The sequence below is a fragment of the Zingiber officinale genome, chromosome 4A, assembly GCF_018446385.1.
Source record: "Zingiber officinale cultivar Zhangliang chromosome 4A, Zo_v1.1, whole genome shotgun sequence".
Lineage (NCBI taxonomy): Eukaryota > Viridiplantae > Streptophyta > Magnoliopsida > Zingiberales > Zingiberaceae > Zingiber > Zingiber officinale.
This window is the reverse complement of record NC_055992.1, coordinates 162,034,914-162,106,151: the sequence shown is the minus strand read 5'-3', so window position 1 is coordinate 162,106,151 and position 71,238 is coordinate 162,034,914. Positions and strand designations below refer to the sequence as shown.

Here is a 71,238-nt window from a genome sequence, read left to right as displayed (position 1 = left end):
TGATCGATTCAGACTCCCTGGATCGATCGGCTGATCGATCCAGCGAGCTTCTGCTCGCGGGAATTGCCGTTTGAATCGATCCACGGATCGATTCAGGAACTCCAATCGATCCATGGATCGATCGGAGCTCTGATAGTTGCTGAAATTCCATTTCAGTCAACTTCAGAAACCCCTAGAAAATTCTACAAAAATCCAAAAATTATGAAATTTCGTGTAGACATTATTTAGGGCATACTTAATCATGGAAAAATAGCTTTCTATGAAAATACATCATATTTTCAAAGATTGACACAAACTTGAAAACTTGCAAAAACTTTAGTGTTTTTCTTCAAGTTTGTGTCTAACTATTCAATGGTGATTACTATCAAAAGATAGTCTTCACCAAGGTTTTCCAAAAACATTTTAAAAACATTTTCAAAACCAATATCCCATCACATTCCTTGGGCTTAATGCACATGACTTGTACATTAGCTTTCCCAATAATGGGAAAACACATAACTATGTGTTTTGATGAATTTAAAAACTCAAAGGAATGCACTAAATCAACATCTTCAGCTTTGTTCATCATCCTAACATCTCACTTGTATATAATATGCACTAAAACACATACAAGTCACCTTAGAGGTCTTTGTGAGATGTAAAATTTGGTTTTTGCCCTAATCTAGGGATCATGCATATCTATCTAGGCATTTTAGAGATGTTAGACATCCACCTAGGATGTCACTTGTCAATAAGTATCGTTAGATGCCATTTGTCCTTAATTACAAGGAATTAAACTTAATGCATGATTATGTTATGGCATACATCAAAAGAAAATAATTTTCAAAAGAAAATATCCTATTACTACATGATGTATGAATGTCATGACATGGTATTTTTGGATTTTTCATAATAAGACATGAATGCAAAAACTAGACATGATGTCATGGCATATGATGGGCAAACAATCATGGCAAGATTTAGCATAAATAAAATATACCTAGATTAGCTATCTAAGTATCCTTAAAATCTTAGCTAAACTTACACCTTAAACCTAGATTGCCCTAAAATGCTACAAGAGAATGCCAAAGCCTAAATTTGGCATTTCTAATTTCCTTGATTTAATGTATGCCAATTGAAAATAAACATGTCCTCAAATGTTGGCATATTCCATTTTTCCTCAAGAGTAGCATTTTTAAATTAAGGCTTAGTTTGCCTTTAATTTCCTAAGAACATACCAAAATCCCAACTTGGTAGTTCTTGTGTTTTCTCAAATTTGTGCCACTTTAAAATAAAATCAATACTTCTCCAATTTGGCACATTTTACTCTTTCAAGGAGTAAATAATAATTCCATTTCATTTTCAAAGGTTAACAAAAACCCTGAAAATTCTCCTTGAGTGTCAATTTCCTCAAAGTTGGGTTAACTACCCTTCTAATTGGAGTTGACACTCTCTAACCCATCTATGGGGTAGAGAAGATGCTCCTAGGAACCCAACACCTATTGGTGCTCCTTGGATGCTCTAGGTACTCACTAGGGATAACTTCCCTAGATACCTTCCTAGTGACCTTGTTGGGCTTCTTAGAAGCCTTGGTCACATTTTCTAGGTCAACTCTAGGGATAACCTCTCTTGTGACCTTGTTTGTGACTTTCTTAGACTTCTTAGAAGTCTTAGTCACATTTATTGTAAAAATACTCTTAGGGATGACTTCCCTAGTATTTTTGGCTTGACCACTAGACCTAGGGTTTGTTCAATAACTATATGGAACTCTATGGTAAGAGGGCACATCCTTCTTAGCCTTTGGTTTGTATCCCAAACCTCTATGGTCATTGGATGGCTTTTGTACCCCTAAACCTAGGTTATGCTCATTTTGCCCTAATAGGATATTTTCCATCCTTTTTAGGGTCTTTTCCATTTTATCAAGCCTTGATCTCAAGACTTGATTTTCTATCACTAAGTCCTTAGTTTTTGGTTTTTCATTTGATCCATGAGCATTTTTGTTTCTAGGCTTGTATCTTACATCCTTAGAGTTATCGCCTAGGTTTTTACCTACATTCCTAGCCTTAGGGATAGTAGTTTTGGCATGTAGGGCCACATGCTTTTCCTTAAAGCCCTCATGCTTCCTATTCTTATGGTAAATCGTATTACAATGATAAAAATTTGACCTAGCATGCTTTTTACCATTTTGCAAGGGAATAGGCTCAATGAATGTTACCTTCTTCTTTACCTTGGAGGCTCCCCCTTGACTAGTGCCTCCTTGAGCCTTGACCATCTTCTTCCCCTTGGGGCATTGACTTCGGTAATGCCCTTTTTGTTGACACAAGAATCACACAATGTGCTCCTTGCTCTTCTTTGTCCCGGGAGTGGTCTCCTTGAGCTTCTCCTTGCCCTTTTGTGCCATTTGGCCCTTCTTCTTGGCCAAGTTGGGACACTTGCTCTTATAGTGCCCATGTTCCCTACACTCAAAACATATTATATGATTTTTATTATTAATTGAAATATTTATACCTTTGCTTGTAGGGGTGGCATCTTTTTCTTTGGATCCGGAGGTAGAAGCTTCCTCTTGATCGGACCTTGATTCTCCTCCATTTGATTTTTCTTGACTTGTGGAGGTAGAATCTACTTCCTCCTCTTCGTCTCTTGACCCGGATGTAGAAGCTTCTCCTTCCTCTTGATCCGGCGTCACCAAGGATTGCTCCCCCTCAATCCTAGAGGTGGAGGCTTCACCATCTTGAATATGAAACAAGGAGTATGCTCCCTCCTTGTTCCCTTCGTTGCATTCCCTTGAGGATGAAGCTTCTTGGATTTCCTCTTCTTCGGAGGTTGAGCATCTATCAACCTCGGAATCCTCCTTTTGGTCTTGCTCCAAAGAGTCACCCTCTTTGGATTCTTCATGATCTTGTACAGTGGAGGGGATCTCTTCATGAAGCTTGGCCAATTTGCTCCAAAGCTCCTTGGCATCTTCGAATTCTCCAACTCGAGCCAAGATGTGGCTAGGCAATAAGTTGACCAGAAGCTTGGTCACTTTGTCATTTGCCTCGCCCCTTTGAATTTGCTCTGAGCTCCATCTGCTTTTCTTTAGAAGCTTGCCCTTGGAGTTCGTTGGAGCTTTGAAGCCTTCCATTAGAGCAAACCATTGCTCTATCTCCATCATAAGAAAGTTTTCGATTCTTGATCTCCAAGAATCGAAGCTTGCCGATGTGTATGGTGGAGCCACCCTTGTGTCAAATCCAAGTCCATCTTGGAATTGCATCTTGAAGTTGAGCTTGATAGAATCTTGAACTTGAATAATTTGCTCCAACTTCTTCACCCTCTAGCTTTTCTTGATATGTTTGCCCCTTCCGGCGGTGATTCCGGTGAAGAGCAACCTCGCTCTGATACCACTTGTTAGGACCAAAAGTAGCTAGAGGGGGGGTGAATAGCTCGTCGCGTTCGCTCGGTGCTCGGCGTTGCTTGTTCCTTCAAAGATGTGCAGCGGAAAATACAGAAACAAACACACAACGCTAACACGGTTGGTTTTACTTGGTATCCACCTCACAAGAGGTGACTAATCCAAGGATCCACACCAACACACACACCCTCCACTAAATAAAACTCTCCTTTGTGGTAACTACCAAGGGCGGAGAAGCCCTACAATACTCAATACAAGAAGAGAGGGAAAGGATACAAGAAATACAAGCTTACAAGCTTACAATGAGTACAAAACCCTAACCCTAGCTTCTCTTCTTAGCTTTGATCCGCCTCTTGACTTGGAGAGCTTCCAAGATCCTTCAAGAACTGGCGATCTGAGCTTTGTGAGCGCTGTGGAGGAGTTGGCGAGAGCTCTGGAGTGAATCGGAGAAGTCCTTACCGCAGCCATCGAACGCCTGCAGCTATAAACGACGCCAACGGTCAGATCCCGATCGATTCGAATGTTCCCAATCGATCGGGGAGGCTTTGGATCGATCCACGGATCGATCCAGTGAACGCACACAGTAGCGCGCTGAATCGATCCATGGATCGATCCGGCGCTTATCGCGCGAAGCAGATCGATCCGCGATCGATTGGGACCTCTGAATCGATCCACGGATCGATCCGAAGCTCTGTCATTGGGGCAGTGCGGATCGATCGCGATCGATCGAGCTGAATCGATCAGCGATCGATCAGGCACAGATCGATCCCGATCGATCCGAGCTGAATCGATCCATCGATCGATCCGACGCGATTTTGTCCAAAACCAAGTCCTAAACATCCCGAACCAACATCCGGTCAACCTTGACTGTTGGTATGTCATGCCTAGCATCTAGTCACTCCCTTGACTGCTAGGACTCCCTTACCAAGTGTCCGGTCAATCCCTTTGACCCACTTGGACTTTTCTCTGTGCCAGTATCCGGTCAATCCTTTGACCTACTTGGACTTTTCTTTCATGCCAAGTATCCAATCAATCCTTTGGCCTACTTGGACTTCCCACCAGATGTCCGATCATCCTTAATCCATCTGGATTTTTCCTTGCCCGGCTTCACCCGAACTTTCACCTAGCTTCACTCACTAGGGTTTTCCATCGCCTAGCTTCACTCACTAGGACTTTCACCGGCTTCACTCACCAGGATTTCCATCCGCCTAGCTTCACTCACCAGGACTTTCACGACTCACCAGAGTTTTCCATCCTAGCTTCACTCACTAGGACTTTCACTGGCTTCACTCACCAGTTTCCATCCGCCTAGCTTCACTCACTAGGACTTCCATTCTGCTTCACCAGGACTTCCTTCTGCCTGGCTTCACTCACCAGGACTTTTCTTCTGCCTGGCTTCACTCACCAGGACTTTCATTTTGCCTAACATCCCAGTTAGGACTTCCCAGTCAAGTATCCAGTCAACCTTGACCTACTTGACTCTTCTTCAATCAATATCTTATTGTCAAACATCTAAACCCAAACCAAGACTCAGCTTGGTTACCCAGGTCAACCTTGACCTGAGGGATATTGCACCAACACTGGGGACTTAGAAGAACCCTCACCGGCTGCTTTCTTCCTAAATAGATAAAGATTTGGACACGGTCAGGGCAAATGGGAGTCCACGGGAGCCACACAGAGAGAACCGAGACAACACACATAGAGAAACTGTGAAAAGAAGCTAAAATGCTAAGAATGAACAAATCTCGGGAAGAAGGAGAGTTACCTGGGCGCCATTTGAGGTTTTCAGAGAGGATGAAGAGAAGAGTCGGGACTGAGGAGGGGTTTGGCTAGGGTTTCGGTGTGAAATGAGAGAGTGAGGGATGGGGAGAAGTTAAAAGAGGGTCAGAAGATCAGAAGATCGGACGGCTGTCCGATCAGGAGAAATCCTGACCGATCAGGGAACGTCCTGATCGGTCAGGGCATTCCCGGATCGGTCGTTGAGACCGATCAGGGAGCCTCGCGTGCCATATCCTCCTGATCGGTCGTGGAGACCGATCAGGGAGCCTCCTGATCGGTCCCTGGACCGATCAGAGGTCGATCAGTAACTGAGCAGACGCCCCTGATCGGTCGTAGAGACCGATCAGATATCATCCTGATCGGTCCCTGGACCGATCAGTGTCTGATTGTCAGCGATTTCAGCCTCTGAAATTCTTATCAAAAGCTCTGAAATTTTGGTTTAACAGCTTCCAAGTTCAGAACCTAGGATCCGGAGAGCCCATAGAACAGATTCAATGATACCAATGAATATTTTCTAATGATGAGCTCTAATGGTTTGGAATTATTAGGGCTCGAACCTTTTTCAGACACATCATAACAGATGTGCTGAATAAGATTACTTTGTTTGCTTGTTTGTTGAAACTATGATTTATAGTGAAACAAGTACCCAGGCTATCGGTTCAAAATATCTCCTTGTTATGAGTAGTTCCAAGTTTGTCAAAATATATATATTATATATATATATATATATATATTTATATATATATATATATATATATATATATATATATATATATATATATATATATATTTTTACCAACTTGTCCTAAATTCAAATAGGAAGGTATCAAGCAGTGGTATCAATCAACACAACACGGTTAGAGAATTTCTAGACATAGGTCCAACCAAGATTCCTTGGTTGGAATATATGAGTAAGATCTGGGAACCAATTACACATGAATTGTGTAAAGGTCTTCCCCATACTCAATCTATATCTCTTCAACCTAATTATTCAAAGGATGCATGATACATTTTGAATAATTTGGTTGATCCTAGCATCTCACCCCATTTCTAGCAAACAAAAATATTTTGTTAAACCTTATAATTTGTGTGAGATGTTCCCAAGTTGCCCAAAATCATTCCCAATTTCTCTTGTCATTTTAATTTGTCCTTATTGATCATTATGAAGTCTTAAGGACCTAAGGAGCCAAACACATTCCCAACTCCCTCCTTAAATGACTAAATTCATTCTCCGGAAGGGGTTTGGTGAAAATATCAGCTATATTTGACTTTGACTCAACATATGTGAGTGCAATGTCTCCCCTAGCTACGTGATCTCTTATGAAGTGATGACGCACTTCAATGTGTTTGGTCCTCGAATGATGGACTGGATTTTTAGTTAGGTTGATCGTGCTAATGTTGTCACATAGCACTTGTACACCCTTATAAGAAAGTCCATAATCCTCTAGGGTGTGCATCATCCACAACAACTGTGATACACTCTCTCCCATGGCAATATATTCGGCCTCGGTCGTGGAGAGAGCAACACAATGTTGCTTCCGACTCGACCAACTAACTAAAGATGAACCTAAAAATTGGCAGCCCCCACTAGTACTTTTCCGATCCAATTTGCACCCAGCATAATCGGAGTCGGTATAACCTAAAAATTGGTCCTCGAAGACCTACTCTAATTGTGCCTTTAAGGTATCTCAGAATTCTCTTAACGGCAATTAAATGAGATTCCTTGGCACAGACTTGATATCTAGCGCACATGCCCACAGCAAAAAGTATGTCTGGTCGACTAGCTGTGAGATATAGAAGACTACCAATCATGCTTCTATATTGCGTTAGATCAATTGGTTTTCCACTCTCATCATTGTCAAGGCGAGTGTTTGTAGCCATTGGAGTGGACACTTCCTTAGAGTCACTCATATTGAATTTTCTAAGCATCTCTTGAGTGTATTTTGTTTGATGGACATAAATTCCATCTCCAGTTTGTTTGATTTCAAGTCCGAGGAAGAATGTTAACTCTCCTACTAGACTCATCTCAAACTCACTTTCCATGTGAGAAATGAATTCATTCAAATAACCCTTGTTATTTGAGCCACAAATTATGTCATCGACATACACTTGGGCTACAAAAATGTTTTCACCATCTCTACGCAGAAATAGTGTTGGGTCTATTTGGCCTCTTACAAAGCCCTTTTCTAATAGGTAAGTTGACAACCTTTCGTACCATGCTCGAGGTGCTTGTTTAAGCCCATAAAGAGCTTTCTTGAGCTTGTATACGTGGTTTGGAGCTTCGGTATTCATAAACCCCGGTGGTTGCTCAACATAGACCTCTTCTTTGATGAGACCGTTTAAGAAAACCGATTTAACGTCCATTTGATAGAGCTTGAAACCTCTATGTGCAGCAAAAGCTAGCATCAAACGAATGGACTCTAATCGGGCCACGAGAGCATAGGTCTCATCATAATCGAGACCTTCGACTTGACTATAGCCCTTGGCTACAAGTCTTGCCTTGTTTCTTACAACTTCTCCCTTTTGATTTAACTTATTTTTGAAGACCCATTTAGTTTCAATAATGGTGGTCTTCTTAGGTCTAGGAACTAAGTCCCACACTTGGCTCCTTCCAAATTGACCTAACTCATCTTGCATAGCTAAGATCCAATCAGGATCGTGTAATGCCTCATCAACTATTTTTGGTTCAATATCTGAAATCAATGCGACTTCATTAGACTCATTTCTAAAGAATGACCTAGTCCTAACCCCTTGTTGGATGTCTCCCACAATTTGGTCTTGGGGATGACTAGTGGCTAACCTAAACTGCCTTGGTGTTGGCGGTGCCTCATGAGTGGTCTCACTCGGCACAGGCAAGGACTCAATATCAGGCAAAGGATCAGATTGAGTTCTTTGTTGTCTTTGCTCATCAACATCAGAGTCAACTTCGACTCGTTCTTCATTTTGATCATTCAAACTTAGATTTCTAAGTTCAAATTGAATTTCTCCTACATCCCTTGGTTGATCATTTAAGTTAGGGATTTCTTCAAAAGCTACATCAGAGGACTCTTCAATCAATTTAGTCCTATTGTTGTAGACTCGATAGGCTTTGCTGGTAAGAGAGTACCCGACCAGTATCCCTTGATCAGCCTTAGCCGTGAACTTCCCAAGATGATCCTTGGTGTTCAAGATAAACACCTTACAACCAAACACCCTAAGATGTTTAATTGTAGGTGGTTTCCCAAACCAAAGTTCATGGGGAGTCTTTCCTAAAAACCTATGTATCAGGATTCGGTTTTGCACATAGCAAGCTGTATTCACAGCTTCAGCCCACAAGTAACTCGGTAGTGAGTACTCATTGAGCATGCTTCGTGCAGCCTCTTGTAGAACTCGGTTCTTTCTCTCCACAACCCCATTTTGCTGTGGGGTCCTTGGAGTAGAGAACTCATGCCTATATCCCTTTTCTTGACAAAACTCTAAAAACCTATGATTTTGAAATTCCCCACCATGATCACTTCTAATGGTTTTAATTGTTGTCGATTTTTCATTTTCAGTTCTTCTACAAAAGGAAATAAAAATATCTATAGTTTGGTCCTTATGTTTCAAGAAGAAAGTCCATGTGTATCTAGTAAAATCATCAACGATTACCAAGCAATATCTACTTCCATTCAATGATATTACACTACTGCAATCAAATAGGTCCATGTGCAATAAATCTAAAGCAGTAGATGTACTTACAGTGCTTTTACCTTTATGAACACCTTTTGTTTGCTTACCCTTTTGACATGCATCATATAGTTTGGTCTTGTGGTACTTGATGTTGGGTAAGTCTCGTACTAATCCTTGGTTGGCCAACTTCCGGATGTTCTTCATGTTTACATGTGCCAACCTTCTATGCCATAGTCAAGACTCTTCTTCTTGCGACATGAAACACTTAATCAAAGCATTAGTAGCACTTTTAAACGATACTTGATAAATATTATCAACCCTTGTGCCTACTAGTACCGTGTCAAGTGTGTCAATGTGTTTAACCAAACATTGACTTGAATGAAATTCAATTGTATAACCCGTATCACACAATTGACTGACACTTAGGAGATTAAAAGTCATCCCCTTGACTAGAAGGACATTCTTGATATGGAAACATTCGGATATATGAATGTCTCCAACTCCTACAACCTTAAGGCTACCATTATTACCAAAAGACACATTACCTCTACTTTTGTTTTGAATGGTTGTAAACAGTGATTTGTCCCCGGTCATGTGCTTGGAGCATCCACTATCAACAAACCAAGTTGATAAATGCTCCCCCTCGACCAATGCCTACAAGACACGGAAGATAGAGGTTTTAGGTACCCAAATCTTGGGACCTAATGCTTCTACAACGAAAGACCTAGGAACCCATGCCTTGGTCATACCTCTCCTAGTTCCATGAGCCCTAGAAACATGTGATCTACTAGTTTGAGTTCTAGACATTAGAGAAATGAAACTCGACTCCTTGGGTTGATACCCTAGACCGGCCTTGTTGTAGACTGCCCTTTGGGCATTTAGAATCATGTCTAGAGTCTTAGAGCTAGTTGAGAACTTCTCAAGCATTTTCTTGAGTTTCTCAACCTCACCCTTTAAAGCCTTGTTCTCATCCTCAAGGACTTCTAGATGTAGGTCATCGACCTCATCTTCCCTAAGGGTCCTTAAGGTTTTTACTTCTTCTTTTAACAATTTATTTTCTGTTTTTGACTTTTTAAGCAATGTAGATAAGTGAGTGATAGTCTTATAACACTTTTCTATATGAGAAGAGGTTACCTCTTCATCATCCGATGATGATGAAGCCGCGGTTGAAGCGTCACTCGAATCTCCCTCACTTCCGGAAACCTCCCTTGCCATGAGTGCTAATTGTCGTGTGCTCTTTTCCATCTTCTCTTCTTCCTCCGATGAGCTTGATGAGGACTCATCCCAAGTGGCCTTGAGAGCCTTCTTCTTCTTGACTCTTTCCTCCTTCTTTTTTGCTCGTTCCTCCTTCCTCTTTAATTTCGGACACTCGCTCCGAATGTGTCCTTTCTTGCTACACTCATAACATATAACATTAGATTTATCAAAATTTTGAGCATTAGTTTTACCTTTTCCTTTGTATCTTCGGCTTCTTCTCATAATCCTTCTTACGAAGTTCGCCATCTCACTTGATGATGATCCACTTTCATCATCGGATTCGGAGGAAGAGGTGGATGAAGAAATCTCCTTTTCCTTCTTCTTTTCCTTCTTCCTTCTTCCCTCCTTGCTCTTTGGTCCTGCAAATAAAGCAATACCCTTCTCTTTTTGACCTTTGTTAGCAAGCTCATGAAGTTCCATCTCACAGAAAAATTCATCTAGTTTAACAATGGAAAGATCCTTGGATACCTTGTAGGCATCTACCACAGATGACCACAAGGCATTCCTAGGAAAAGATTTAAGAGCGTACCTTACTAGATCGCGATTCTCCACTCGTTCGTCCACAGAGTGTAGACCGTTGATGATCTCCTTGAATCTCCCATGAAGTTCACTTACCGTTTCATTGTCCTTCATGGTTAGATTTTGGAGTTGATTCAAGAATAGATCCCTCTTGGCAATCCGAGAATCTCGAGTTCCCTCTTGGAGCTCGATGAGTTTGTTCCATAGGTCTCTTGCACTCGAGAACGGACCTACCTTGACGAGTTGGTCCTTGGAGATTCCACATTGCAAGGTGACCATGGCCTTGGCATCGGCTTGTGCTTTGCGGAGTTGTTCGGTAGACCACCTTGACGAATCGAGTTCCTTACCTTCTTCATCCTTTGGTGGTGTGAAACCTTCCTTGACTGAGAACCACATGGCAATGTCGGTCTTGAGGTAATACTCCATGCGGCCCTTCCAATATTGAAAATCTGCTCCTTCGAAGTAGGGTGGTCGATTTGTGCTAAAGCCTTCCTTCATAGCCATCCTCGTTTGCTCTTTTGGGTGTTAATCCGAATCAAAGAGCCCCTTGCTCTGATACCACTTGTAGGATCGAAAAGAATTTAGATATCTCCACAATGACATGATATTGTCCACTTTGGCCCTAAGCCCTCATGGTTTTGCTCTTGGGCTCTACCCAAAAGGCCTCATGCCAATGGAGATATCTTTCTCTTATAAACCCATGATCTTTTCCATGTGTTTTCAATATGGGACTATGTTTGCAACCTTGCAACCCCAACAATGTGGACATCCTTTGGCACAATAGTTGTAATGATAAATGATGCGGTGATGATGAAGTGCCCTATTTTATTATTATGATAGAGGTCAAAATTAAGACGATCAATACGTAAATGGTATCGATCGATTGGGTGAAGTATGTCTCGATCGGGGAGAGCGTTCTGATCCGTCATCGCCTTCGCTATCAAGAGCAATCAAACAATCGACGCTCAATGAAGACGGTGTGCAGAAATCGAGCCGAGCGACTACTCCGCTCGACCTAGCAGCAGGCTTTGACAATAACAGAGTGGACCTTCTGTCGAGCAGACGCACACTAAGGAATGACGAGGTTCTGGCCGACCAGACGGGGCACCAGGGTGGCAAAATTTCGGCCTAACGGCCAACCTGCTCGACCTAGTAGTACACTCCTGACGATATCTGGGTATATCCTTTTGGGAGTTGGTGTCGTCTGTTGGTGCAATCTTAGGTCAAGGTTGACCTGACTCGAGTTGACCTGACTCGAGTTGTGTTTTGATGTTTGACGATGTTTGACGAGAAGAGAGTTGTATTTTTGATGTTTGACAAGAATAGGTGTTTGGGAGATTGTAGGTGCAACCTTAGGTCAAAGTTGACCTGGTTGACCGTGATTCGGGAAAAGTCCAAGCAGGGAGCTTGGCACGCGAAAAGTCCAAGTACGGAGACTTGGCACGGGGAAAAGTCCAAGCAGGTAGCTTGGCACGCGGAAAGTCCAAGCAAGGAGCTTGGCACGAGGGAAAGTCCTAACTGGGATGCTAGGCAGTGTGGAAAGTCCTGGTGAGTGAAGCCAGGCAGTGGGAAAGTCCTAACTGGGACGTTAGGCAGTTGGAAAGTCTTGGTGAGTGAAGCCAGGCAGTGAAAAAGTCCTAACTGGGATGTTAGGCAGTGTGGAAATCCTGGTGAGTGAAGCCAGGTGAAAGTCCGGGTGAGTGAAGCCAGGCAAGGGAAAATCCTGATGGATCAGGGATGATCGGACATCTGGTGTTGAGGAAAGTCCAAGTAGGTCAAAGGGATTGACCGGACACTTGGCGGAGAATTCTAGCAGGTCAAGGGAGTGACCAGATGCTAGGAATGAAGTACCAACAAGTCAAGATTGACCGGATGTTGGTTTGGACTTGGTTTGGGCGAAAACCATGAACTAGATCGATCTGGTGATCGATCCAGTGATACTCGAATATTCGATCGGTCGGTGACCGATCGTGCTATCGATAGCTCATGTGATAACGGTCGATGCGGTGACCGATCGAGTCGATCGAGCCGAGCAGAGGCGGGCGCAGAGGGCTGATCGGTGCGGGGACCGATCAGGTAAGCCTGGCCCGGATCGATCGGAGTTCTGATCGGTCCATGGACCGATCGGGGACGGAACATAGCTTCGATCGATCTGCGGACCGATCGGGAGGTCTGTCGCTCAGACCGATCAGGGTTCTAGCCGTTGTGACGCAACGGCTAGTTTCTTCGCTGTTTCTTCTTCGCAGGTATAAGGAGACGAGGGCATCTTCTGTGAGATCTCTCTTTTTCTTTTTCCTTCTTAGAACTTCTGTTCTGCTGCTGAAGTTTGAGCTTCGACTGAGCTTTGTTGAGCTCACTTCCGAAGCCCCGCGTGAGCTTCTTTCGGCTGAGCTGCTTGTTGGCATTCGTCCGTGAAGTTGTTGCTTCCAGGACTTCAGTCGACGACAAGAAGGCAAGCTTGTATTGTTACATTCATTGTATTTACTTCTTGTATTCCTTGTATTCTATCTTGCTGTTGCGAGTTATTGTGGCGAGGTTTCTCCACCCACAAGGAGTATCTATTAGCCGGTTTTCCGGGGGCTCATCCACCGACGGATTGACTGGACTCGTCCACCTTACGGACACGCCGAGGAGTAGGAGCCCTAATCTCCGAACCTCGTTACATCCTTGTGTTAAGGTTTGGTTTTCTTCTCTTTCGTTTCTTTGTATTTTCCGCTGTGCTAACTCGATTTGTAGAAAGAAAGCGAATTTGGGGGCGGCTATTCACACCCCCCCTCTCTAGCCGAGTACGAACGATCCCAACAAGTGGTATCAGAGCGAGGTCGCTCTTCGCCGGATTAACATCCGAGGGAGCACAAGCTAGAGATGGATCAACTCGGAGAAGACATCACGATTCCACCCTTCTACGATCGCGACGACTTCGCGTTTTGGAAGGTAAGAATGAGATATTTTCTTATGACTAACCTGGAGAATTGGAGTTGTGTTCAATTAGGTTTTACTCCTCCATTGGATAAAGAAGGAGAACTTTTGGAGAAAAAGAAGTGGACAAAGGAGCAAGTCCACCAATCAACCGTCAACGATGAGGTATTGAAAATTTTTGAATTTTCTTTACCTAATGATGTTTTGTGTAGGATAGGTGGATACAACAATGCCAAGGAGTTGTGGAACAACTTGGCTAAGTTCCATGAGGAGAACTCCACTTCAAGCCATGAAGAGAAGTCAAGTGAGTCAAGTCGCTCACATCATGGAGGCATGGATTTAGAGGTTGAGGGTCACTCAACATCTAAGGATGAAGAAGAGGAGAGTTCTTCTTCAAGTTTGGAGCAAGAAGAAGAAGCTTCTACCTCCGGAAGGGATGAAGGAGAGAGCGTTCAACCATCCTCAACCCTAGGTAACTCAAGCAATTTAATTTCTTATAAATTACGTATAATGTGCTTTGAGTGTAGGGAGTATGGACATTACAAGAGTAAGTGTCCAAGGAGGGTTAGGAAGACTCCACCGGCGCCAAAGGTCAAGGAAGTCGGAGTCCCAACACGCAAGGGCAAGGAGCACGTGGTGTGCTTCCAATGCAAGCGAAGGGGACATTATCGGAGTCATTGTCCGAGGGGGAGGCAACCTCACAAGGACAAGAAGACGAGCACATCGATAGGGGGAGCTAAGGCAAACCCTAAGGTAACCTTTAAGGCTCATTATTGCAATACTAGTAAGATGCATGCTAGTAGTTTGATTGCAATTGACAATAATGATAAGCATGATAATTATAAAAATCGATACACGTGCTTAGGTGCCAAACATGTGAGCCTAGATAAGGATAACACTAGGAAAGCTAACCCTAGGATCAACTCATCTAAGGTTAAGGATAACCTAGGTAGAAATCCCAAATCATCTAGACATATGCCTAGGAATACCTCAAAGAAAAATGATAAATTAAAGTTTGAGGTATTAGAGAAGGAGAATCAAGTCTTGAGGTCAAGACTTGATACTTTGGAAAAGACTCTTAAGAACTTGGAGAAGTCATCTCTAGGGTTTAAGGGTCAAAAACCAATATCCAAGGACAAGAAAGGTTTGGGTCACAAACCTAAGTCCCAAGTGGTCAAGCCCACTTATCATAATGTTCCATTCGATTATGGAACAAAATCTAGGGCTAGGAAGACCATCACCAAGGTCACAAGGGGAGTCACCCCTAGAGTTGATCTTGATGAGTCCCAAATGACCAAGGCTTTAAAGCCTAGGAGGGTCATTAGGAGGGTTGCTAGGGAAGTCATCCCTAGTGAATATTTAGTGAACCCAATGAGCTCAAATAGGTATTGGGTTCCTAGGAGCGTGATTTCATCACGCTAGATGGATTAGAGTGTGCCAACCTTATTTGGATAGATAGTTAATCTATTCATAGCAAAAGGTGGCATTTGAGGAATTTTCAAGGTGTAATCAAGCCTTGAAAATGAAATGGAAAATTATTCCTAAGGTGATTAGGATGTGCCAATCTCAATTAAGGAGTTTTCTAGAGTCAATCTAATTGGCACATAGTGATCTAAAAATCTTTTGTATTTGATTTTAGGTCCATTACACTCAGGAATATAGAATTTATGGCAAAATGATCAAAATTATCAAAAATTGCAACTAAGACTAGAATTAGGTATTTTCTATACCTTTATATGCTATTTGCCATGTATTGTTTGCCATATGCCATGTCATGACATCATATTTATTTTATGATCATTTAAAATGTCATGATAATGCTTAGGTTAGTTATATGTCATGTCTTAGTTAAAGTTTCATACTTTATGCCATGACATCATGACATTGGCACATGTTATTATGTATGATATCATTTTATGCCATGTCATCATTTCTTGCATTTATAATCAATGAAATTGATCTAAGGATAAACAACACAATTTGATATGGAGATCAAGTTGTTGTTTTAGAAAAATGCATGAGAACTTAGATTAAGCTAACCTAAACCCATATCTCACACCAAAATTGACTTGAATGTGTTTGATACACCTTAGATGTGTGTGAGATATTAGGATGATGAGTTAGGATCAAGGTGCATGGTTCTTGTACCTAGATGAGCCTAATTCTAAATGGGGGATCATAGGGAAAGCTTGTGTACAAGTCATGTACATTTAGCCCTAAGATTATGGTCCCAAATTAAAGGGTTTAAAAGCATTTTAAAATTGATTTGAAAAACCTTGATGAAGCTTTCCTAGTGATAGCATTCATCATTGAACATTGTGATACAAAGTTGAGTTAAACTTGAACTATTTCAAAGTTTTTGAACTTTGTATCAAGATTGAAAAATGGAAACTATTTTCATAGAAAACTATTTTTCCTTGATAGTGTATGATATGAGGAATGTATCCTCAAAGTTTCGTAATTTTTGGAATTTTCTGTAATTTTCTGTGAGTTTCTGAACTTCTCCCGGGGAGAAAATCAGAAATCTCTGATTTCAGAGGCTGGATCGGTCACCGGACCGATCCAGGGAAGGCCTGATCGGTCTGGTGACCGATCAGTGACGATCCAGTGCGATCAGTGAAGCGTGGATCGGTCTGGGGACCGATCCATGGGGCTTCTGATCGGTCTGAGGACCGATCAGCGCGTGCCAGTTTCTGATTTTCAGCAGGTGTCTGAAATTTCAGTTTTTGGGAGTGAGTTTCGGGTTTCTAAAGGTTTGAAACTCTCCAAGACATTGTTGGTGCAATGGTCAAGGGGGAGTTGACCTTTAGGGGGAGTTTTACCTAATTGTCAAGGGGGAGTTGACTTTTAGGGGGAGTTTTTACTCCTTAAGACTTTCGAGGATTAGTGATATGGGATTATCACTAAATTGAGTGTTGAGTTTAGTTTCAAGGGGGAAATTAAGGGTTTCAATGAAAGGTATGGGACTTTCATTAGGAAGAAACTCTTGACCTTGATTCTCTCTTTTTGATGTGTGTCAAAAAGGGGGAGAGATGTCCCAAGGGGGAGAGTGTAGGTTTTGGAAGAATGTTCAAGGAAGAACATTGGAAAACCTAAGTTAGGTTATCGGGTTAACCTAACTTGATTTTGGATTTTGTCAAACATAAAAAAGGGGGAGATTGTTGGTGCAATCTTAGGTCAAGGTTGACCTGGTTGACCTGACTCGAGTTGACCTGACTCGAGTTGTGTTTTGATGTTTGACGATGTTTGACGAGAAGAGAGTTGTATTCTTGATGTTTGACAAGAATAGGTGTTTGGGAGATTGTAGGTGCAACCTTAGGTCAAAGTTGACCTGGTTGACCGTGATTCGGGAAAAGTCCAAGCAGGGAGCTTGGCACGCGAAAAGTCCAAGTACGGAGACTTGGCACGGGGAAAAGTCCAAGCAGGTAGCTTGGCACGCGGAAAGTCCAAGCAGGGAGCTTGGCACGAGGGAAAGTCCTAACTGGGATGCTAGGCAGTGTGGAAAGTCCTGGTGAGTGAAGCCAGGCAGTGGGAAAGTCCTAACTGGGACGTTAGGCAGTTGGAAAGTCCTGGTGAGTGAAGCCAGGCAGTGAAAAAGTCCTAACTGGGATGTTAGGCAGTGTGGAAATCCTGGTGAGTGAAGCCAGGTGAAAGTCCGGGTGAGTGAAGCCAGGCAAGGGAAAATCCTGATGGATCAGGGATGATCGGACATCTGGTGTTGAGGAAAGTCCAAGTAGGTCAAAGGGATTGACCGGACACTTGGCGGAGAATTCTAGCAGGTCAAGGGAGTGACCAGATGCTAGGAATGAAGTACCAACAAGTCAAGATTGACCGGATGTTGGTTTGGACTTGGTTTGGGCGAAAACCATGAACTAGATCGATCTGGTGATCGATCCAGTGATACCTCGAATATTCTGATCGGTCTGGTGACCGATCATCGCGTGCCATCAGAGGGATACCGATCGGTCCGGTGACCGATCGAGTCGATCGAAGCAGAGCGAGGCGCAGAGGGGCCGATCGGTCCGGGGACCGATCGATAAAGCCCGATCGGTCCCGCATCGATCAGAAGTTCCTGATCGATGCGTGGACCGATCGAGGAGCCTGATCGGTCCATGGACCGATCGGGGACGGAACAGCCTCTGCTGGATCGATCCGCAGACCGATCAGATATTACTGATCGGTCCACGGGCCGATCAGGGTTCTAGCTGTTCTTCGCTAGTTTCTTTGTTTCTTCTTCGCAGTATAAGGAGACGAGGGCATCTTCGGTGATCTCTTTTTCTTTTTCCTTCTTAGAACTTCTATTCTTATGCTCTAGAGCTTCGACTGAGCTTTGTTGAGCTCACTCCCGAATTCTACTGAGGTGCTTGTTGGCATTCGTCCGTGAAGTTGTTGCCCAGGACTTCAGTCGACGACAAGAAGGCAAGCTTGTATTGTTACATTCATTGTATTTACTTCTTGTATTCCTTGTATTCTATCTTGCTGTTGCGAGTTATTGTGGCGAGGTTTCTCCACCCACAAGGAGTATCTATTAGCCGGTTTTCCGGGGGCTCATCCACCGACGGATTGACTGGACTCGTCCACCTTACGGACACGCCGAGGAGTAGGAGCCCTAATCTCCGAACCTCGTTACATCCTTGTGTTAAGGTTTGGTTTTCTTCTCTTTCATTTCTTTGTGTTTTCCGCTGTGCTAACTCGATTTGTAGAAAGAAAGCGAATTTGGGGGCGGCTATTCACACCCCCCCTCTCTAGCCGAGTACGAACGATCCCAACATCGTCAACATCGAGCATGGGCTACCAGAAGATCGTACGGCGGAAAGTTCCACTATCACTTCAGAAATATACTCGTCTTGTTAAGGTACTGTGTCAAGGACACTTTACTGGCAAGTATTTTCAGGGGAAGTTTTGAGAAGTGTGCTCGCCTTGGGAAGTGTACACGCACGCTATCGGAACTCTATATAAAGGGGGTCTAAACATCGACGGAGGTATACGATATTCACTGTTTATGCTATAGTCTTTTTGTTGCTCCGCTTTCCACTTCATCGTTGGTGACTGACTTGAACGTCAGAGGGTTAACATCGAGATCCCTTCCCTGGCTCGATATTGACGTAGTCTGTATTGCAGGTTCGCACAAAGTCCACAGGAAGTCAATGTGAATGTCACATCCTCAACTTTCCGTCTCTTCGATTTTCGGATATGATTAGTAAAATTATTCCCAATTTCTTAAGCATTTATAAATCAAATCGTAACTTTGTTGAATGAATAAATAATTTACTGAATTGATAAAATATTTATTGAGTATATTTTTATAATTAATGAAAAACTTTTATTCAGTTAAATATCATCTCATAAATTTATCGGGTAACTTAAATAAGTGATGTCAATTTTTTAAAAAATCATCCTCAAATTATTGTACTTCATGGGTGCCCTCATTATTACTGCTTGTGATAAACATTATATAATTAAATTTTAAAGTTAAGATCAGCTTAAAAAAAGTAAATTAAAAAAAAATGGCCAAGAAGAGGCCGCACAGGCGCTCACGGACCTGTCGACTCGAAGTGACCGCCCATAATAACAGATACGTACACGCCAGGCCATTAATCGGTCAGTTACTTCAATGCCTCTGCTCGTCCACGTTCCACATCCTGCCATTAATTTTCCATTTTCTCTCACCTTCTTGGTGTCTTCCCTCTCCTCCTTTCTGTTCGTCACCGTACCTCACAAACCCGATTTCCCATTTCTAGATCTATCTTTCTCTCTCGCGCACGTCACAGCCTCTTCGCCCGCGCTTACGCATCCTCGATTCAACGGCGTCGTCGATTTGGTCTCCTCTTCCGCGGCGCCGCCTCAAATCCGTTTTTAAGCCTCGCCGCGTCCGGTTCAGATTTCTGGATCTCGCATCGTATTCCTGATTCTGTTTACTGATTGATGGGGGGTGGAAGCTCTAGGGATTCGGGAGAGAGGGATTGGAATTACGACAGTAGTAGTTATTCTCCTCGCGAGGCGCCTGGCTATCAGAGTTACCCTCCTCCCGCTGCGCCTTCGTCCTACGCTTATCCTCCTCCTCCGTCTTATGCTCCTCCTCCTTCTTATGCTCCTTCTCCCTCTCATAGCGAACCCCCTCAGCCGCAGGGTGGGCGGAGGATCGACAGGAGGTACTCGAGGATAAGCGACGACTACCATACCGTGGACCAAGTAAACTTGCAACTTTTTTTATATTTCTTTCTGTATTTACTAGTGTAGTGTTTTTTTTAGAGACATAAAAGAGCTGTGGTATTCGAGGCCAAATTTTGTACTTCGAATCGATTGCTTCGTTTGGCGTGACTAAAAAATTAAGCCCCTAGGATTGGGGTTGATAGTCCCAAAGAAATTGCGGAATTCGTGATCCCATCGACTTTAGATGCCAGTTTTGTTTATGAAGAACCAATTAACACGCAATACCAGAAAACCTTGATAGAAGCAATAAAATTCTCCGAATTCTGTGTTTTTTTGGGATATAAATTTCTCATTTAGATTGGTATTCCAAATTTCTAATTATTTCATTTTTTTTAAGTATGATGTATACAGAATCTTTGATTTAATGCCTTTTGTCAGGTTGTTTTTTTGAAAGGTTTTGCTTTAATCTTTTGGTGTAAGTACAAGGTTGTGTCCCAAGCAATTATATTTGTCTAAAGAAACACATTACGTAGCGCAAGTGAGCTACATGAAATTGCTTATAAGAGGATGGGGAGACTATTTTCTTTTTAGAATAAAAAACTAGAAGGAGAAAACATAGAACTCAGAAAAGGGTGAGCAGTTAGGAACTTGGAGAGAGAGTCGTCTGTATAAAGGCTGGAGAAAGATGTTAGCCTACATACCAGTGCTATTTCCATCTGTTGGAACACGGACATATCATACCAATGAAAAATATTCTCTACGGTCCTGGATTTGTTTGGAGTTTGGACACCCTGATATATTTTCCATTTCACCTGCCCTTTCCACGGTAAATATTGCAGTAAGTTCCCCCTCAGTTTGATGTGAGGCGGGCATGTCAAAGAACAGTTCTTTATGTGCAGTTAATGAGTGCATCGGTTGTCTCAGAAATACAACTCCAACCCCAATTCACTTCTCAAAAGAGAGTGGTTTGTCATAATCTGGAGAGCAGTTCTTTTATTGTATCGCAGGCATACAACTCCAACCATAATGTAAATGTACTTCTGTTAAGGTATAGTTGGTCTTCCTTGGCTGCTTGACAATTTGAACAAGTCAAGGAAAATATTAATGCCTTCGCGGAGAAGAAACATATTGGGTGTAAACTCATCACTTGCTCATGTTGCATAAAAGAAATTTGACTATTGTTGGAGCAGAAATTGTTCATTACTTTACAAGTAACATCAAGCAGTTTGTGATTAAAGTCTTGAACTCATGATTTCTGTTCCTGATCCATAGTTATATTGAACATGGGAATTGAACTATCCTGATACCACCAAATGATTTTGCATATCGACTGCCTAAACAATTGGGTGGCCAAGAGAATAAATAGCCTACCTTCAAAATATTTTTTTTCTACTATCATCAGTGTTTGTAAAAAATGGACCAGATTGGCTAGTTAAATCACTTACAGGGGAGCAGAGGCTAACCCAGTTCTGTTGAAATAATAATGTTTAACTGACAGAATAGAAGCAATTAAGGGCTAATCATGTTCAGACACATTATTGGATTCACCATTTGACTTAAGTTGTGCAGCTAATTAATTTGTTTTTCTTGATGAATTTGCACATTTACCTACTTAACCATGATATTGTGTTTAGAAGAATCCCATAAACAACATTTTATCAGACTAAAAGGTTATTGTAATGAGGAGAATTGCACTTCCTTTATTTGAAGTCTCAATGAAACACATGCAAACATTTTTTTATTTTGGATATTAAAAATAACAGTCAATACATATTGTAATCAGAAATATACCCAATCTATTTTCAATTATTAATTGTCAGGTTTGATGAATCCTATCTCTAATCGTATGATCCAATCTTATAAGTTCCTAACGGTTCCTAGGTAGGATCTTGATCATGGGTTCATGACATACTTGATTTGAAAAAAAAATGGATTTTGAGTTGGGATAAGCTTGATATTCTTTTACTTACTGGCTCAAAAAGACAATTTGTGGAATTTGTTAAGCTTCCATTTTTTAGCAAATGAATGTTGCTCAAGCAGCCTAATTTTTTTTTCAAATACAGTAAAACATACTCTGCAACAAACTATCTGGAAACATGCTGTGAAAAATGGTCCATTCAGCTTAATCTTACAAAAACAGACTTTACCTCCTCTTTGAGATTTCAGCCAAAAGAATCACTATATCTTGTGTGTTATGTATAACATTGCATAAAACTGTCTTTGCCAAAAGAAGTGGAGTAACACCATAGAATTTCAGATGTGAAGTACCTATTATTTGTACTGTGATCTAATGTTGCTAAGTAGTTAACTTGTTATATTTTCTATCATTTTTTTTTAATCAGATCTAAGTTTCTTTGTACAGGTCACTGATGCTCTTTCAAGGGCTGGGCTCGAGTCTTCCAATCTTATTGTTGGCATTGATTTCACAAAGAGCAATGAGTGGACAGGTTAGATTACATTGCCAGTAATCCATTTTTTGGCAGCTAACTTCATTACTTGTATAGCTGTGGATTTTGATATCTACTGAATTTGGTGATCAGGTAAAGTTTCATTTGGCAGAAGAAGCTTGCATCATATTGGTGATACACACAATCCTTATGAACAAGCTATTTCTATAATTGGGAGAACCTTATCAGCATTTGACGAAGACAACTTGATTCCATGCTTTGGATTTGGAGACGGTATGTTTTCATTCTGCAACATTTATTTTAACCAGTTAAAAGGCTTAAAGCAATTAAAAGAACATAGAAGTTAGTGTAAGAAATGACCTGACCATAGAAAATTTGAGATTAAGATATGGGGTTATGAGATTACCAAAACTATATATATATATATATATATATAAACAGGTAGGATGCCAAGAATATGTTCAAAAAAGGGAAAATACCTTATTCTTCATCTACCATTGCCTTCAGGGTAAGGCAACTAATTCCCTTAACTCTGTCTTGTCTTAAAGGGCGAGTAACAATAGATGGATTCTATTGTTATAGTTAAACAAGCTCAACAGATATAGTGAGACTATAGTAAAGCTTTATAAAACAAAAAGTCAATAGAGGCCTAAAGAACCTTCTCAATATGACGGTATGTGTTCTCATAGTATGTGAAATAATTTATTTTGGCAGCATCCACGCATGATCAGGGTGTCTTTAGTTTTTACCCTGATGGAAGACCATGTAATGGGTTTCAAGATGCTTTGCAGCGATATAGAGAGCTTGTGCCCCATTTGCGTCTGGCAGGTATGTTAATTCCTTCTTGTTAGTAAAATAAGTAGTGATCAATAATTTTACTGTTTATTTACTATAGAGTCCTTTACTATTTGCAGGTCCAACCTCTTTTGCACCACTAATAGAAATGGCTATGACCATTGTAGAACAAAGTGGTGGTCAATACCATGTTTTGGTGATAATTGCTGATGGTCAGGTACTTTTACCTTGATTTTACAACAGACTGCATTGCACCAATTAACAACAGGATAAGGTAGCATGTGATGTAATGTTTTAAGGGAATTAATAATTCTTGAAAGAATGCTAAAACAAAGAAAGAGTCTGATGCAGGAAAAAGGTTAAAGATGATTGGTTTGGTCATTCATTCTATGAATATTTGTTTGTTTACAATGTTGAAAGTTAATGAAGGAAAGAAGAAGCAAAAAGACTTAGCTTTTGAAAGCTGATAGACAATTCTGTTTTACACTTCCAATTCTACGTCTCCTTTAAATAAATCTGTCCTATACTTTTGCACAAATAGGCTTTCCACTGGATATTGTTACATGCATAATACGTATCAGCTTCCTGACATTAGGTGCATCCAAGGCCGTTGTCCCCTCAGGACTTTTTTAAAAGTAGTTAATAATAGTTTTAACCATAGAGAAAGTAATAAATGATTGCCTTATGGGGAACATGGTGGTTTCATTTTTATAACCGGGATTTTGCATGGGAAACTATCAATTGAAATATTATGCAAGTACCACAAAGAAATGTGAGCAATACCATCTGTAGCAAACTGATCTCTCAATTTATACATGTATTTAAAAGTTATGAATTTGTCCTGAGAATATCTCATTATACAGGTTACAAGAAGTGTAGACACTCATTCTGGTCATTTAAGCTCCCAAGAACAAAAGACTGTTGATGCCATAGTTAAAGCAAGGTGAGAGGAATATTCATTAGACTGGCAGTTGCTGCTCTCTTAAAAAAAGGTTTTGACAACTGACCGAATGTCTACTTTTGTTTTAGTGGATTTCCACTGTCCATAATTTTGGTTGGAGTTGGAGATGGCCCTTGGGACATGATGAAAGAATTTGATGATAATATCCCTGCCCGTGCGTTTGATAATTTTCAGGTGATAAATTTTGATTTTCAGTTCAGATTCCACCAGTTATAGTATGCTGCTCCAGATTCCATTAACTCGTATTATTCTACAGTTTGTCAATTTTACGGAGATAATGTCAAGGAACATACCCCAACCCAGAAAAGAAGCAGCATTTGCTCTTGCTGCATTGATGGAAATTCCTTCCCAGTACAAGGCAACTCTAGAACTGGGGATTTTGGGGTATGGATGCACGATTGCTGGTTCTAAGTTTAACATTTTTTTTCATTTTCCTTTGGCATTCAAGTTTTTATAGTAGCTTCTTATCCTTTGGTTCATTTTGGAAAACAGTCGTCAATCTGGAAAATCTCCACAGAAGGTCCCTCTTCCTCCGCCTAATGGAGGTTACAATGCATCATCTGTTTCAAGTAACAATTACAAATCAACAAGCTTCCAGAGGAGTGCGCCACTCTACCCTGAATATGAAACAACATCTAGTGCACCTCCTGAACCACCCAGTTCATCATTAGAATCCCAGGTACTGTCCGCAGAATGAAGGCCTATTTTCTTTTGCTTTCGGATTACTTTCTCTTGTTCATCACATTATGAAATTCTTTGAAATGTTAAATTCATTTACTTTGTTTTGATTTTTCTTAATTGGGTCAGCTAGTACGACTGGTTGAACTAGGAAATGGAGGCCAGTTCTATTGGGTCTCACATTAAGTATTATTTTTTCAGTTGAATAGAATTTTTGACCGGTTGAATTGGAGAAAAAAAATCCTTTGCCCCTAGTTTATCTCTTTTCAAAATGCTTCCTAGAATTCTAAAATTGTCAACATTCTCCCCTTTGAAATGTCAAAGTTCATATGCTATGTGACGGGAGACTTCAACCAGTCCAACTAAGAACTAGAGGCCAGTTCAATCTGGTCTTTTGACATCTAGAATTATGTTTTTAACCGTGTCCAGATTTTTACTGCTTCAATTGGTAAAGGAAAATAGTCCTTTTATCAATCTTGTCCTTTATGAACTCTAGAATTCTAAAATCATCAACAAGCTCCCCTGGAGTTTTTAGATTCTTGTCAATTTTATCAACATTGTTTTATCACTTAATGAAATAGTGATGTGGCAAATGCATGGCATCCTTTAGCCAACTTGTCATGAAATTTCTTTATAAGTAAAGCAACAATGCTGATAAAATATTGTTTGAAACTCGAAAGGGCATCTGTGTTAAGCACCGGTTTCAGTTGTCTGTTGTCTGAACCACTGCTGTGTGTTTTACAGGTATGCCCTATTTGCCTCACGAATCCGAGAGACATGGCCTTCGGCTGCGGACACCTGGTGAATATTTCCAACCTTTTCCTACTTTGTTATCCACTAAATCACCTGACTCTCCTTCCCCTGCCAGGTTCTAAACTCTGTTTCTTTTTTTCATCTCGCAGACGTGTTCACAATGTGGACCTAGTCTTCTGACATGCCCGATCTGCCGTAGAGACATCAGTACCAGGATAAAGCTCTACTGATCTATCAGCAGTGATCCAAACTCCACTCTCTGATATTACAGAATAGTTGAAGTTGTATATAAGTGCCCAAAGTTGGATGCTATGTATTCTTTATTCTAGTCGATATTCTTTTTCTTGTTAAAATTTGATTAATATCTTCGATGAATAATTGTTGCATGTAGTAGTAGTAAGTGCTCGGTGTTGTTGTATGTGCATCCAGTCTGGTAGAGTATATTGTACAAGGAGGGATGGGTTGTAGACAAGTTGGGAGGTGTTCATCAGTTCTATTTGAATGCGTATATTGTTGTTTCCATATTGAGGTTGTTTGGAATTGGATTTGCTTTTGCATGAGGAGCTGACCTTGTTGATAAATTTTTGATATAAAAAAGCATAAAATTGTGTTAAAATAAAGTAGATGATGCTTGAAATTTTTTGATAAATAATAATATAATAAAAAGGGAAGAATGAAAGGTAGATCTGTTACCTTAGTGGTCCTTTTAGTGTCAGCTCCATGAATATGGAGGGAGATTCATATAGGTACACAGGTTATAGGCGCATGACGGGATAAATTTTAGATCGTGTTTTTGAGAATCGATCCTTGACCATTAATATAATAAAAAAGAAAGTATGAAATTTTCGCTAATTGGGTTTTGAACATAAATAATAATATAATGATTACTTTTGAAAAATAAATAGTAAAAAAGACATTTCTAATTTTCCAAATTGGGTTAATTGTTTTATTAAAACTATTTTACATTGTAATAATTTTGATTCAAATCACTTAATAGTTAATAGTATTCGATGAATTTAATTCCTTTGGTTTTCCAAATTGAATTTATTTTAATTAATTTGGAGTAGTTTTAATTAATACTTGAGTATTTCTAATTAATATTAAAATAGCTTTGATTATAATTACTTGATAATTTTAAATATTTTGGAGATTACATAACAAAGAACAAGGATATTTTAAAATATAAATTATTTTTTTAATAGAAGATAATAAATAATATAAGAGGCATCATTTTTATTTTTTTACCAAACATTTATATTAATTACGGAATAATACTCGAAAAAACTGTGATAACTTTACTTCCCGCTAGTTGTTTAAATAAGGGATGGTGCGCGAATGGCAGGTCGCTATTGGCGCATGATACTGTTAATCGTCAATAGCGTCGCCGCCGCAGATTTGAGGGAACGCGAAAGCGAAGACCAAGTCCATTCCGTGTCGCCCTAGCTTTCCCACTCGATCGGCGACGCAGTCAAGGAGGAGGAGAGGGATCGATCGACAGATCGGAGGAAGAAGAGAAGTAGGATTTGGTAGCCCTAGCTTCGGTGCCGCCTCTCCGACGGTCGCATCTTCTCCTGGCGCGGCGCCGGTCGCCGGCGATCATGAGCGGACGCCCCGAGCCGGTCTCGGATTTCGGAGGCGGTTCCACATCGAAATCCCCCTCGAATGGACGCAGCTCTGCGACCCGCCGTCGTCATCGACAACGGGACCGGGTTCGATCCCTCGCCTTCTTGATCTTTGAATTCCTTGTCTAGGATCTGAAAGGGTTATTTGATTGTTTGCTGGCGTTCGATTGCCACCGCCTGCATTAACTGTGGCGGGTACAAGTAGTCGATCGGAACGTTGACATTGTATTTTGAAACATTTGCTGATAGGAACCGTATCCAGGGGTAGTCCTCCTTTCCTGTTGCGTTTATTGCCTTCTTGGAGGTAACTTGTGGCTGGTCCCTGTCATGTGATTTCCTATGGGATTCGACCCAATACTAAAAGCTCTCGGAAATCCACTCTAGGAATGATTAATCCTAGAGCGATTTCTGTTTTAGCATGCGACATAATAAAGCCTTTGCTCTTTTGGAGCTTTAAATTCTCTAATAAAAATTTATCTTATTTTTCTTCTCCCATGTTCCTCTATACAATTTGCTATGGATTTGTACAGAAACATGGGGTCCAATGAGTGGAACTAGTTCGTCAAGATTTAGAGCATGATGGTTATAAGTAAAGGGCATAACTAAGCTTCCAATAAAATGATACATTTCACTAAATATATGGAGCAAATATGCTAGGCTCCAAGCTATTGTTGAATAGCGGTGTTGCTTCTATCAACTATTTTACTTTAGGAACTAAATGATTATTTAGGTGGGAACATATATTTTTCAATGTAAAAGAAGAGACGAGCATTTGTGAATTGCTTTAGTTGTTATAGAATCAAACATTTAATGTATCAATGGTTTTGAATTCTGAATTGGTTATGCTCTATTAATAGTGAATTTCACTTTGTCACACTGTATTGTACAACTCTTCCTACAAGTTGGTACTGGGAAATTTCAAGAACCATGCTAGAGTCCATTTTTTAAGTCCCTTATAGCTAATTGTAATTAATTGTGTTCTCTTCGAATGACTAACATCAACAATATAATTTTCTGTATATAAATTTAAAGTCACAAACCCTTCAGAACTATTGAGTACACTAAGATGCTTATTTGTTAAAATACTAAAAATAAACTTTACTTCTTCCAATAATAAAACTAATGAAAAAATGAACTTTGATATGGATTTATGTAGAAGTGATATTCTAAGCAACTCGTCCTTTTTTCTAGTGGGTCAAGAACCAGAAATTGTATCCATTTGGTAACTGAACTTCGATTTATGCTGTATAACCTATCCATCAACCTAGTCGCTATTTCTAGAATCTATTCTCATTTCAGTAAATGTTGATCTTACTATTTACAAATTGGATCTATGCTTCTAGTGATTGAGAAATTAGCCCTCATACAATCTCTATGAAGTCTACATGAGTACCTCAAATAAGAAGCCTTGAAGAAGAATAAAATTTGTTCCGGTAATTATGTTGACCCTCTAAAGGTAGTTGAAGTGCTACCTAGGTCAAATTAGTCTTTTGTGCTATTTGATTGTGATTAGGTCTAATTATGTTTTTCATTTTGGAGCAATAAATCTTGGTCCAAATAACTTGGATGATTAAATAAAGGCACGTGTAAGTGAAGATAATTTTGAGTGAGGTCACTCATGTTAGACCGTTGTGGATCGGTTGGAGGAGAGGGGGGGGGGGGGTAATAGCCTGCAATAAAAAGTTAACACTTCTTTTGCTATCAAACTTAGGAAGGACACACAGTTAATTTATTAAAATAATAAAGCATAAACAAAGTAACAGACACAGTGAATTTACTTGGTTTGCAACCGGGAAGGTTATTAATCCAAGGCAATGGAAGCTCAACTAGAAAGGTCTCCTTCATTGAAGCCGGAGTAACCTCTTACAAACTTTGAAAGCTCAGAAACTAAAGAACGAATGTAGAAATGAAGTAAAGAGTGTGTTATGGACTAAGAGAACAAGCCCTCTATTTATACCCCACTAGTCAAAAGTGACCGTTTGCTGACGTTGCAGCTCGAAGCGCCTCGAATAGTTGGAGGTGCCTCCAAGTAGATAAAGATTTATCCACGCCATCTTTCACTTTTATGATCCGGTAGATTGGAGGCGCCTCGAGTAATCCAGGGCATCTCGAATTGTTCATACAAGACGCCTTGGATCATATGAGGCGTCTCAGATAGGTTGATTTGGACTTTGCAACTTATCTCTTCGCCAAAGACTCCAACTTATTGGAGACATCTCTAGTTGACCTGAAGTGCCTCGGATATTGTTCATCCGAGGCATCTCCAGTCAATTGAGGCGCCTTGATCACTGTTCACCTAATGGTCAATTTCAGCATTGATCATTCCATTTTCCTACTCGCTTGGGTGATGCTTCGATCATCCGAAGTTGAGCTTACCCGAATCCAACTCTGACCTTCTCGACTAGGGTTCCTCTTGGCTTCTCGTCTCTCGAATGTCCGTGCACGCCTTTCTCACTCCACCGCTGTACTCTTCCGCAACTCCACGCCCCTCGGATGCACCGAGCTCGTCAACTTGCTTTCCGTGTCATCCTTCTTGCTCCCTATGTCTTTCGCTTGCTTTTTTGTGTTCTTAAGTGTTGGAACCCCAAGGTATTTTGATGTGATCAAACAAGCTAAGTTAGGTCCTGCGTTTGTTTAACCCTTGTGTCTAAGTGTGCAGGAGCTTAGGAACACAGGAAGTCGAGCGGAAGATGCGGCTAGCGAGAAGGACGGCACGGGAGAGAGCCGACGGGCTCGGTGCGTCTGAGGGACGAGGTGTCCGCGGAAGAGTACACCGGTGGACAAGAAGAGCGTGCGCGGCGCTCAAGGGACGAGAAACCGGGAAGGAAGGCTGCTCGAGGAGAAGGCCGGAACATGGGTTCGGGTGAGCCCTATTCCGGAAGGCCGAGATCACCCAAGCTAGCGGAGCCGGAGCGAACAGACCCGGACCGAGACTGGGACTTAACGGAGAAGTGATCCCGGACAAAAAGTCAACCACAGTTGACTTTTTGCTCCGGGGCGGAATTCTTCCGGGCGCCCGGAGCATGATTTTGACCAAAATCGCGATTTTCGCAATCTGACCGTTGGGGGATAAAGTTTATCCCCCCGGGGGTGTCCGGAACCACTTTCAGGCGCCCGGACCAGTACTATGAATAAAGTACTGATCCATACATTAAAAACAACTACTTGTAATTCAGTGCTTTCATTTGTGTTATTTCCTTCTGTGCTTTCAACGCTGTAAGAGGCTACTCCGCCCAGAGGAGAATCAATTAGTGCGCCTTCCTTGCCTTGGATTAGCAATCCTCTGATTGCAAACCAAGTAATTCCTCTGTGTCTATTTTCTGTTTTAATTAGTCTCTGCCTTTTTAATTACAAGTTCTTTTAAGTTAGTTGAATATCCGAGAAGGGTTTTTGGTTTTATTTTGTAGGGCAATTCACCCCTCCCCTCTTGCCGGCCTCCAAAGGGACCAACAAGTGGTATCAGAGCGAGGGCGCTTCAGGAGGACTAACCGCCGATCGAAGCAACAAGATGGCCGGACCAAGCATTGTCCCACCAAAATTCGAGGGGAACTTCGCAGACCGGAAGTGTCGTATGGAGGTATTCCTAAAAACAGATTTTGAAATTCGGTTTATCATGAAATATGGTTTTGTAGCTCCAATAGATAAAGATGGAAAAGAAAAAGAAGAGAGCGATTGGACAAAGAAGGAGCAGAATGAGTCAGTAGCAAACAGTCGTGCGGAACATCACCTGCTGAGCGTGTTACCGCCTCAAGAGGTCAACCGCATCGGAAACTATTCATCTGCTAAAGAACTTTGGGAGAAGTTCTTGGAACTCCACGAAGGCACGTCCGAAGCAAAGCTCGCTAGAAGGGACATCCTCCGCAACAAACTGATGAACATCCGTCTGGAGAAAGGTGAGAAAGTAGCTGGTTTACACGCAAAGGTAAAAGAACTAGTTACTAGTCTCGAGAACCTCGGTGAAACGGTAACAAACCGGGACACTATACGCTACGCGCTCAACGCGTTTCCAAGAACTCCGGAATGGGCATCAATCGTCGACGCCTACTACATCTCAAAAGACCTGGAGGTAAGCACTTTAGAAGAGTTGTTTTCCACTCTTGAATTGCATGAAACCAGGTATGCAGGAACGACAAAGGATACAACCCAGACTATGACGTTGAACGCAACCTAGAAGGATGAACTCGAGTCAGACTCCGAAGACGATCAAGAAGCATACATGGTAAGAAATTTTAAAAAGTTTTTTAGATCTAATAAATTTAAAATGCAGAATAAAAGAAATAAAAAAGGTGGAAGAAAGGTGCGATGCTACCAGTGTCAGAAGGAGGGACACCTAAGAGAAGACTGCCCAGAACTCAAAAAGGCCAAAAGGAAGTCTCCCAAGAAACACAACCTAAAAGCAACTTGGGACGACACTTCTTCATCCGAATCAGAAGCTCAAGAATATGCCGGGATAGCACTAATGGCAAGCTACGATAGACAAAGTATATCAGAACCTAGCATCGATGAAGGGGGAGCGACCTCGGATGAAAGCAATGAAGCAGGGGGAGATTCAGGCTTCAAGTCCGACATGGTAAGTGAGGTATGCCTCTTACCCCCTGATCAGCTTTACTCTGGTATCAAAGCGATGACTAAATCCATGTATAAATTAGAAAATAAAAATGCCAAATTAGAAAATGAAATTTTAGAAACGAAGAGAATTTTGGCAAAATCATGTCTTATAGAGGATTTTGAAAAATTGAAAATTGAAAATGAAAAACTAAAAGAAGAAATAGAAAGATTGAAAAAAATCTAATGGTTCAAATATTCCTACTTTTAGAAATTTAAATTGGTATTATAGATTTCATCAAAGTCAAATTAGAAATATATCAAAAATCTATATACCTAGGAAATACTTGGTTAATCCTGTAGGTAGGAACCTTTACTGGATTCCAAAAACCTGTTTAACTTAAAATTAAAGTCAGACTTAGCATTTTCAGCAAGGAAATTAAACAACTAATTTCTTTATGAGGCTTTGTCTAAGGAAGTGGTTGTTGCTCCAATAACCAAGAAGGCCTAGTGCCTCGCCACGACCTGGAAGCCAACTATCGAAATGAAAAGTTTAATTGACTAACTGAAAAAGCATTAATTTAAATTACTTAATGCTTTAAAAGAGTTATTCAATTTGTGTTAGAAAATATTTAAAAAAAAAAAAAACTTTCTAACTTAACTTAGAAATTTTTTTATTATCTTAGAAATTTTCATGAAAATTGACTTAGAATTGTTTGTTATGAATATTCACTTAGAATTTTTTTTAAAAAAATTTGAAAATTTTTTTTGGGAATGCTGAGATAAGTTTTAAACTTAAATTTTTTTAACACTTATGACTCTTCTTGTCTGAAAAATATTTTTTTTACCTTAGACTTGTTTGTAACCCCAATTTTTATGTGATCAAAGGGGGAGAAGTATGTTAAGTCTAGGGGGAGGTACTATAATTTTTCAATTGAAAAATATTTGGACTTATTTTAATATAAATTGTTTTTATTGCATATGGTTACCCTAACTTAACTTGGGTTGCTCACATCAAAAAGGGGGAGATTGTTGGAACCCCAAGGTGTTTTGATGTGATCAAACAAGCTAAGTTAGGTCCTGCGTTTGTTTAACCCTTGTGTCTAAGTGTGCAGGAGCTTAGGAACACAGGAAGTCGAGCGGAAGACGCGGCTAGCGAGAAGGACGGCACGGGAGAGAGCCGACGGGCTCGGTGCGTCTGAGGGACGAGGTGTCCGCGGAAGAGTACACCGGTGGACGAGAAGAGCGTGCGCGGCGCTCGAGGGACGAGAAACCGGGAAGGAAGGCTGCTCGAGGAGAAGGCCGGAACATGGGTGCGGAGCCGGAGCGAACAGACCCGGACCGAGACTGGGACTTAACGGAGAAGTGATCCCGGACAAAAAGTCAACCACAGTTGACTTTTTGCTCCGGGGCGGAATTCTTCCGGGCGCCCGGAGCATGATTTTGACCAGAATCGCGATTTTCGCAATCTGACCGTTGGGGGATAAAGTTTATCCCCCCGGGGGTGTCCGGAACCACTTTCAGGCGCCCGGACCAGTACTATGAATAAAGTACTGATCCATACATTAAAAACAACTACTTGTAATTCAGTGCTTTCATTTGTGTTATTTCCTTCTGTGCTTTCAACGCTGTAAGAGGCTACTCCGCCCAGAGGAGAATCAATTAGTGCGCCTTCCTTGCCTTGGATTAGCAATCATCTGATTGCAAACCAAGTAATTCCTCTGTGTCTATTTTCTGTTTTAATTAGTCTCTGCCTTTTTAATTACAAGTTCTTTTAAGTTAGTTGAATATCCGAGAAGGGCTTTTGGTTTTATTTTGTAGGGCAATTCACCCCTCCCCTCTTGTCGGCCTCCAAAGGGACCAACATTAAGTCCCTGCACACTTAGACAACATCAAATCCGCAAGTCCTAACTTAACTCAGTGGACCACATCAAAATTAACCTGGGGTACTTATAATCTCCTTTTTTATATGCATTAACTTGAGTTAAAGTTAGGGTAAACATAAACAATAAATAATTTAACATAATTAAATATATTTAAACATAAAATTATAATTTAAAGACTATTAAAAATTTTAAACTCCCCCTTAATTTAACTCCTCTAATTTCTCCCTCTTTGATCATATGAAAAAAAGACAAAATAAGAAAAAAATATTTGAAAATTTTTCTACGGGATATAAACACATTATACAACAATGTATCTTTTCACCGAAATTATTTGATAAAGAAAATATTTTTTAACAATTTATCCTCAGTTTTGTAAAAAATAATTTAAGAATTATTTTTAATTTTAAAAAATCTTGAAATTTTTTGTCAAGGTCAAACAGAAGCATTCAGATCACGATAAAATTTTTCACAAATAAATAATTTTCTTTTAACCAGAATAAATATTTTTGAACAAAAATTGTTATTTTTTGAATGTAAATACTTAAAAATAGAATTAGACTTGTACAAATCTTGCTAATTTTTCTGAACATAGAAAGTATAATGATTATTTACAGAAAAATTAAGTTTTTCAAAAATCAATATTCGAAAATTTTTTAATACTAAAAATTCATTTTTCGGTAAAGAATTAATAAAGAATTATATATCGAATGAAAAATATTTATACTAACAAATAACATTTTTGTCTATCAAACAAAAAATATTTAACAGAAAAATTGAACAGATAATATTTAAAGTTAATTTTTCCAAAAAAATTTCAAACATGCATATAAAATTTATTTCTAGCAAAAAAAAAATATAATGAATCAAAATAGATTTAGGTACCCAAAATAAATTCTTATCTACTGGATTTATTAAGTATTTTCGTGGAATATCATTTTTTTTTTGACAATTTTACAATTTGGCTTGATTTTCAAATACCAATTAAGTTCTTCAATATTTCTAAAATTCGGAATTCGTTAGAATTTGAATTTGACCATGCACAATTCTTTTTTAACAGTTCTATTTGATCTTTTAATTTTTCATTTTCAATTTGAAGTTTATCAAATTGTTCTAAAGTACATGTTGTTGCTAACTTAATTTTGAGTTCAAGTTATCCTTTTTTTAATTTTACATACTTGGACCTTAATTTACATAAAGACCTAGACATCAGTTTAATACCTTGATAAAGTTGGTTGAGAGGTAGAAGGCGTACCTCACTTACTGTTTCAAACTCGTAATTTGAGCCTCCCCCTTCATCGATGCTCTTTTCTTTGTGACTTGTCATTAATGCTAGTCCGGCATACTCCCTGATCTCGAACTTTTTGATGATGACTCGTCCCACATTGCTTTGAGGTTCCTCTGTTTGGTCTTTCTTGACCCTTTGTCCTTCTCTTTTTCTTTTAAACAGGGACAATTGTCTTTGATATGTCCTTTTTATTGCAGTTGTAGCATCTCACTTTCCTTTTTCCCTAAAGAAACTTCTCTTATTAAATCTATTAGTTTTAAAAAACTTATTTAGCTTTCTTACCATAAATGCTTCTTCGTTTTCGTTGCTCGAGGAATCTGACTCCGGTTCATACTTCTTGTTGGCTTTCAGCGCTAGGTTCTAATTTGACTCCCTTTCTTTGTTTAAACCTACACATCTTGACTCGAGTAATTCAAAAGTTGAAAACAATTCTTCTAAAGTACTTACCTCCAGGTCTTTTGAGATATAGTAGGCATCTACTATTGATGTCTACTCTTGGGTTCTTGGAAAGACGTTGAGTGTATATTGGATTAAGTTCTGATTCATTACCGTTTCTCCAAGGTTGGTGAGTCTAGTGATTAGCTCCTTGATCTTTGGGTGCAGTTGAACCACCGCTTCTTTTTCCATTCAGAGGTTTGTTATCTAATTTCGAAGGATGTCCCGTCTTGCTAGCTTGGCTTCCAAAGTTCCTTCGTGAAGTTTTAGGAACTTCTCCTAGAGTTCCTTGGCCGAGTTATAGGTATCGATCCGGTTGACTTCTTGGGGTGGTAGTATGCTTAGCAGATGGAACTTTGTTTTGTCGTTGGCCACAAAGTCAACTTGCTCCTTTTTGCTCCAGAGATATTTTTCCTTTTCTTCTTCGTGTTGGTCTTTGGGAGCTACAATATCATATTTGATTGTAAGAAGAATGTCAAAGTCAGTCTTGAAAAATACCTCCATACAGTGCTTCCAAAGCGCAAACTCCCCCTCGAACTTCGATGGATGATGCTTGATCCGACCATCATCTTGTTACTTTAGTCGACGATTAATCCTTCTAAAGCGGTTGGGCTCTAATACCACTTGTTGGACTGTCGTGGATAGGCTAGAGGGGAGTGAATAGCCTGCGATAAAAAGTTAACACTTCTCTTGCTATCGAACCTAGCAAGGATACACACTTAATTTATTAAAATAATAAAACATAAACAAAGTAAGAGATACAACGAATTTACTGAGTTTGCAACCGGGTAGGTTGCTAATCCATGGTAGTGGAAACTCAACTAGACAGGTCTCCTTCGTTGAAGGCAAAGTAGTCTCTTACAGACTTTGAAAGCTCATAAACTAAAGAACGAATGTAGAAATGAAGTACAAAGTGTGCTATGGACTAAGGGGACAATCCCTCTATTTATAACCCACTTGTTAAAAGTGGTCGTTTGCTGATGTGGTAGCTCGAGGCAAGGCACCTCTAAGTGGATAAGGATTTATCCACTCCAACATTCACTTTTTTGATCGGGCAGATTGGAGGCGCCTCGAGTAATCCATGGCACGACTTCTCTTCCCTTGGATGCATCGCGCGCGTCCTTCTCGCTCCATCGGTGTACTATTGCACAACTCCTCATCTCTTGAATGCACCGAACCCGTCGACTCACTTTCCGTGCCATCCTTCTTGCTTGCTACGTCTTCTGTTCGACTTCTTGTGTTCCTAAGTCCCTGCATACTTAGACACAAGGCATCAAATCCGCAAAACCTAACTTAACTCGGTTGAGCACATCAAAATTAATCCGGGGTACTTATAGCTTATACTCACGAACAGAGTATCTAACATTGGTATGGATCCAACTGTTTGACATGGCTACGTTCAAAAATTTTTATGTTATCAATATAGATGTCCTGAATGTGGGGTATCCATTCGGACTATCAATTTTGGACATGGCTATGGAGGGGATTGATAAAGAATCCAAGTATCAAAAGTTTTGAGAATGGTTAGTTACATTTGCATACATTAAATATGCATTCATCATCAATCTTGATATAAAACTAAAATACAACATCCTTATGTTATTTATATGCATGATACATTCATAAAGTTCACTTCAAGCTTTTATCTTGACTAAATGAATTCTGTTTCTACAGGTATACTAAAGTGGGTTATGCTGGCAATGTTGAGCCATCCTTTTCCCTCCCTACTGTTGTAGCTGTCAATGAGTCTTTCTTGAATCAGTCAAACGGTGGCAACATAGGAAATTATTTAGCACAGTATAACACTGGAATAATGGCTGATCTTGACTATTTCATTGGAGATGAGGCTTTATCACTGCCCTCAAGTGGAGTTTACAATCTCAGTTATCCTATACAACGTAGTCAGGTGTGTATTTCATGGTTATATAACCTACTACCCAGTCTTTCTTCTGATGAATTTAATCAACAAATATAGACGTTCTGTTCATATAGGTAGAAGACCTGTCATATTTTTAGCTGATCACATGCCCACAATTAACAAATTGGTGTGAGACCTCATGAATTTTGTGCATTATTGACATTAGATCATACAGCATAGCTGACATCACTTTCATGTGCATCATACTTTTATTTGTGATTTAGATCGTCCCATTGTTTAGACTATGTTAATATACTAAAATCTTTGCAGGTTACAAACTGGGACACCATGGAAAAATTTTGGCAGCAATGCATCTACAATTACTTAAATTGTGATCCTGAGGATCACTATTTTCTCTTGACAGAGAGCCCAATTTGTTCTCCAGAAGATCGCGAGTATATGGGAGAAATCATGTTTGAAACATTCAATGTCCCTGGACTTTATGTAGCAGTTCAACCCATCCTCGCACTATCTGCTGGGTGCTCAACTGACAAAGTAAGTGAATTTGCATGATCTCTGACATTAACCTTCAATTTTTTTTCACAAGCTACTAAGCTAGGTTATGAGTCAAACTTTACATTAAAATTCAATCAGATAGCTTCTCTTCCTCTTAGGCTAAAAGAAAAATTTTATGGCTTGGTATGATCTGATATGCTTAATGGATTGGAGTGGTAGGTTGTTAAAAAACAACATCATCGAAAAGTTTATGCAGTAGAGATGAGAAAGTAGGTAGCTCAGGTAGATGATAAAATGCGAAAATAGAGTGTGGCCAATAATTAATACGATAAATTATAATTTAATTAATTTGAATACAACTAATGTTATTGCTTTAGATACTGCTCAATGGATGGATAAACTTTGTGTAGCCAACCACTAATAGTTAGGAGAAACATGGCCCAATGATGATGATGATGATAATTGTTCTTTCTTTAACCATAGATCTGAAGTACAATGTTGAGAATTATGCATCTTTAAGCATTTTAGTCTTAAAGTTTAATAAAGGGATTTTTTTTTTTTTTTTTTTTGTGTAATTTATATCTATGATTTGGTGTTTTGAGGGAAAGAGTGGAAACATTGTTCAACTGTTTAGCTATCAAATGCATGTGATGATATTTATTGACATTATCTAATATTCTATTTAAGTTCGCTACATTTTTTTCTTCTAATAGTTTGTATTATTATTTGATAGATCCTTCACCAATTTATTTCCATATAAGCAGCTTATTCATTGTGACAGATAATTATCTCATAACATGAGTTACATACTCTTTATAGACTTTCTCTTTAAGGTTGATTGGTTTATTTTGTCAGCCTCAAATGACAGGAGTCGTTGTTGACATTGGAGATGGAGCTACCCATGTTGTACCTGTTGTAGATGGCTATATAATAGGGAGTAGCATCAAATCTTTCCCAATTTCTGGCAATGATGTGACTCAATTTGTTTTACAACTTCTACAGGTGTGAAATTCTTCTCTATCTTATTAGATCATAGTGTCTATATTGTTACTGGATGCATATATAGATTCTTTGAGGCATTATTGCATACAAATGTTACTGAGAGTTGCAGTATGATGCAGATGTTAATGAATGATTTTGTTGGAACTACCAATTTCCTATTCTGGTTCTTAATCTCAGCATGATATCATGTGCTGTCTCCATCTCCTTTTCCATCATTTCTGTGTTAATATTAGGAAATATTATTTGAACTTTCATCGATTTCTATGGATTGCTTGCTATTCTAGAACATTTTTCTCAAAGTTATTTTATGTCTATTTAGTAGATGACTGATGTTATTATGTCTGAAATTCCTACTACTGATTAGTTTGTTAGTACCTCATGCAAATTTAGTGCCCCTTAAAGGCCACCATGTCATCTCCTCTTTGGTAAATGTGACTGTACGGAAAATGACATTCTAATCAGAAATCTATTTTATTTTTGATGTTGCAATCCAGAGAATGCAAGAATAGTAATTTTCTTTTTACACGATCATTGTAATTAATATTTCTTTGGCCCAAACTACTAGTTACAATTCTTCATATTATGTATCATTTATTTTCCTTTACTGAATAAATATTTCTAATTCAATGTGTTATTTTTTTTCAGTTACAAATATCCCATATTAATTAACACAATACTCGGTTGTATTAGTCAATAGCTGCAACAGCTATATTTTTTAAAAAAATATTCTATTTTTTTTTGTCCTATAGCACCATAGTTATTCTTGCTTGAGAATATATACTTGTTAGTACCAAACATGAAGGGGCCTATGAACTAAAGTGAATCTTATTTGATGCCATTATATCTTGATTATTATTCCATTCAAAGGTTGAATCTTCATGAAAGAAATAAAGTGAAACGGCTATAAAGATAATACAACAACAACAATAACCAAGCCTTATCCCACTAGGTGGGGTCAGCTATATGAATCATTTTACGCCGTTGAACTCTATCTCTTATTATATCATCATCTATACTTAAATAAATTTTATCTTATTTTATTGTTGTTAACCAAGTCTTTTTTGATCTTCCTCTTACTCGTTTAATATGCGTGCTTGTCATATTTTCACATCATCTAACTGGAGTATTTATTGGTCGTAGTACATGCCCGTACCATTTTAAACGTGTTTTTCGGAGTTTTTCCTTAGTAGATGCAACTCCAACTTTCTCTCTAATGTTCTTATTTCTTATTCTGTCTATTCTCGTATGTCCACACATCCACCTTAACATCCTCATCTCTGCAACTCTCATCTTTTGTTATGTGCTCGAGTCATAGTCCAATATTCAGCTCCATATTAACATAGCAGGTCTAATTGTGATTTTGTAGAATTTTCTTTTAAATTTTAGAGGTAGTTTACGGTCACATAAAACACCCGACGTTCTTTTCCATTTCAACCATCCTGCTTGTATAAGGAATTCATTGAATCTTCACCTATACTAATTGTTCTTGATTGGCAGGAGTTTGTCTTTCTATGACTTGTATTATCTTTATATTCTAAGAAAGGTTTTAGAAAATAATAAGTAGCAACTTCAAATTTTTTACACTCATTATTAGATTATTGAAAAATTGTATCTTCTGCTAGACTTCAGTAATAATGAAAAATAGCTCAGTGTTTTTGCTAAATGCAGCTTTTTTTTTGGCTTTTATAATACTTCTGTGAAAACGTTGATAGTATTACAACGTGATCATCTTGTGGCATCTTTTTTTTTTGTCCTTGTATGGCTAACATGCTCATTATTTATTTTGCTCTTTTCTTAAGATGAAGGATTGCTGTGTGTGAATGCAACTTCATTGAAGCAACATCAGAAAAGAACAACTCAGTCAATTTGATTCTGAAGTTTGATATAAATAGTTAGTCCAGATGATTTTATTGTGATGTCCAATCATTGAACTTCCCTGGATAGTGATAGGACATTAATTCTTGCTTGTCGAATGTATCTAGTATTTCTAACCATGTTTAATTCGATTTTTCTTAATGAAGCACAATGAGCTAGCTTTGTTTCTTTTTTCCTAGATAAAAGAAAGTGCTGCATAGATATGATGTATTCACAATTAGCTACCACTAAACTTTGTGCAGGAAAGAGGAGAGCTTATTCCACCTGAAGATTCTCTTGGAATAGCTAGGAAGGTGAAGGAAATGTACTGTTACACTTCATCAGATATTGTCAAGGTAACCCTTACATTTCAAATTCTGAAAATATGTATTTTGTATTGAGTTGTTGTGCTTCCCTTTTGTCAGGATTACTATCCTAAAGGGATGAAACTTAAGATCGATTTGATTGACTCTTTAATTTAGACTTAGACTGAAAGAATGATGATCAACCCATATTACTCTATTCAACAACGTGTCACTTTCATTTTACTGATACATGAGCTAGAGCTAGTCAAGTTTCCAACTATTGAAATTGGAATAGAGCCCTCATTTAAATCAGTTACCAGGCTTGGCTTTAGTTAACCTTCAATTATAGCAACAACAACATAGGTAAGTGCCTATTTCTGTATGCTCACCCAATTTGTTTTTGTTAGAAAAGCGCTGGCAGTCATTCTTATTGATTTCATGGATTATAGAAGTCTTGTGCTTGAATAAATGAATTGATGCACAATAACTTGTTCTATTCAAGAGAATTTATAGAAGATAACTCTGGCTTAGTCCTGCTTGAATCTGAGAAAGGATATTGCTTGAAGAATGGTACTTAATGCTCATATAGAAGATAAAGCTTGCTGAACCCTGGTAGGGGCTGCCATTATGGTTTTCCTTTGCAGGAGACAGGTGACCAAACTTGGTTTTGCTAGGGATTTAGCTATTGATGTCTTAAGTAAGGGGGGGATGGTTATTTGAGTCGACACATGTCTATAATTTAGGGTCCCTGTGAGATACAAAATCCAAATATGTAGATAGCGATTTAGCAAAGTATATCTTTCTTTCATCTCCCAAGTGAATTGTGGTTATCTTGGTATTTTTGAGGTTGCCTCTCCTATGTAGATAAACTCCATATGGGGTTTATATCTCTGATAAATATCCTGATTGACTATGCATGCAAATGCGCAAAAGTTGCCTTTTAAAATTGCCTTTTACAGATGTTTTGTATCTGTTAATATTCAACAAAGCTGATGTGGTAATAGTTTTTGTTTTGTTCGGTACATGATGAAAGTAATCTAATATTATGTACAACTCGCTTGAATAGGATTTCTTTTTTACATTAACAGTTAGAAATAACTATACAATTAATGCATATTAATACTAAATGCTGGGAAGATTTTTGATTTGATTGATATGTAATGGAAGTTTAGTTGTATCAGTACTAGTCTTTGTGCTAGATACTCCATAAGCATTTAGTTTATCCTCATGTCTTTGAGTAATAGATATCATTTAGGATTTCAAGTAGTTGTGTTACTTGTTGCCAAATGGTCAACATATGTACTACTCACACATCTCTTGGCAATTTTCTGGGATTGGACGATTAATATTCTTTTGTTCATACACGAACACAGAACATATACAAACTCGTAATAATGTTTTTTTTTTTTGGATGATTTCAGGAGTACAATAAACATGACAAGAAGCCTGACAAGTACATCAAGCAATGGGTTGGCGTTAAACCAAAGACTGGTGTGCCTTTTTCATTTGACATTGGCTATGAGCGCTTTCTTGGACCAGAGGTTGGTTGTCATTCAAGATAGAAACCTGTCTTTGATACTCAAAATGTGTATATTTCTTTTGAGTTTGTTTTTAAATTTGCTTCCTTTGTGTTTGATTAGCATATCTTGACATAGATAGGATTAATTTAAAATCTTAAAAAAAAAAAAGATGATGGGAGTTAATACCTTCCAATTGGTACTTTATACGAGGGGAGATTATTGATGGTTGGCCCCAATTAGCAGGCTTCATGAGGTTTAAGAGTTTGACCACTCTTGTTCTCACCTGCAAACATGTGTTTTGGGGTTTAGATGTTTGGATTAGTTCCTTGACCTGGATTGGATTTTGCATTCAACAGTGAATTTTTTTATAGTTTGTGACAAGGAAATTTATATCTATTATTGCAGTGGTCAGGGTGGTTTTCAAAACATTGATTCCAAGTGCTCATGCCTTGCCTCACTGTACCTTGCTTAAGTATCTAGGTTAAACCCTTGTGTGCCCCCTGATGACATAAGGAAGAATTAAATTATAAAATGTCACTTAAGATTTGTTTTTTGTCCCTAAACAAACCAATTAGATATCTACCCCTGTTTGTTATAAATCCACATTTTCGACTGGGGGACCATATTATTGGATGTAAGTTCATACACTTGTGAAAATAATACTCTTTTATGCTTATTTCCAGATTAACTTCTCAACGCATTCCACTGCAGCCTTCTTTATGAAACATCTAATTGTTTATGCAGGTTTTCTTTCATCCTGAAATTTATATTAGTGATTATGATACTCCGTTATCTGATGTAATTGACAAGTGTGTCCAGTCAGCACCGATTGACACCAGAAGGGGTTTATATAAGGTATAAACCTAAATTGCATTTTGTTAACATCATTTAATAGATAGCAAAAGGATTACTAATTTTTGTGCTTTTGGATTTTTTAGAATGTAGTTTTATCTGGGGGATCAACTATGTTTAAAGGTTTCCAAAAAAGATTGCAGAAGGATTTAAAGAAAATAGTTGATGATCGAATTGCAACATCCAATGCGCGCCTTGGTGCGGATGTAACAGTAAGTCTGGTCTCGTCAACATTTTATATTTTATTGGACAAATGTAACCATGCTTCTTCTGTTTCCAGTCTCAGCCGGTGGAGGTCAACGTTGTAAGCCACCCTATCCAAAGATCTGCAGTTTGGTTTGGAGGTTCTGTAGTCGCATCTCTACCTGAATTCTATGAGGTCAATAATCTTTCCTATTCTGTATTCATTAATTTTCCACTCTTTTTTGTTTGTTTGTTTGTTTTAACGGCTGTCGAACTCCAATTCATGAACATAATATGAACAAAAGCAACAGACAAGATACTAGATTCTGGATCTTATTGATCTATTTCCACTTACGAGCTTTGCATGGTTTCAGGTGGTCTTACACCATCCGCTTTCGTCCCGTCACCTAACCACTAGATCGAGTGTCTTTCTTCACGTTCTCATCTGCAACCTACTTCCACTAGATCAACTAGTGAACTCACAATGTTATAAACTGTAGGGTTGTTCGACTAGATCCCATCAATAATATCACATTACTATGAACTAGAATTCTATCCCATAACCCAGTGCAGACACGGCCTGCTTTACCGCATTAGCTCTTGTTATGATCGTTGCTTCTACTTTAGAAAAAGAACTAAACAGGTAAAATATTCGATCAAGGCTGAATTTGCTTGGATGAAAAGATAGAAAGTGGAGGAAGAGGGAAGAGAAAGGGGCACAGAAGAACGCATGAACCATTCATGATCATGTGCAATTTTGTGAGGTTCCCCCCTCCCTCTATCTACTCTGCGATCTCTCCACCCAAGTAAACCCTGCCAAAGAGGAAGTAAAGAAAATAAGATAAAAAAGGCCAAAAGGCAAAAAGTTTGCATTGAGGAAGGGATCTAACTGACATCTTCATCCTCCATAGAACGCGAAAAGAATTCTTTATCTTACAAATAGAAAACAGATAATATGACTTGATGTACCCTGATGGCTCAAGTACTTAACCACACTTTACTAAACCTTGCATTGTTTATACATTAGAAATTTGGAATGACTGTTGAGTTGAAATTTACTACTAAATTTGGTAGTTTGCCAATTTGTCTTGATATATATTTTACTAGTTGAGGTAACTAAATCCTCCACTTTTATTTATTACTGGTATGCTATAGTTTTTCTTAATTTGTTGGATTTTAAAGATGCTATGGCCAAGTCTAAGTTACTTCTGAATTTCTTTTCAGTCTTGTAACACAAAAGAGGACTATGATGAACACGGAGCAAGTATATGTCGAACTAGTCCTATCTTTAAGGGGATGTATTGACGTCTCATTTTAACATCTCTCCCTTCACAATAGTTTGGGTTGTCTGCTCTAGTGAAGGTTGCGGAAAAGGAAAACAGAAACTAATTTCTTGAGTTGTATAGTAGATTTGGTTAGAAGACCAATAACAATGCTATCATTTCATTAATTTTTAGAAGTAGCTAACAATTGTATAGCATCCATCTGATGTGCGCTAGCTATTGCATTGCGATGCAACCAAGCTGGATGACTATTTGTTTGTGACTTCCAGTGGTTGTAAATTGATCATTTTATTTATTCAATTTTTTTCCGGTTATTTCTCTCTCCAAAATACTCGAGCTATAGTTTCCAATGTCCCAAGAGACTTGAGATTATTTAAAATCTTTCAGAAATGAGTTGTCAAAATTCAACCTTGAGAAAGCGAAGGAAGAGGAATCGAGGCGGCGGCGGCTCTCTGCTTTTTCAGATGATTTCTATTATTTCGAGGTTTGAAACTTTGAATTGGTGGCTTTACAGAAAGGTTGGCATTAGCAGGCATGCTTTAGATCGAAATATTTGTTTTAGAATATCCATGGAAAGTGGATCAAACTAACTAGATTGTTCTTGCAGGGAAGCAACCTTAGGGGAAAAACAAAGGGAATTAAGGTGGCATTTAGATATAGGAATATATATCATTTTTAAAAATAATATTTGATTAGTTAAATATTTTTTATCAGAATAAACTAAATTTTTTTAGCGTTAGAGAAAAATAAAAGAAAAAAAATTAGATGTGAGAGAAAGTTGAATGTGAGAAAAATATGATGAGAGAATAATGAGAGAAACTGTGATGAGAAAGAATGAAAAGAAGAAACGTTTGATGGAAGAGAGCATGATGAAAGATGATAAAAGAGAAAATATTGTGAGAGAAAATATGAAGAGAGAAATGAAAAGAGAAGTGTGATGAGTGACAATGAGAAGATAGAGCATGTGATGAGAGAGATTAAGAAAAAAAAGCATGATGAGAGAATCTAACGAGAGAAAGTGTAATGAGAAAAAAAAAATGTGATGAGAGAAAAAACATAGGGAGGGAGAGTTGTAATGAGAGAGAAAGTGTGATGGAAAAAAATGAAGAGAGCATGTGATGGAACAGATTAAAGAGAGAGAATGTGTGATGAGAACAAAGAAGAAAGAGATTATAATGGGAAAGAAAGTATGATGAGAGAGGATGATAAAAGCGAAAGTGTAATGAGAATAAAGAATAAAAAGATTATGATGAGAGAGAAAACATAATGAGAGGATGATGAGAGAGAAAGTGTGATGATAGATAAAGTGTGATGGGAGAGAAAATATGATGAATGAGGATTAGGGGAGAGAAAATATGATGAGAGAGAAAGTGTGATGTGAAAAATAAAAAGAGAGAAAATGAGAAGAGTGTATGTGTGATGGGAGAGATTGAGAAGAGAGAAAATATGATGAGAAAGAAAGCGTGATGATAGAATGAGGAGAGAGAAAGTATGCTGAAAGAGAACAAGGAGAAAGAAAATGATATGAAAGAAAAAATTGAACAAATATATTAAGATATTTTCGTCCAAAACTTAATTCTTATGGTGAGTTTTATTAATACCCAAATTTTTAGATTTCATTCATAAATTTCAATTCTATTCCTATTAACCAAACACAAGATTTGGAAATGAATCCATTCTTTCATTCCCAAACTCCTAAATCAAACGTCACATCAATTCTAACCATTAAAAGTTCGTAGGCATTTCACTCCCACAACTTATTCCTACTCCATCCTATAAATGACTAGCTAGGATTTGTAGTCCTTGACATGGAGGCTCTCCAAGACCCCTTCAGCCCCTACAACATCGCCCTTATAGGTCCCGAGCGTCGCCTTTGAGTTCGCCTTGCACCTCGTGAGGAAAGCATCCCTCACCTTCTTGATGCTCTCCTTCTTCCCGGTCCATGCCTTGAGGGTGCTTCGCTGCAGTGCACGCCTGAACGAGAAGAAAAGTGACCATGGCTTCTTGCCTTCTTCCCATTGAGCTTGTTGATCACATTGAGGTGGTGAGTGGCCTCCTCCTTGCACTATCCTCCAAACAGGAAAACGATCGCTAGGACCCGTCGGAGGGACAGTCCTCCGGAGAGCCCGCGCGGTGTATTCCGCCACCACTTCAGGTGTCACATTCTCGGTGTCTGATCCTAGTGTCACCATGTTGGGTTTCAACAGAGTGCCTTCGAGGAGAACACACAGTGAACACCCTCTCGGTGACATCGGCACATCACGCGATATCATCCCGACCGTCGAAAAGGATCTCCGGCTCCACGATTGGGACAAAAAAACATTGGAATCATTTTGTTTATAAATTAAATTACGAAAATTGATGAAAGGGCGCACGTCAAGACAAAATATAGATATGTTATATTAACGACCCCTAGGATTGACCCCATGGATATGGAGTGAGTAAATGCATGTACATAGGCATTAGGTGCATGGTGGGTAAGCCTTAGGTCGTCAATTCCTGAGAATCAACTCTTAACCATTACGCTAGAGATTTCATACGTCCATCGTCTGCGCTACACTCTAGGGCAAAGGGCGCATGTTCAAGAATTTATGATAGGCGCATTGTATTTGGATAATTACCAAAAAAAAGACATTAATTTGTTCGTTCTACTTCTCCCGTCAACTATATTTTGATTTTTACTTTTAAAACATCCTAACCATATTCGAATTTATTATTTTAAAAAACCTATGGACTACTATTAGGAAAGCCCAAAATAATAATAGAGGAGAAATTTGTACTCATTGAAACTTAAAAATTGATAGAATTTGAAATGAATATAATCTGAGTTCTTTAGATCGATTAATGAGTTTTAGTCAAAATCTATTAATCAACTTAGAGAGTTCACATTGCATTCATTTTAGGTCATATCGATTTTTGAAATTATAAGAAGTCTAAATATGTCCTCTATTACTATTTTCGAGCCATGATGCCTTGAGATGTAATCTGATCCGTCAGATTGGCAGGGGACACGGGGACAGAGAAATTTGGAGACAAAGGATCCGAACTATTTTCTATGGTGGTCCAGAGGTTTTTTTTTTTAAAAAAAAATTGGGTCACTTTGGCCTAGTCTCCTAGAGATTAGAATCAAGTTGGGTCTAGTCTCCCTATACCAAGCTAGTGTATGAGAAAAAAACAAAGGAAAACAAAATAAAGACCAAGCCAAAGCGACTTGAATTTATTATTTTTAAAACCTCTGGGTCATCACTAGGGAAACCAGAAAACAGTAATAACGGGTATATTTGGACTCCTTGTAATTTCAGAAACTTATATGACCTGAAATGGGTATAATCTGAGCTCTATGGGTCGATCAGTGGGTATGAATACAATATGAGCTCTCTAAGTCAATCAGTGGATTTCGACCGAAGCCTATTGATCAACATAGAGAGCTCAGATTACAGTTATTTCAGGTCCTATGAATTTTTGAGGTGGTAAAAAGTCCAAATATGCCTCTATTATTATTTTTGGGCTTCCTTGTGGTGATCCAAAATTTTTTTAAAAAATAAATTTGAGTCGCTTGGTCTTAGTCTCTTAGAGAACTCATTGATCAATCTAAAGAATTCAAATTATATTCATTTTAGGTCATGTAGATTTCTGAAGTTGTAAGGAGTCTAAATATGTATTTCATTATTATTTTTGGACTTTCCTAGTAGTGGTCTAGAGGTTTTGAAAAAAAAATAAATTTGAGTTGTATAAATTGATAGATGAGAGGAAGGGAGAGAGAATTTTTTTTTCTTTTATTCTTTTCTCATATGTTGAGTCTAGTATGGGGAGACCATATCCAACTTAGTCCTGGATTCTAGGAGGCCATGCCCAATCGACTCGAATTTATTTATTTTTAAAACCTTTCGACCACCACTAGAGAAGCTCGAAAATAATAATGGAGGATATATTTTGACTCTTTACAACCTTCAAAATCTCACATGACCTAAAATGGAAACACTTTGAGCTCTCTAGGATGATCAGTAGATTTTGATCAAAATCTACTAACTTAACCTAGAGAACTCAAATTACATGCATTTCAAGTCATGTGGGTTTTTGAAATTTCAAAGAGTCTAAATACACCCTCTATTACTATTTGGTTTCCCTAGTTGTGGTCTAGAGGTTTTGAAAAAAAAAAATAAATTCAAGTTGTATAAATCGACAAGTGGGAAGAAGGGAGAGATATTTTTTCTTCGTTTTTCATAAGTTAGGTTTGCTATGGGGAGACCAGGCCTAAGCGACTAGAATTTATTTTTTAAAAAACGTTTAGACCACCACTACTAGGGAAGTCTAAAAACAGTAATGAAGGGAATATTTGGATTCCTTATTATTTTAAAATTTATAGGACTTAAAATGAATATAATTTAAACTCTCTAGGTCAATTAATGGGATTAGATCAAAATTCACTAATCAATCTAGAGAATCCAGATTATATCAATTTCAAATCTAATAAGTTTTTGAGATTTCAAATAGTTTAAATATGCATTTCATTATGATTTTTAATTTTTTTATGGTGCCTAAAATTTTTTTTTAAAAAAAATCAAATTCTATAAATCGACGGATGAGAGGAAGATTTTCCTTCATGAGTGGAAAGAGAGGCTGTGAGAGATGTTGAAATTGCATCTATCTAAATTATAAAAATAAATTTTATATTTAACATCATGAATATGACTCAGATGCTTAAGAAGTAGGAATTAAAATATATTATTAATGGGAGAGATAGAATTAATATGTCCTTTAATAATTATCAAAATATAATACACCTGTAGTAAATTTCCAAACGCACGACCTTTCATTACCAAAGTTAATTAAATTATTGATTCATTTTGTGTTTTATAAATAAGTGATGACTATTTTGTTTATAAATAATTTACTAAATGATTATTAATATGATGTATTTATAACATTAATATATTTGCATGTAAATTTATGCTAAAATAATATTTTAACAAAGCATGTCATCTTACATCGTTACTAATGGTGGTTGATATTTTAAAATTTATTATGTAGATAAATCTTAGGTTTTTTAAAATCATCAACATTTTATATATAGGTTATACATGTGGAGAGTGAAACACGTAGTTTTAAAAAATATATCGTTTTCTATTTTCAAGATGAGTATGCAACAGAATTAAAAATAAAAAAAAATAAAAAATAACTCGAGAAATTATTAAGTTTGGAGTCTTCGTAATTCGTACTATAAGACTCATGATTCCTTTGATCGACTCGATGAACAATTTACTAAAAATCCCTTTTGGATTGTTGAAAAAAGAAATCGAGTACAATAATGAATCAAGGATTAATGTAACAATATATATTTTTTTTATGCAATAATTAAGTACTTAAACAAAAGCTTATTATCCAACACTTGAAGATTATTGGATCAAGCTCGGTGTCGGATGATTTCTCGACAATAGTAGGGCGTAGCAGCATCGCAGCACAACGGGAGGATGAAATCAGAGTAGCCAGAATTTCAAATGATCGTGTATAGAAGTTATATTTTAAAGGCGAGCCAAAGCACTCTTTTATTAAACATTAGAGGCGCTTTCCATGGCACTAGAGGCACCTCCAGCTTTAACTCTTATCCCCGAACAACGTGCTTCTTGTCATTGATAAATCCTCAATGTTATCTAGCCAAATGCGCCTTCAAGGCTCTCCGATGCGCCATCAACGCTAAGCTTCAAGGCACCTTCCTTCATGTGGAAGGCACCTTCACGCCCTTCTATGCAAACTCTTCGATTAGGCATCTGAGATGCCTAGGATATTATTCACCCGAGACATTTTGTGCTCCTTTCGTTCTTCAAAATATGTTAGTTCAAGAAAACAAAGTTAGCATAATAAAATAAGTAGTATTAATTAGGTTATGTCTTTCTAAGACCAGGAACTAGTTAAGATCTCAGTTTAGGAATTTAAAATGGACTTAAACTGGACCTACGCCTAAAATCCTTAAAAGAGATTCGTCCTCACTAGATCACTATCATCCGGCGACTTACCTTACTTACCATGCAGAATCACTTGACTCTACTTTGGTCCACTAGGTCTTCCTGTCAATTGTCAGGTTTGCAAACCTAATTGAACTTCGGCCAACTATCAAGTCCCACGGACCCAGTCGGACTTTCCACCCTATATCATATCACTTCTTGACCTATCTGGACTTTTACACCAACTATCAGATTCTCCAGACCTACCTAGATTTCAGCCTGGTGTCAGACCAGTCAAGTCCTGTACACTCAGTAGAGGGTTAGATTACACAACACATCTAACTTTAATTCATTTATCTTATCAAAAATTAGATTTATCATTAATACCAACTGCATCAATAATTTTAACGTCGTTATTATTATTATTATTATTTATATAGATAAATCTTAGATTAAATTACTATATTTTTTATTATCATTATACATTTTTTTCCATTTATTTTCATTGTATTTATATTACCTTTCACCTCATTTCATTGCATAAAGTGCCATGGTAATAAGATTACAATTTGAAACTTTCGAGGCGTGTTTTAACTATTTTGAAACTTTGGAAGAGCACTTTGAAAAATTGGTAAAATAAGAGGACGAGTTTAAATTTCCCTTTAACAAACCTGCAAGAAGGTTCCAACCTAAAAGGCATCGGCATGGCGTCGCTCGCTCTCCGCGGCCTCCCCTCTCCCCTGCCGCCGCTTCCACTTTCCACCAAGAAAAACCCTTCCCCTCATCCTCCTCTCCTCTCTTCTCTCCTTCCTTTGCGTTCGATCCAATCAGATGCCGGCTTCCTCCCGCGCCCCATCAACAGCGCCGCCCTCGTTCGGCCCTCGTCGGCGGGAGAGGCTGCAATCGTCGGAATATGCTTCCCTGCTCTGGCCTGGGCGAACGTTCTCTACGCCAAGGGCGGGAACTACAACGCACAGGTGGTGATCCCCGACGACGAGCCGGATGAGTCGCTGCTGCGGAGGTTCAAGAGGGAGGTGATGAAGGCGGGGGTGCTCCAGGAGTGCAAGAGACGGAGGTGGTTCGAGAACACTGTGGAGAAGAAGAAGCGCAAGGTCCGGGACGCCGCCCGCAAGAATCGGAAATGGTACGTCTCGAACTTTCATTTCTTTAGGTTTTCCAATAGTTCTGCTGATTTCAGATTCAAGAAACTACTTTAATTTTCTGAAGTAGTCAATTTGAGATTGCAAAAAAAAAAAAAAAAAAAAAAAAAAGAGATTCTGCCGTCCTTCCAGTATCGAAAATTGGTCTGTTACTTGAATATATTGCAGCTACATGTGTGAGCATGATCAATTCCGTGGTTTTCCATCATTTGTTCTATCTTTTTGAATCAAAGGGAAAGGAAATTATGTACAGATTGTGGCTATGATCTATCTAATGTCAGTTCTTGCTTTGGCTGAGTAATCTGTCAAATCACCATGGACTATCTCTTTCTATTGAATGCAAAGATTGTAGGACTCACTGCTAACAAGGTATTTCTCATTGCCTGCACTAACTGCTTTAACGCATTGTTTGCTGTGAAAGAAAGGCAATTAATTGTATCAGTATCCCACTTCCATTCCCCCATGAAGACCACTAATTGCTATCCCTAGTATTGCTTGATTCCTTCCCTTGTACTAGTGGTTGAATTAAAACAAATCCCCGAGCTTGACTCGAGCCCTCCCCTGGGCACTCATTTGGTTGGTAACCGTCTGATATTGGTACCATCGGTAATCCCGTTCTCTTTCTTGTCTGAAAGAGCCAATGCCTTCTGCTCCGCCGACCCCTTGGAGCTTGTAAACAATGTCCCATTAGGTCTATTCAGGATTTGTGAATTGGTAGTTTAGTTTCTCTACACTGCCATTGGTGTAGTGTGTTTTTCTGTTTCTATAAGAGGCATATTTCATCTCTGTTTTTCCTTGGCTACTACTTCTGTTAGCTTTTGGCTAATCGACTTATATTTTTAACTATTGATTTGGTACTTGTGTGTATCATACCACTGATACATATTACTAATGGATGATGCTTTCTTACATATTATTGATGGATGATACTTGTGTTTATCAACTTAGGTTTTAAAACAAAGACCCGAGTTTGACTCGAACCCTGCCCTGGGCCCTCGTTTGGTCGGTAACCATCTCTCTATAAGGGGCACAAGAATGACATTTGTATTTCATAACTGTTTTTGGTTAATCAACTTACATTTTTAACTATTGATTTTGTTGTGTGTATCAAGGCACTGATACATATTACTGATGTTATTGTTCAAATTGCTCACTTCAATACAACTATGATACTTCTTTATATACATGATTCATACTAGTTCTTATTATTCTTTCCTAACTATTTTAGGCGTTATATACCTAAAGTTCAAAAGCGAGATAACGAGAATGAACCGTCAGAGAACGAACAAGTTGTGGAGGTGGACAATTGGGAACTTCCTGAAGGAGAAATTCCTTATTGTGATAAGATTCGTAAGTGAAGTTACCTTGTAAGGTGCCTTGTCTCATACACTCCGGTTTTCTATTCGTATCACTGAAAGGAGCTTTGTACTCTACTGCTTATACATTACAATAAGTGAATCAAATGTTCACGAACTGTGATGTACCACTTGGTTAATCTACAAACTTACTCAATCTAACAAAGTTAAGCTTCAATTTGAGGAGGTTTGTGTTAGCGAACAATACTCTGCATTGTACAGAATTGTTATATCTTAACCTTTATAATTTATTAAATAGAAACAGAGTATCTTCTCATTTGTCAACAGTAATACCGACCTTAACCACACCATCAGTCGAGACCTTTACTAGGGTCCATTTACAAGAAATAAAAACTGCTCCGATAAAAAAAGAATACAAAACGATCCATGAACAATTCAGAAAACAGGAAGTGATGAGATAAGATCCACCCTTAAATCCTGCATGTCGAACAATGCTGCAACTTGTTTTTGTTTCTTAAGCACATCTTATTATGCACAGTTCAGCCCTACGCTTTTCTGAATGCCAAATTATCTGTAGAAGCAGCATCCATACCGAGAGCTGCAACCGTGTCAGATCAAGTATGTTGAGCTGCCGCTTCCTTGTTTGTAGTATGCGAAGCAGCAACTTCTTCGAGGCGCTTCCAAGTGGCTTCGCGTTTTGAAACGATTTCCATGTGTTTTGCTTCGTCTTCCTCGAACTTCTTCAAGCACTCTGCGAACAGATCAGGGTCGTGATCGGATAATAGTTTGCGCACGTTGAGGGTGAGACTCTGAACAGCTTGGTTCCAGTGGCTTTTTGAGTTTCTCTCCAGAGCAGGGAAGATGATAGGCAATATAACCTTGATATTATGTTTGATCAAGTTCTCGATGTGCTCATTATTCCAAAGAAACAATGCCCTTTCTGCCACCTAAAGACAGCAAAAGATTAGATCAGAAAAACAGATGGCCGTCGCTGAACTCGCTTCATCTATGTTGAAAGATTCTAAGAACATCGGCATTCAGAAATCAATCTAACAAAAGCATGACTAACTACCTACGAAGCAATCTAATATCTAGATCAGTGAGTTAAACAGAGATAACAAAAAGGAGTTATTACAAATATCATTGAACATCCGATATAACTTCATCGTGCCGGTCAAAATGTTAGCACGATAGACGCTGAAGCTTGAATGACCAGATATACTGGTACATCATCTTTGGAAATGCGGAGGAAAAGAACCAAGGAAGAATTCCCACTTTTCTCTAATAGCATGCATACGAATAAATTCAAGATTGTGAAATCTAGAGGAAAAATAGTATAATCTTATTGAGAATAAATTTAGCCTACTTGCTTCCTGATTTATACTTACAGGTGAATGATGGAAAATTGAAATGCCATACAAATAAGAAAGCAATAAGGCCTTATTTACATCATACACTTGGACGAGAACATAAAAATTAAGTACTCCTTTACACATCTGGATGAGCACAATTGCCAACCTTATGCCGATATCGTAAGCTTATTCCTTTTATTGTAGATGTACTAGCCGCTTAAAGTTTAGGTGGAAGAGATAATGAAGCTTCTTTATGCTAGCTGAACATGAGCTCGGCTCAAGTTTGATAGGATTCTATTCTCTTTTGTTATTTTTATGGACAAGCTTGAATAAGGTTGAACTCTACTTGGCTCGGTTCAACTTATTTACAACCCAGGTGTTATATTTCACGATTGCCCTTGTTATATGCCACACAGCCATGTTTATGATATCATTTGCCTATGAGCCATGGGTAACTTATCTGGAGGACCCTTCTCACTTAAACAGGCTCAGACATGCAAAAGCTGATGATACTAGACAGTGATTTCAAAACTCCATGTTGCATCACAATCTAATGACGGCAGGACTATGGACGTGAAGAAGACAAGAACAACCAAACTAATCAGATACAATACTCAGGCACAGGAATGACTCAATATTCACCAAGTAATTTCAACAATAGATCATTCAACTGAGAGCTGTATTCTTTCGCCTAAAAAATGGCTGATTTAGATGTGCCATGCTCAATCTGTATCTATGAAGTTATAGGAAAATAGATGAACTCACACACCGGAGATGGTCGTGATGACAACCTAGAAAATTTCAAGAAGGAAAAAAAATTGAATCTACCATGTATTGGTATGTCTACTATCAGAAAATTTCTCTTGGAGAAGGTATAGAAATAAAAGTTGTGGCATGAAAATATTTTCTGAAGCACAGAATAACATGATATGATGTGAAATGAGAAATTTAGATCTGAGCTGAGAGGATTGCTACCTGAAAGTGAGAACTATTCAAGCATCGAGCAATCTTTTGGAAGAGTGGAACCATAAATCGCTGGAAATCTGCAGGCTGCGTTGCTTCTAGCACCTCTTCTAACTCACCCAAGAACATAACTTCTTTTGTGCTATTTGTAATTGGCCAATATTTCAATAAACCTCTTATAACAGTATCAGCAAGTTTGCAATCCTTCTCGATAAATTGTGTTATGCAATATGATAACTGCTGATGATACATTGCGACACACCTTGGCTTGTGAAGTGGGATTAGTGAGCGTACCAGGAACAGCTTATGCTCTTCTTTTAATGGCAAGGCAAACCCACTGATGATACTCCCTAAAATCTCCAATAGTTCTGCGATCCCATTGTGCTTCTCGGTCTCGAAGATAAATCGATAAAATATGTTGTTTATAGCTTTTCTGATGAAGGGCCGATGCACCATAAATTTGCCATAAACACGGTGAAGTATCGTCTTTAAATAGTCCCTCTCTCTAGGATCTTCAGAATCGAAGAGGTCAAGGAGCTTAAGAACAAAGGAATGATCTATATACCTTTTTGCTACCTTAGCATCAGTGTCAGGAGATGCAACAAACCGAAGAAAGAACTCATAGACAACCTGCAAATGAGGCCATGCTGGATCCATTGCAGGTTCTTCTTCTTCAGCATCGATTTTTTCTAAAACCATGTGCTCCCGAGGTGGAAGAGCTAGATTTCTGAACAAGTTGGTCGACACCATCCTGGTTGCCTCTTGAATTGCATTCTCCGGTAGCTTTCCACTTCCTGAAGTCACATAATCAACAAGCTCCAACAATGTCTGCCGCTTTATTTCTTTCTCTTTCAAGTTCTTCGTCGGGTCAGTAAAGTCGAACACGACACAACACAACTCCAACTTCCTCATGAACAAACCCTGCCTCTCCAAAGCTGAAACATCCTTGAAACTCGGCAGAGCTTCATAGTTGGCATAATTTCCATCTAATCTAGAATTAACCAGTAGCGAATGTCTGTTTAGATGATTTAGCCCAGAACTTGATCCGGGAGGGACTTGACCGTCAAGACTTGCAAACCTACTGGCTTGCAAATCTCCACTCCTTGAGCTGCTAGATGAGGATGGAGGAATTGGTCCACCAACAGAACTACTGTCCAGTGATTTCGAAGATTTCTTCGGGAGCCGGCTTAGTATCTGCTTAAGCATGCTTGAAGGCAAGATCTTCAATACGGAGAATAACAAGAGTGTGAGGTCTTAAGGATGTGCTTCAGAGGGAAAGGAAAAAACTCATAACCAATGTTTGTGTGAGCTCATTGTTCTTCTTCTTCCTTTCGCCTTATCTGTTAGACATCTAGTGAAGTACTTGATAGATTTCTAGTCGATCTCCATGATCATGAGATTCCAAAACCTAGAGCAAGATGCGGGGGATCCACAATCAGAAGGAGAAATCACACGCGGAAGGATCTACTATTTGGAGCAAATAAAAAAGAAATCAACGAAGAACATACCACCTCTCCGAGCTCGTTTTCTCCTCGGTCAAACAGCACAAATCGACCTCGAAATCCAGCGGCGATTTTTTTCCACGCCCCGCCCCCCAAATTCGCCGGGCCGTCGAAAGCCGACTGGAAACGATCTGGTAGCGGTCCCGATAGGTCAATCCGACGCTACGACGCAGCGGAGGACAAAAGTCAAAGTGCAAGAATGATCAAAATTTGGACCTTTACCAAATCCGAAGACAACAAAAATACGATGATCGCCGAGACGGAGCGAGGGGACGAGGAAGAAAAAAAACATACCTTTTTGCGCTTGCTTGCTCACCCGATCGAGGGATCTTCCGCGCAGATTACTCTCTCGATCGACCTCTATCTCTTTGGCTCAAATTGAGATCGACGAGAAAGGGAGAGAAGAAGACCTGTCTCGCTCTTTACGGTTGCCTTCACTCGTTTCCAACTCCATGCGACTGTTTATTGCATTTCGCTCCTCAGACTTTCAATATTTTAATGTTTCTACAAAAAAAAAAAAAAAACCATATCAATGATTAGGACCGAAATAAAAGGGTCCATTAAATATTTTGATAATTTTAAAATTAATTAAATTAATCCTGATGGACTAAAATAAGCATAGATCAATTGCAAGTGCATATAATTTAATCTTAATCAATCTTAATACATTTTTGATTTTAGTGTTTTTTAGCTGATTACTTAAATTTCTAAGGACAGTTCTTTTAGATTTGAAAGTTTCAAATTTGACTGTGCTTTTAAGTTTGTTTAAGTTTATTTATTAAAAATTTCATTTGAAAAGTCAAAATCTTTATTGTTGACATCTTTATCTTCATAATTTAGTTGAAATAATAATTTAATAAATATAATAATAAAATATATTTTTTAAATTATAAAAAAAAATAGAAGGCCTTTTTTTTCATAATCTTATATATTTAAGATTTAAATAAATTTATTAGTTTTTATATGGCTTTCTCATTAAATCTATCTTTTAAAAATTTCTTTTTCATATATTTATTCACAATTTAGCTTTAATTTATTTACTTTAAGTTGAAAATATCTTTATTTTTAGAAAATTGTTTGACTAAATTTCTTCTTGAAAACCAATTATCTTACAAATAATTTTAAAAAATAAATCAACTAAAAATTAGTATCAGTTATTTAAAATAAGATAATATAGACAAAAAGATCATAAATTTATTAAATATATAGTGGTTATTGGGTTGAGAACTATGGTGGTCTCTATGGATCTTGGGCTCTAAGTAGACCATGGGCCTTCAGTATTATTATTTTCATCATTTGATGTAATATTATTGGCTAGATCTGATAAAATGTGCATTTTATTTTGATTAATAAATTTAAATTTATTTTTAAAATGTTGATTTTTTAAATAGATACATTAATATTCATGTACTTCAATGAATTAATTTAAAATAAAAAATTCTAATTGGAACATTTTTTTAATATATTAATATTTAAGGTTTTTTTTTTTTTGTAAATTTTACTCAATGAATGAAAGTCTTAGCGCAATGTTAAAATTACTCTTATGTAATTTTGGTTTGAATTATGAAATAGTCTTTTGTAATAAAAAAATAAAGCAAGTTGTATTCGATTGACTCAATGTGATTCGACCTTTTTCGAGAATAAAAATAATTAAAAGGGATGAGATAAGAACTCTGACATCTAAAACAACAATTGAAAGAAAAAAAAAGAGAACAGAAAGTCCTAAATTAAATTTCCCATCTCTTGAAGTTACAATTTTAAACTCCGATGGATAGAAGTGGCGATTGAAGAGTAAAGAGAAGCCGAAAGTCCTAAATCAAATTTCTCATCTCTATTTTTCAAATTTATGGAGTTGTAATTTCAAAATCCGATAGATAAAAGTGGTGATTGAAGAACATAGAGACGTCAAAAGCTCTAAATCAAAATTTCTATCTCTATTTCTCCAAATTCTTCTACAGTTGCAATTTCAAAGTTTGATGAATAGAAACAACGATTGAAGAACACAGAGACATTGAAAGTCCTAAATCAAAATTTCCATCTCTATTTTCCAAATTTTTAGAGTTGCAATTCCATCTTGGATTTTTCATAAGCTCAATAAGTTTTTTGTTTAATTCATGTAATTGTTTATATATATATATAATTAATTACTTACCAATATTTTTCATATATAAGTTCATTACAAGTAAGAAAAAATTGGATTCATACTTCAAAAAATAATGTTCAGAAGATAGCTCTTCTAATATTATTTGTAATAATATTTGTGATGAATTCCGGGATTCACACAATTGTAGCAATTTTATAGAAATTATAAAATACACCGCTTCTTATAATGATGATGTGAGATTCGGTGTTTCGGAAAATGTACCGCAAAATACTTCTTAAACTTCCTTCAAATTCAAAAAGATATTTTATCACTCTATATGAGTAGAATTCAAAAGTTCATCACTAAAAAAATTGGTAATATTAAGTTTTCTCTTATCATTGTGGTAACTTCTCCAACGCCCCTGCCAACCCATTCCAGGGTCAATACGGAGGAGGTAAATCACAGACGGCTACTAGTCTTTGGAATAGTAACTAGTAAAGTTTTCTCTTATCATGGATGAATATCAAGATGAGTCAAAAAGGGAATAAATGACTATTGTTTTTAAAAAAAATTTAATAAAGAGAACTTTATTAGAGAGATTCACATTGTCCATGTGAAAGATACAAAATTATCTACTTTAAAAAGAGAAATTTGTGATATAAAATCTCGTAATAAATTTTTCATACAAAATATTCAAGACAAAGTTATAATGATGCTAGTACTGTGCGAGGAGAAAGAAATGGTTTGTGATGTGGGGAGTGATTAGTAGGATGCCACGTGGATAGGAAGTTAGTGAATCTACTAAGGTGATTCCAAAAGGTCAGATCGATGCCTGGCTACTCGGACTTCCTGGCTCCCTAGCTTCTCGAGCCCCTTGGCTTCTTAACTTCTCAGACCTCTCCGGTCATTAGTCTCTCAAGCCTCTCGACTCCTTAACTTCTCGGGCCTCCCGACGCCCTAACTTCTCAAACCTCTCAGGTCTTTAGTCTATCGGGTCTCCTGGCTCATTAGCAATATGGGATAAAGGACCATCTTAGGAAAAAAAATAACCATAGCACAAATTTTGGTTAGTTTAATAAAAAGATAGTGTCGTTAATAAATTTTATATTATTTTAAAAATTAAATATTGACAGCATAAAGATCGGAACAGAAGAAAAAAAGTATATTAATCTTGATTATTTTCTACATTGCTGTAAAAGAGGCTTCTCCGCCTGAAGGAGATAGTAGTGCGATCATTTTTCTTGGATTAACAACCTCCCCGGTTGCAACCAAGTAAACATCTAGTGCCTCGTCTTTTTCTGCTTTGATTTATTGCTTTTCTATTTTATATGCAAGTGTTAGTTTGAAAAGTCAAGAAGGGTTGTGTTTTATTTTTACAGGGTTATTCAACCCCCCCTTCTAGCCGGCCGCAACGGTCCTACAATATCGACAAGAAAACCAATTATTTTGCTTCTGTGAGTTTTGTTTTAGAAAATTGTTAGTTTGCTTATGTTATTTTGCTTTAGAAATTGCATGATTTGTGTTGCTCTATAAATTGTATGATTTGTTCAATCAAGTTTAGAGTTTAATGTTTCTGTCAAGTTATTTATCTATTGTTAAATATAATAACTCCTATGGATAGAAGTGGCGATTGAAGAATAAAGAGAAGTCGAAAGCCCTAAATCAAATTTCTCATCTCTATTTCTTAAATTCATGGAGTTGCAATTTCAAAATCCCATAGATAAAACAGTGATTGAAGAACACAGAGACGTCAAAAGCTCTAAATCAAAATTTCTATCTCTATTTTTCAAAATTCTAGAATTACAATTTCAAAATATATATATATATATATATATCTTCTAATATTATTCTTAACAATATTTGTGATGAATTCCGGGACTCACACAATTGTGACAATTTTATAGGAATTATAAAACACATAGCTTTTTATAATGATTTATAATGATAATGTGAGATCTGTTGTTTCGGAAAATGCATCGCAAAATGCTTCTTATACTTCTTTCAAATTCTAAAAGATATTTTATCACTCTATATGAGTAGAGTTCAAAAGTTTATCAAGAAAAAAATTGGTAATATTAAGTTTTCTCTTATCATGAATGAATATCAAGATGAGTCAAAAAGGGAATAAATGACTATTGTTTTAAGATTTTTTTTTAATAAAGAGAACTTTATTAGAGAAAGATTCTTCCACATTGTCCATGTGGAAGATATATAATTATCTACTTTAAAAAGAGAATTTTGTTATATAAAATCTCGTAATAATTTTCTCATACAAATTAAATATTCAAGACAAGGTTATAATGGTGCTAATACTATGCAAGGAGAATGAAATGGTTTGTGATATGGGGAGTGATTAGTAGGATGCCACGTGGATAGGAAGTTAGTGAATCTACTAAGATGGTTCCAAAATGTCAGATTGATGCCTGACTACTTAGGCTTCCTGGCTCCCAAGCTTCTCGGGCCTCCTAGCTCCTTAACTTCTCAGACCTCTCGGGTCATTAGTCTCTCAAACCTCCCGGCTCCTTAGCTTCTTGGGTCTCCCGACTCCCTAACTTCTTAGACCTCTCGGGTCCTTAGCCTATCGAGTCTCCCGACTCATTAGCAATATGGGATAAAGGACCATTTTAGGAAAACAATAATCATAGCATAAATTTTGGTTAGTTTAATAAAAAGATAGCGTCATTAATAAATCTTATATTATTTAAAAAATTAAATATTAACAGCATAAAGATCTGAACAGAAGGAAAAAAAATCTATCAATCTTGATTATTTTAAGAAAAAGATAACAACGTAAATAAATTTTACATTATTTAATGAATTGAATAATGACAATATAAAGATCAGAACATAAGGAAAATATTACTTCTCTCTATAAAAGATTGTCTTTACAACCTCCAAGGTATGCATACATATACACATCATTGTCTATATCGAAGCCTTAATATTCATCTTCTTCATTCTCTCTAACTTGAGCATCGGAGTGGTGGCGTCGGGGAACCCTCTGACTATCATTCTAACCCTTTTCTTGTTGCTTGTCTCCGTCTGTGCTTCCAATCACGTATCATCCTCGTTGTCATTTGGCGATTGACGATTAAATTGGCAACAAAGTCAATTCACCGATGACTCATCTGTCGACGCTCCCAGACAAGATCAATTTTTTTAAATGAATGGCCATATGCATATTCATGCTTATTCCTTTACACATCGTCTATAATTGACATTGATAGTTGTTAGATTATATAATTTTATTAGAATTTTTTTGTTTATAGCCTTTAGGATAATTTAGTCTTTTACCTTTTCAATTTAGGGTTTAGATTTTTCTTGTGATTAACTATATAAGACTTTGTACTCTTCATTTCTTAATCATTTTTTGGATTCATCAAATCAAGACGGCTACTTTTTCTTTGGCATCAATTCCTACAACATATCAGAGTTTTCATCTTTATATTTTTTTGATAATTTAATTGAAGAACTATTAATACGATCCACAGTTTTAGTGCATCTAACAATTTTGATTGGGTTTCTTTTGTTTTCACATCGACTTGGTTTTGTTAGTTGTTCGGTTATTCGTGAGCACAATTCGTTCTATCATCAACAGTGGTCAAACAAAAGATTCGCTATAATCGATCAGTATCCGGCTAGATGGAAAAATTATTCGTATTGGGGATATGTTATGAAAAAAATTTTGCGTGAAAAATCTATGTGGGGATATGTTTCATGTGTGTGAGTTTAACCTATGGACATTAATGCTGATGATTATGCAAAATCGTTGGATGTTTGGGAGACCAATAATGTGAAGATTATTACATAGATCAATAATTCAGTTTCACACTCCATTAGTCTTAGATGACTATGTATGAGACAACTAAAGAGATTTGGGATCATCTGGCAAGATTAAACACGGAATCTAACTTTGCTAAATAATATCAATTGGAAGCAGATATCCACGCACTTCGGCAGCAAGATATGAGCATCCAAGATTTTTATTCTGTTGTGTTAAGATTATGGGACCAGTTAGCACTTACCGAATCCTCAGAATTACGAACATTCTCAACTTATGTCACTCATAGAGAAGAACAACGTCTAGTCCAATTCTTGATGGTGTTGGGACACTTTGGAGCTAGAGAGGGGGGAAGGGTGAATAGTTTGTCTCACTCGCTAGTTCGCTTCGTCGATGTTGATTTTGCAGCGGATAAACTCAAAGCAAGCTCCTCAATGCTAACAAAGTAGAATTTACTTGGTATCCACCTCAAGATGAGGTGACTAATCCAAAGATTTATGCAGAACACACTCCTCACTATGAAAACAACTCCTTGGAACAACCGGATGTGGAGACCTCTATAACTCAAGAACAAGAAAATACAACTCAAAACAAGGAAACAAAACATAAATACAAATTGAAAATCCCTTGACACTTTGAACCTTGAATCCTTGAGCTTTTCTTGCTTTGAATGCCTCTTGAAGATGGAAAATTCAGCAACACTTTTCCTCCCAAGACTTCCAAGAACTGGCGGAGAAAATGGAGAAGATAGATTCGGCATTTGAACTCATCTTCACCTTTATATCTGCGTTTTTAGAGCTTCCAATCAATTGAGTTTACTCCCAATCGATTATCACGTCAGATCCCAGTCGTCCAAACCTCGTAACCTGCACAACGATCATATTCCAATCGATTGACAAATCGATTGGGGAGGCTTGAATCAATCGATCGATTCAGAGTACCTCTGTGATCTTACTGTGCTTCGTAGAAATCTTCTCCTAATTGATTGACAAATCGATTAGGAAACTTACTGGTCGTCGCAAAGAAACACTCTCAATCGATCACCTGATCGATTGGCAGCTTCAATCGATCACCCAATCGATTTAAAACCTCACTGTTCGCTCCCAAACTCTCTCAATCATTAGGGAAGATCTTGATCGAATACCTAATCAATCAAGACATTTTGCCCCATTTCTTCGTCAACCAATCGATTGGCTGATCAATTGATCCCCCTCAATCGATTTGGCCAACCGGTTGGCAAGTAGCAAAAAGTGTAGAGCTCTAAACGAGCTTCGTTTTACATCTAAGATCACCTCATTCCAATATTCGAGTCAAAAGTTATGGTCTTCAGAAGTTTGATATGTCTAAACAAGTATTCGGTCAATATTTGACCCACCTGGACTTTCTCTTTGCCAACTTCTCATTGGACTTCCGATCACCAAGTGCGGATTTTCTTGACCCACTTAGATTTTCCTCATGCCTGGTTTTACTCACCAGAACTTTTCACCAGGCTTTACTCACTAGGATTTTTCCAACTGCCTTACCTAACTCACTAAGAATTTTGAACTGCCTAGCTTCACTTACCAGGACTTTCCATCTGCCTGACTTCACTCACCTGGTCTTTCACTTAGCTTCACTCACTAGGATTTTTCATTTGTCTAGTTTCACTCACTAGGTTTTTCACCTTGCTTCACTCACCAGGACTTTCAACACCAAGTGTCCGGTCAACATTAACCCACTTGGATTTTCCCTCTTCTGCCAACCTTTTTGTTGGACTTATCCTTGCCTAACCTTCAGTTAAGACTTTTCTAGTGAAGTATTCGGTCAATCTTGACTTACTTGACTCTTCTTCTTGTCAACATGGTCAAACATTGATCAGTGGAGAATTGTTCCAACAATTTCTCAAAGTGAACGATTGCACTCATAATCTCTATATATTGTCAAACATCAAAACTCAGATCAAGACTCAACCTTGAGCCAACTCAAACTTAGTTAACTTGGTCAACCTTGACCTAGAGGATATTACACCAACAGATAACTCTTTGTAATGACTTTGAAAGATTGTGTGGAGCAATTTTGCATCATAGTCCTCTTCCTTCTGTTGATTTAGTAGTACAAGAATTGCTAGCTGAGAAGATTCGTCTTAAGTCTCAGATTGATAAGAGGACTATTGCACCATCTATGTTATCTATTTTTGTAGTACCATAGCAGTCTATGTTGCATAATCAAAGTAGGTCGACTTCGAAGGCTTCTAATGATGAGTATACTTATTGCAAAGAAAAAAGGACATTGAAAGTCTTAGTGTCAATTATTGTTGAACAAAGGTAAACTATCACAACAATAAAAATGACCATCACAATAACAATATCAGCAACAACGACCTCAACAACCACCATTGCTACATCATAATGCTTCATAAAAATCTGGTAATCAACCACAACAGTTACCAAATGGACTATCTCAGTCTAGTAATGCAATGGTTGCCCCTCTTTAGATCTACATATGCTTAAGTAGTTTCAACAATTTCTTGCTTCACAGTCCTCTGCTATGTCTGTTTCTTCTCATATAGGTTTGTCATCCTCTAGTATATCAGGTATATCTTTCTCTTTATGGATCTTAGATTTTGTAGTCTCTCATCATATGTTACCTAACTTGTTCTCTTTTATCTCATTATTTTATAATTCATCTTTATCAGTTATGACGGCTAATGGTACTCCGATGTCATATTAAGTGTTGGTTATGTTGTTACAACTTGTTTGTCTCTTCCTGATATTTATTATATTCCTAGTTTTACACTTAATCTTATAATTTTCTTGATATTAAGTGTTGGTCATGTTTCAGCATCTCGTTTATAATTTTTAGCTTTGTCTGGAGTATTAGAAACTTTAAGAAGTCGTGATATTTCATATTATAGTGGTTGTAAATTGATAAAAAAAAATTATTATCTTTCAATAAAAGTCTATTTTTTTCTCCTAATTCTTTTAATTTTTTTATTTTGATATGTGGGAACCTTCTCCTCTGTATCGTTCCAATTTTATCGGATGTCTCCGAAGAGACATGTGGGAACCTTCTGATCCTGTCCGAGTCGCTGAATCGACGGACGCTGGGCACGTGGCGCTCTCCTCTATCTCCGACCAACTGCACCGACCTCCGGCAAACCTGCACAGAAGTCGGGCCGGGGAGGGGTCCCCGGCGACGACCCTCCGACGCTCAAGTCAGGCAAGCAGACAGCAGATATGAGGCTCCAACATGCGAGAGAGCGTACCTCCGGCGAAGGGTGAAGACCCTTATATAGGGCTGTGAAGAGGCATGTGCACTCATACCGAGGTGCACACGTGTTCTGTGTCATACCTTAGTATGGGCTTGTCAGATGAGCTTGCCTGACCCCTTACTGCTACAGTCCGAGCACGTCTCTGATGGGACAGTGAGCCCATGCCCTAAGATCCTGCGTATCACCTGCTGTCAGAGGATGTTTCTGTCCTTGTCTCCATGCCGAGCGTCCGACCGGTCGGCGGTTTCCTCACGTCCGACCGGTCGGATGTGCTGATCCGCTCGGGAGCTTCCTGGTCGCGTGCTCGGGACTGTTCGCAATGTTGATACTTTATTCTTTCGGCCGAGCGGGCCATCCGCTCGGCACTACTATACTGTTCATCATGAGCGTCGGAACCCCGACTCCCCGCCGGGTTGTATCGCTTCCGCTCGGAAGCTTCAGCCGATCGTCACCATCATAATCAGCTCGGCCAAGCTTCTGGTTGGCCTTTTACTTTTCGACCTCCACGTGGCATTGACTATGCTAAATGGGGTCCCCCATTCTTACTGCCGGATCACTTGCCTCCCCTTCAAGTCTAGTTGAAGGAGGCGATTAAGTCCGACTGACTGGACTGTGTGTCCGAGCGGGTGCTCGTCGCCTTTTGTTTTACAAGTAATCCACAGGCCGCTCGGCGTGTGCGCCGAATTCAGCCGTTCGGCGCTCGCTCAGATGTGACTCATGCGGCCTGCCGTCGTCGCCGCCTATCCGAATCCCCTCGGGAACGGCGGCAATCCATTCCATTAAGGCTGCGCGTGCGTGGTATGGTGCACATTGAATGCGCCGAATCGTTCAGCGCCACACGTCGACCATTGCGTGGCGGCGTTACTTATGATGGGACGCCATCGTTTGAAATGGACGGCCCGACGGCGTCCTTGTTTCTCGTGACCAGGATCGGACGGCGGAGGCCGACCGGCCTCGGCCGTATAAAGCCTCAGTCCCCCTCTTCTGCCGCACGCTTGCTCGTGCTTTGTCCTTCTGCCTCTTCTGCTGCTGCGGCCTCCGGCGATCCAGTTCCTGTTTTTTGGCGGCTACCATCTCACCGGTGATCTTTTCCGCCCGTCTCCTTCTCAGTGAGCCTTCTTTTTTCGTTTACTAGGTCTTCCCTACTCATTTTGCCTCTCTTTCGTTCCCATCCCTTCGATTTCTTGCCGTCCTTTTGTCTTTTCAAGATGGCGAGTTCTTCCGAACCCGCTACCAACATTCACGGTCCATGGTATACGACCTTGGAGAGTCGGTTTGATGAGGAGGACGCTCGGCGTCTTGTTCGGACGTACGGGATCCCGGACGACCATAAAATCGAGATACCTCCCCCGACCGGTCGTCCTCATGAACCGCCGCCCGACACTATTTGCTTCTTCTGGGACCAGTTCCTGGGCAGCCTTAGGTTTCCCCCTCATCCCTTTATTTTATTAGTTTGCAACTACTTCCGTATTCCGCTCGGCCAGCTTGTGCCGAACTCCTTTAGGCTGCTGAGCGGGGTGATCCTCCTCTTCAAACTGAACAATATTCCTCTGGACCCAGCCATCTTTCACTTCTTCTTCTATCCCAAACAGTCCGAGTTGGGTACTTTTATTTTTCAGACTAGAGTAGGTTTTGTTTTGTTCCAAGACATGTCGAGTTCCAACAAGCATTGGAAGGAGCACTTTTTCTATATGCGCTTTCCCGAGCGGCCTGACTTCCGAACCCAATGGCAGACTGCCGTGCCGACTCAGCCGGAGCTCGGAAGATATAGAAGCAGCCCGGCGTTCCTCCATGCAGCCAGCCGCTTATCCGGTCAGCGGTACAAGATTGACAAGTTGCTCCTTGAAGGCGTATTGTATATCTTCGGTCTTTCTCCCGTCCGAGCTAGCCTTCCCTGCAGGATGTGTAAGCACCTTTTTCACTCCTTTTACCTTTTTATCTAACTGATTTAATTTTTTCTCCTGCAGCCGAAGTTATGTGGCGCGCGAAGGCTACTGAGAGCCTAAAACTGAGGGCTGTGGAAATTGAAGCGGCCACAAAAAAAGAGCTTGCCGCGCGGGGCCTTATCCCAGCGCGCCCGACAGCCGAAGGAGAAGGGGGAACGCAATCCGCTCCTGAGCTGGAGGTCACTCAGTCTGCCTCAGCGGAGGTAGAAGTAGACCCTGTCTCTTCGGCTCCGGCCGAGCTAAGTGTCCATCAGGCCGATGCCGCCACCCTAGATACTCGGCGGAAACGCCCAAGGGACTTTACCGCACGGCCCACTCAGAAGGGCAAGGCTACCGCGTCCGTGGAGGTCCTCTCCCCGGACAGATCCCCGGAGCAGGTCGGAATCTCAACGGCTTTTGAAGTAGAGCCTACTGACTCTCCTCGGAGGACTCGCCGTCGCCTACGACGCTTAGGTGAGATTTCCTCTATAGGCGAGTCCTCGGGTCAGGCTACCGCAACCGAGGAAGAGTTGGCCGACCGTCCGGCCCTCAAGATTACCCTCAGACTTCCCTCGGAGGAATATTTGTTGGCTACTGACCAACCTTTGAGCCCCGTCCATGAAATAACTCTGACGGGTCTGCTCGCCAAGATCTTCGAGGATGCCCAAGTTCGGGCAGCTCTCATGACCCCGAAGCAGCTCGGGGACAGTAATATGCAACAGGCGACTGGGGTAAATTCCTTACTCTCTTAATAATACCACTTTGTATCTTAACTCCGTTGTTTCTCATGCAGCGCTGGGCCGAGCAGATCGCTATCAGCCGTCGGTTGGCTGAGCTAGAGGATCTCCTGGCGAAACTCCAAGCCTCCGGAGGTCCTTCGACCGAGAAGGAAAAGCAGGCTCTCGAGGCTGAGCAGAAGAAGGTCTCCGATCTGGCTGCGGAGGTGGCTCGGCTAGAGGGCCAAGTCAAGAAGCGCGAAGCGGACGCCAAACGCGCTACTGCCCGGAAGAAGCAAGCGATCGCTGATCTGGACAAGATGAAAATAGATGTCCGTGAGCTAGATCAGCGATCCAAGGATCTGGAGGCCCAGCTGAACGTCGAGCGGGAAGACCGTTCGGCAGAACGCACAAAGGCTGAGGTGGACTTGAAAGCAGTGCAAGATTCCTTAACTGCTTCCCGGGCGGCACTCAAGAAATATAAAGAGGGAGAGCCGAGTCGCCTAGTAGCAGCGCGCCAAGAATACCTCCGCTCGGAGCAGTTCGGCACAAAATTCGGTGGCAACGTCTCCTCAACTTTCGCCGAGGCGGTCAAGGTCACCATGGCGTACTTGAAGAAGGGGGGGCACCTTCCTGCTGACCTGAGCATTCCCTCTTCAGATCTGGCGGCTATGATTGACGATATCCCGGATGCTTTCTTCAACTTCGAAGACCCCGAGTGAAGAGTCTTCCTCGTCTCTATCTTGTTTTTGCATTTCTTACGCCCAGCGTAACTTTTTGTACTTGCCGTTCGGCATGCTTTCCCTTTAATGCAATTATGTCTTTGTTTGCATCTTCCTGATCATTATCCATAATATTCTTCTGTTTGCTTAACGTTTATGCTTAGAGTTAGTCATGCTCTAAGTGTTCTCCGTCACGCGGCCGATCAGCTTAACCCATTAAACAAAGTCCGAGCGGGAGGGCCTACTCGCTCTGAACGTATCTAGCCTGTGTGAAGTCAACAAATGCCAAGTATCGAAGGACCAAAGCCCGAGCGGGCCTAAATGTTTAAATACTTGTGGTTTCCGCGGTTTCTTATTCTCTGATATTCGTTCGTCCGCCCGGGGTATTTATAGTCGCCGGACCGACTCGATTTTTAACGACGGAGCTCGTCGGTCTTCTGCTCGGGGATTTATAGACGTCGGCTCGTCTCTACGGTTTAACGTCTGGGCTAGACGGTCTTCCGCTCGGATATTTATAGCCGGTCGGCGCGGCTCTCGATCTTTAACGGAGCTCGTCGGCGCGGATATTTATAGCCGGTCGGCGCGGCTCTCGATCTGGCGGATATTTATAGCCGGGCGCTCGATCTTTAACGACTGAGCTCGTCGGCGCGGATATTTATAGTCGGCCGGCTCTCGATCTTTAACGACGAACGTCGGATATTTATAGCCGGTCGGCTCTCGATTTTAACGACGGAGCTCGCCGGTTCGTCCGCGCGGCCCTCGATCTTTAACGACGGAGTTCGTCGGTATTTATCGGCGGCTCTCGATCTTTAACGACGGAGCTCGTCGCGGATATTTATAGCCGGTCAGGCTCTCGATTTTTAACGACGAGCCCCGTCGTTAAAAGCCGGTCGGCGCGGCTCTCGATCTTTAACGACGGAGTTCGTCGACGCGGATATTTATAGCCGGTCGGCGCGGCTCTCGATCTTTAACGACGGAGCTCGTCGGGGCGGATATTTATAGCCGGTCGGCGTGGCTCTCGATCTTTAACGACGGAGCTCGTCGGTGCGGATATTTATAGCCGGTCGGTGCGGCTCTCGATCTTTAACGACGGAGCTCGTCGGCACGGATATTTATAGCCGGTCGGCGCGGCTCTCGATCTTTAACGACGGAGCTCGTCGGCCTTTCAAGGCTAACTCCTTACCAGGCCGAGCGGCCTGGGTCTTCGTATCATATCCTGCGCTCGAACAATATTTATGCCCGGCTGAACAGCACGGGTCATTCGCTTACGAGTCTAAATATATACACCTCCTGGCCGATCGGCTCGAGGGCCTTCGCTTTTTTGTGCCGATGAAGGATATCGCACGCACGGCCGAACGGCTCGGGCCTTCGTCCTTGAGCATTTTGCATGAATAATTTACCTCCGACCGAATGGCTCGGGGCCTTCGTTTTTTCGAGCGTGCAGCTCGTTCAATATACCTCCGGCCGAATGGCTCGGGGCCTTCGATCCTTGAGCGTGCGGCTCGATCAATATACCTCCGGCCGAACGGTCCGGGGTCTTCCCATCGAGCTTCTGGCTTGACTAACATACTCCCGACCGAGCGGCACGGGCTTCCCATCGAGCCTTTGGCTCGGCTAATACACCCCCGGCCGAGCGGCACGGGGTCTTCCCATCGAGCTTGGGGCTCGGTTAATATGCTCCCGGCCGAGCGGCGCGGGATTTATCCCATCGAGCCTTTGGCTCGGTTTCTATACTCCCGACCGAGCGGCACGGGGTCTTCCTATCGAGCCTTTGGCTCGGTTAACATACTCCCGGCCGAGCGGCACGGGGTCTTCCTATCGAGCCTTTGGCTCGGTTAACATACTCCCGGCCGAGCGGCACGGGGTCTTCCTATCGAGCCTTTGGCTCGGTTAACATACTCCCGGCCGAGCGGCACGGGGTCTTCCTATCGAGCCTTTGGCTCGGTTAACATACTTCCGGTCGAGCGGCACGGGAGTTCTTACTTAAACTACCAATCAATGAGCAACAGGTAATTGAAAGAACTGACCTATCGATCGGCACGACTATGACCCAATTTCTCAACTCCCGAATACCCGTGGAGTGAGGAGCATACGTTATACTTGTCGAAACTTATTGGCCAGTTGCCTCGCCTGATGAAGA

The 71,238-nt window shown here is 39.4% G+C and overlaps 5 protein-coding genes across 9 annotated transcripts; 3 read left to right on the top strand and 2 right to left on the bottom strand.

Moving 5' to 3' along the window:
• The first annotated feature begins 19,110 nt into the window (after positions 1–19,110).
• Positions 19,111–25,762, top strand: LOC121972093 (E3 ubiquitin-protein ligase RGLG2-like). Its single transcript, XM_042523709.1, has 11 exons — positions 19,111–19,684; positions 22,008–22,092; positions 22,186–22,326; positions 22,768–22,881; positions 22,968–23,065; positions 23,712–23,791; positions 23,878–23,983; positions 24,066–24,193; positions 24,302–24,488; positions 25,232–25,288; positions 25,390–25,762. The coding sequence occupies exons 1-11, from the start codon at positions 19,418–19,420 to the stop codon at positions 25,468–25,470; spliced, it is 1,344 nt and encodes a 447-aa protein (XP_042379643.1). The 5' UTR covers positions 19,111–19,417; the 3' UTR covers positions 25,471–25,762.
• Positions 25,763–26,591: 829 nt separating this feature from the next.
• LOC121972092 (actin-related protein 3-like) lies at positions 26,592–44,700 on the top strand. Of its 4 annotated transcripts, none has more exons than XM_042523704.1 (10): positions 26,592–26,949; positions 36,688–36,919; positions 37,202–37,426; positions 38,243–38,389; positions 40,507–40,599; positions 41,970–42,089; positions 42,813–42,923; positions 43,007–43,132; positions 43,201–43,299; positions 44,328–44,700. In XM_042523704.1, exons 1-10 carry the CDS (start codon positions 26,903–26,905, stop codon positions 44,406–44,408), a joined length of 1,281 nt encoding a protein of 426 aa, XP_042379638.1. In that variant the 5' UTR covers positions 26,592–26,902; the 3' UTR covers positions 44,409–44,700. The 4 variants fall into 4 exon arrangements, with proteins under 4 accessions (XP_042379638.1, XP_042379639.1, XP_042379641.1 ...); XM_042523705.1 differs by lacking the exon at positions 26,592–26,949 and adding an exon at positions 31,377–31,432; XM_042523707.1 differs by lacking the exon at positions 26,592–26,949 and adding an exon at positions 31,400–31,441.
• Positions 44,701–45,990: 1,290 nt separating this feature from the next.
• LOC121972090 (fructose-bisphosphate aldolase 2, cytoplasmic-like) lies at positions 45,991–47,007 on the bottom strand. Its single transcript, XM_042523703.1, has one exon. The coding sequence runs from the start codon at positions 46,657–46,659 to the stop codon at positions 46,174–46,176; it is 486 nt and encodes a 161-aa protein (XP_042379637.1). The 5' UTR covers positions 46,660–47,007; the 3' UTR covers positions 45,991–46,173.
• Positions 47,008–50,982: 3,975 nt separating this feature from the next.
• Positions 50,983–53,026, top strand: LOC121972089 (30S ribosomal protein S21, chloroplastic-like). Its single transcript, XM_042523702.1, has 2 exons — positions 50,983–51,472; positions 52,717–53,026. The coding sequence occupies exons 1-2, from the start codon at positions 51,033–51,035 to the stop codon at positions 52,844–52,846; spliced, it is 570 nt and encodes a 189-aa protein (XP_042379636.1). The 5' UTR covers positions 50,983–51,032; the 3' UTR covers positions 52,847–53,026.
• A 44-nt stretch (positions 53,027–53,070) lies between these two features.
• Positions 53,071–57,073, bottom strand: LOC121972088 (serine/threonine protein phosphatase 2A 57 kDa regulatory subunit B' theta isoform-like). Of its 2 annotated transcripts, none has more exons than XM_042523700.1 (4): positions 56,916–57,073; positions 56,628–56,783; positions 55,132–56,527; positions 53,071–53,751 (listed from the first exon to the last, which is right to left on the bottom strand). In XM_042523700.1, exons 3-4 carry the CDS (start codon positions 56,323–56,325, stop codon positions 53,419–53,421), a joined length of 1,527 nt encoding a protein of 508 aa, XP_042379634.1. In that variant the 5' UTR covers positions 56,326–56,527; positions 56,628–56,783; positions 56,916–57,073; the 3' UTR covers positions 53,071–53,418. The 2 variants fall into 2 exon arrangements, with proteins under 2 accessions (XP_042379634.1, XP_042379635.1); XM_042523701.1 differs by having other exon boundaries at positions 56,631–56,783.
• Positions 57,074–71,238: the final 14,165 nt, after the last annotated feature.

Coding starts and splice junctions, on each gene's coding strand:
- LOC121972093 (XM_042523709.1), top strand. CDS start 19,418: ATGGGGGGTGGAAGCTCTAGGGATTCGGGAGAGAGGGATTGGAATTAC. Junction 22,327..22,767: donor ATGCTTTGGATTTGGAGACG/GTATGTTTTCAT, acceptor TTATTTTGGCAG/CATCCACGCATGATCAGGGT. Junction 23,792..23,877: donor GATGCCATAGTTAAAGCAAG/GTGAGAGGAATA, acceptor CTTTTGTTTTAG/TGGATTTCCACTGTCCATAA.
- LOC121972090 (XM_042523703.1), bottom strand. CDS start 46,659: ATGATATCGCGTGATGTGCCGATGTCACCGAGAGGGTGTTCACTGTGT.
- LOC121972089 (XM_042523702.1), top strand. CDS start 51,033: ATGGCGTCGCTCGCTCTCCGCGGCCTCCCCTCTCCCCTGCCGCCGCTT. Junction 51,473..52,716: donor GCCCGCAAGAATCGGAAATG/GTACGTCTCGAA, acceptor TAACTATTTTAG/GCGTTATATACCTAAAGTTC.
- LOC121972092 (XM_042523704.1), top strand. CDS start 26,903: ATGGACGCAGCTCTGCGACCCGCCGTCGTCATCGACAACGGGACCGG. Junction 36,920..37,201: donor ATCCTATACAACGTAGTCAG/GTGTGTATTTCA, acceptor AAATCTTTGCAG/GTTACAAACTGGGACACCAT. Junction 37,427..38,242: donor CTGGGTGCTCAACTGACAAA/GTAAGTGAATTT, acceptor TTATTTTGTCAG/CCTCAAATGACAGGAGTCGT.
- LOC121972088 (XM_042523700.1), bottom strand. CDS start 56,325: ATGCTTAAGCAGATACTAAGCCGGCTCCCGAAGAAATCTTCGAAATCA. Junction 53,752..55,131: donor TGAATAGTTCTCACTTTCAG/GTAGCAATCCTC, acceptor TGCTGTCTTTAG/GTGGCAGAAAGGGCATTGTT.